This window comes from Rhipicephalus sanguineus, unplaced genomic scaffold, assembly GCF_013339695.2.
Source record: "Rhipicephalus sanguineus isolate Rsan-2018 unplaced genomic scaffold, BIME_Rsan_1.4 Seq372, whole genome shotgun sequence".
NCBI lineage: Eukaryota > Metazoa > Arthropoda > Arachnida > Ixodida > Ixodidae > Rhipicephalus > Rhipicephalus sanguineus.
Window position 1 is genome coordinate 1 of NW_023615121.1, and position 60001 is coordinate 60001.

Here is a 60001-nt window from a genome sequence, read left to right on the forward strand (position 1 = left end):
TAGCCTCAGAAAGTGCGATCTATTTTCTGTCATGTTTGTATCCATGCTACCAGTGACAGTGTTGCTACTTTTGCACGCTCAGTTTATTTTTGAAGGAATGCAATTACTTTCAAAAGATCGAACTCAAGGCGATCGCCCTCAGATGCCATTGGACACGCCAGCAGTCGACGACATCCTATATATAAACCGCTGTAAAGTTCGAGCAAGATACGGCAAGTTTTCGCCGTTTCTGCAAATTAAATGACCTGGAAGGTTGTCGACGTTGTCAAAAGATTCCGGAAGCTGAGAGACGCATTGGAAAATACAGGTGACACGCCGCCCGCGTTTGTGTCGCATTTCATGACCTGATAGTGATTACAAGCAACCCTGTGTATGTGCCGTTCTACGTCATCTACTCCCTTGTGTTCTTGGACGCTGTTTTACTGCTATAATGAACCAATTCGCCCAGAAATACGTCTCGAGAAGCAGCCCGGAAGTCCGAGCGCAATCACTTGAAGTAAACGGCGCCATCCAGCTTGAGGGGAAAGCACGAGTTCATGTAAATGGTGAATTACAGAGAGAGAGAGAGAGAGAGAGAGAAGTAACTTTATTGGCACCCGTCAAATAGATGACAGGTAGAGGCGTCAGCCTAAACCCACACTCATCCTCCCTAACCGTCGACCGGGATCCCTTGGGACGTGGCGGCGGTTAGGGCGAGACCGATGACTTGCCGTTGAGCATTTTCCTCTTCGTTGAGTAGCAAGGACTCCCAGGACTCTCTGCATCTGTCTGGCTCATCAAAGTTAGGACAGCTCCAAACCATGTGAATTACAGACGAAAACGCGATGCGGCCGGTCAATATGTTTCTGCAGTATTCATGTAAACATGGAAATTGGAGACTGCGACATTTTTGCTATTGTTTATTGTACTGTGTGTTTCTTTAATTTTTGCGCATCTATAGGTACATTTGTTCAGATGGAATGGTAGCATCGTTTACTGCACATTGTGCAATATAAGAATATTGCTCTGAAAATCATTCTCATGTGCACTTTCGCTCTCAGTGAACGCAGAGATTAGCATTCATTTTCGTTCGAACATTTACGAACGAAGCTTACGAACACAAGGAGGTTACGTCGCATACGAGTGAGAGACTACCCTAACTGCAGCGCATGCGGTATGGGAATAAGTGCATTAAGAAATATAAGGGCGTAATAGTACAGCTGCGATCCCGTATTCGAGAAAAAAAAATAAGCATCGTTGCCCTATCGGAGCACTAAATGAGGCCCCCCGCAATGCACAGATCCCGTCGACGGTAACAGCGTTAACGATCCCATCCGGTGAGCGCTGGCAGAGAAGCGCGTCGACGTAAGGCAGAGTAAAAGAGCAAAGAAAACCTCGTGCGCCATCTTCCACAAAATTGGCGTTTCGGGCACCGGCTGCGAAGCCGAGGGTTCCAGCGGGGCCGCGCGGCGGTCGCGGCGCGACGCTCGACTGCGCCGGGCACGGCAGCAATAGCAGCAACACAGCCGCCGCGGCCATCGAGGCGAATAAGGCGAGGGTGACGACAAAGATGCAATATCCCGGGAGACGAGAATGAATCGATGGCTGTGCCCTTTGAACCGGCGCGCTCCTGCTGAGCCGCTGGCTCCAGGTCAACCGAGCCATGATCGAGGCGACACCGGGAAGGCCCCATAGATCAAAGGAGTCAACCAAGCGACAGGGACCACCGGGAGCGCCGACACTCCGCGCGAACATGGGAAACTAAAAGGGAAACGCTGCTTTCTTCCCATGCGAACGGCCGCCCTCGAGACGCACTCACCTGTCCGCCGCCTCGCTGGGCCGGCTTCATTCAGCCCGCTGTACGACGCTAAGGACGCGTCCCATATACGCTGCACTTAGCGCCCCCCCCCCCCTTTTCGCCGGCGCTGCTCTTCGCACGGCCGTAAGGAGTAAAAAAATAGGGACATTTATGCGAGCGTTGCTTTTGAAGACTTCATTCGTAGGATCTTCGCCCCCTGTTTGCTTCTGCTGTGCGCGACATAAGACGGCGTGTATACTTCGAGGATGGTGCAAAGAAAACAGCGAATGATGCCGTGAGTCCACCAAGTGCAATTTAACGGAAGCTGAAACGAGCAAAGCGGGTTCCTTCTGTCCCCTCGGCCATTTCATATATCGAACTCTGACGGCGCACTACACACATCCAAAACTTGCGTGCATCTGTATACTTTCGCAACAAGATAGAAAGTTGGTTAGTTGGTACAAATGCATTCTCGATGCAGCGCTAAAAGACAGATACTAAGAAGGAACAATCGCACAGGACGAGCGCTGACTCGCAACTGAAAATTTTATTTGAAAAAATCATCCAACTAAACAAGAAGAACGAAAGACAAGGAAAACCATGTGCAAAAGCAAAAAGGAAAAAAAAGGGGGTAATCTAGTCAATAACATAAGCATTACTTCAAAGAACACGTGCTCAGAAGAAACTCTTTTTCCGTCAGTTGTTGCCTTTTTGCTTTTGCACACGGTTTTCCTTGTCTTTCATTGTTCTTCTTGTTTTCTTGGACGATCTTTTCAAATGAATTTCTCAGTTGCGAGTCAGCGCTCGTCCTGTGTGATTGTTCCTTCTTAGTCCCTGTCTTTTAGCGCTGCATCGAGAACGCATACTTTCGGTTCCTGTATGCAGGCTTTGCCATATTCATAATAAGCCGCGCGAAGCAGTGTGACGTTCTAAACAAACAGAAAACGCCCCATTTAACCACCTCTTTGATTTACGCTTATGTCGCGACCTTTTCTGGATTAGACTATAAATTTATGGTTTGTCGCTCGAGATACTGCTTCGGCAAATGAACTTTTATTATTTTTCTCGCGCCATTTGGTTCTAGGTTTCTTTTTTTTATTTTGGTAGATTTTTTCGTTTTTTCTTTCCTTGTGAATGCTTCCTTTCGCCTTTTCTTTGTGTCTTGCGAATATACTTCGCTACATCAAAATTGACCTGCTTTTTTGTTCCGTAAGTTTTCCCGGCGAGCGTAATTAATGCCTCCATTTATTTTCGACGGTTATCTGCGAAATTCTGGAAATGTTGCGCAGAATGTGCTATTCAGCAGTTTATATATATATATATATATATATATATATATATATATATATATATATATATATATATATATATATATATATATATATATATATATATACCGGATGTCCCAGCTATCTTTAGCCAAGGGTTAAAAAATACAATATTAGAGACAGGCGAGTGAAGTCACACTCTAAAAAAAAAGGGAGTCTGTACTGACTACCTTTGGGTGGTAATCAGCTCGCTACACATATGATGACCTTTTGGGGTGTCACTTGACTCTCTTCAAGTCAAATGTTCCACGACTCCCTGCCAACAGCAATAAGGTGTATGTGTTACTCCCAATGGAAGAGTCCACACGACTACCTAAGGGTGTCACACGACTACCTAAGGGTGTCACACGACTACCTAAGGGTGTCTACGTAAGGGTGTCGCACGACTACCTAGGGGTGTCGCACGACTACCTAGGGGTGTTGCACGACTACCTAGGGGTGTCGCACGACTACCTAGGGGTGTCGCACGACTACCTAGGGGTGTCTCGAAAGTACTTCTTGGTAGTCAGGGAGACCCCTTTGCAATGACAGCACTGACCCCCATTCGGGTAGTTCTCGGAACACCCTTGTGAAAAAGGTGGTGGTGTATGCGACTCCCTTGGTTGGAGTTGATGCAACTACTACACGGTAGTCATTAGGACACTTTTCACTATCTGACGTGACCCCTGTAAGGGTAGTCATTTGACTATCACAGAAAGTTAGCGGTGGTATGCACGACTCTCGTGCAGAGTTGGTGCGTATTAACTGCAAACATGACTGAATAGCGCAATAAAAGTGTTCTCCATAAATTTTCACGGCTCACATAAAATAAAGTCATATCCTTAATGCAGGGTCATCAGCTGTTTGATACTGTCTTTTTTGGAAATCAGCGACACAATGTAAAATGACTGTTTCATTTCAGGGACCTGTGTGCAAGAAATGTGCATTTTTCCCTACTTTTCTCCCAGCTAAATATACATGACAGAGCAACACAGTAGCAACCTCCAAAAACAGAACACATTCGTATCAGTGTGAATATGTAACCACAAGGGAAAGTTTCACTAATATGTATTATAGTCAGATCCAGCAGTGAAGTGGACCAGGCTTAAAAAGAAGACAGCAGTCTGTTTTGCTGAATTGGAATCAATGGACAACCTTGTACACTTGCTATAGTTGCAATATCCGGTATGCATTTTGTGTCATACTGGTGCAATTAAAGAATGTTAATTTCTTTGCCATTACAAAAATACGCCCCAGTGAATATGCCATCGAAGGTATGCACATACGAGCAGACCTATGAATAGTTTTTTTTAATTTTCATGTTGAATTATGAATTCATAATTTCAGTAAGGCAAAGCTGACATAGAATACTAGTGCCATTTGAAAGAACATTTGTATTAAAAATAGAAAGTTGTTCTTGCCCAGAATTCTTGTGCAGATCAAAGAGCATCACAAAATGCTCCAGTAATGCAACTTGTTGGAAGTCCTTTCATCCAATTTGACAAAAAAGACTTGTCTCACCACTCAACGCCTTTAGCACCACCTCCACGTCTGTGTCCAATTATGTTTGCTGCTGTACATATCTGAAAGCACAAACAACATTTAGGAAAATGTAAAGCTTTTATTACACAAAGAATGTACCTATATCACAGTGGCTTCCAGTGAGAATTATATTGCAACATTAAATAACTCCTGACTAGCTCTCACTCAACAGCGATCACAACACATTATTAAACAACTTCTGACTAGCTCTTACCAGACAGCTATAACAACACATTAATAAATAACTTCTGCGTAGCCCTGCTAGACAGCTATGACTAGTACTTAAAGGTATTGTGCTTTAACACTCAAACTTCAATCAGTCACACCTGATTGCCCTGAACTTGCGTTTGACCTACTTGCTTTCGATTGCGCTTTCAGTGCAGTCAGCACTTTTATGCCTCTGGTGGTCAATTTAGAGCTGTTTATGCCCATCATGTGTTCTAGCAGGCACAGCGTATTCTTCGCGGATGCGACATATTCAATGTTGTACGCCCAGTACATCGCAAAAAGTAACGACAGTCCTGACGTAAAATCAAGGACATCTACACAGACATTCTCGCACTTCACGCACATGGCCTCAGAAGATACGGGGTTTTCGCCAGTGTAGAGCAGTGTCGGATGTGTGAATCCCTTCCCTGGTGTCTGCAAAACAAAGATACGCATGATAAGTCCTTACTTGAGAGAATTTTTTGGGGAACATGGAGGCTTGCAATGAGAAGTCACTGAACAAGGAATGTGTGACAATGGGACATGTACATTTGCTGCCCTGACCAAGACAAGTGCTTCTGACATGTTGGCTCAAGCAACATTCCTTGTTTGACGTGTCATCATTGGTTCTTGGTACTCAAGAACAACTGCATTTCAGACAATATTTCAAAAGAAGTGTAGTGTTTTAGTTGAGGGTTGTACAAACAAAAATTTAAGCAGTGCAAAAAGATTAAAAGTACTACTGCTTCTGCTTAAACAACACGTGAACGGTTCTCTATATATTCCAAGTGCAGAAAAGTTCTTCAGATTTACTTTAAACCCAGTGAGCACCAATGCTATTTTGGTAAGAAAAATGACTGTGCACTGTAACTATATTATCAGAAGTTGCTTTTGCAAAAGATCTGGATTGTACCCGTACAAGCTCACCAAAAATGCTTATGCTGCTTTTGTCTTGAAACCAACACTGAACAATTGCAACACAAATTTTCCAGATGAATACGATAAGCACTTCCCTCTTATGTTCGACCTCTATTGTCATTTTGATGATGCCTGTTATGGTAGCAAGCATAAATTTTTTCCCTACTGTTTTCATTCAAATCCCAAAAGGAAAGGTTGCATGAGTTGGGTTAGTGAATAAAATAGCACCAATAAATAGTTGTAGCCACAAGGTAGGCCAACATACCGTGGTGTTGGCCGTACCACGAGTTGGGGGCGCAGTTGACATTTACGCAACAAAGTGTGATCACAGTACGCACTAACTGGTAGCCACAGAAAGAACTACTACGGCTGAAACTGTCAACAAAGAAATTGGGCTCTTTGAGGACTCATAATAATTGTTTGGTTTTACGTTCCCAAATCACGATATGATTATGAGGGATGCTGTAGTGGAGGGCTCTGGAAATTTTGACGACCACCTGGGGTTCTTTTGCACCTAAATCTAAGTACACGGGCCTGGAGCATTTCGTTTCCATCGAAATGCGGCCACCGCAGCCGGGATTCCATCCCGCAATCTTCAGGTCAGCAGTTGAGCACCATAACCACTAGAACGCTGTAGCTGGTTGCTCTATGAAGACCCAGTCAGGAATTCACTGCAACTGTGTTTTAACCCCTAGCAAATTTAAACTGTGTCCTACTCTGTCCAAAGATACTTTACAACTTGTGAACAATTACAGAACTGTGAAACACCACCACTGCTGCTCCCCAAGTCCCACAATATCCTCAGATACATCCCTTTCATCTGCCACAGTGCTAGGCAGCAAATATGCACTTCACGCCACCACCAGGGCTGCCCACGCACAAAAAACGGCCTGAATTAGCATCCTGACCATTCAAGAGAACAAACAGCACTTGTACAACTGGAAATACCCACATGAACACTTTACGCCTGGCTCTGAGGTATTTCCGCAGTCCCCATCCTGTCATGTTAAACTGCTAAAAAGCTGCTATGTTAAAAAAAGCTCACATATTTTGTGACGTGATGCTCCCAACATATAAGATCATCCCTGTTGTTCACACAACTTCATTAGCCCTCAGGGTTCAGAGACACTGTACATGCAACACGCCTCAGATCCTATGACTGTTCCATTACCCCGAAGCCTTGATACATCGTGACAATGCTACTGCCGCTGGAGGTGACGCTATGTGCACATAGCATGGTCTCTTGGTCACAGATGCACAACCAAGAGAAACAAGTGACCTAGCCCGGACTGTCAGCTAAACTGGCCGAAGCTGCAAATGATATTGCAAATATATCTCGTAAATAGCCTCCAATGTAATCGCCCCGTCATTCGCATCACATCATTGCACTAAAAACATTCAAATGGTTCAAAAACTTGCAGGAACCACATAGGAATTAAGGCACGTCCACTTACAGCTAAACTGTCATAGTTTACCTTTGTGCTATCCTAGCTCCTAATATTTTGCCACATTTGTACATAATTTTATTACTTCAAGTTTATGATACTTGATCACACAAAATGTTCCATATTCTTACCATTTCTGTGAATATTTCACCTCCTCGCTCGTTGACGAGAAATGGAAGGACCATGATGGCACCCACTCCTTTGGCATCTGGAGAGAAAAACCACAGCAGTGAAAGGTGTGCTGCTGCTGACCAATTCTGCTGCCTGTAATTATTTAGCAATATCGCTAGTGCAACAACATTGCCAGCAGTACAGTTTAAAAGGCTCACGCAATCCAAGAGCAATCCACTTCAAGAATTCCTGAGGCATAATTCAGCACTACAACAGCGGTGAACAGGAAATGCATAAAGCAGCTTCAAAATGAAGGATATTCATAATTTATAAATATTCAAGGCTTGCTCTTTCACTATTCGATGAGTGGTCTGCTTCTGAAGAAAGTTGGAGCCCTTAACCTATGAGGGAAATGGGGGTAACCGAAGCTTTTGAGTGCGTGCCTGACACACTACTTTTCTTTCTTTTTTTTTACGCGGTGCAATGCTTCCTTCCAACTGTTTCCTTCCTCCATGCCGGGAATCAAACCTTCATCCACGTGTTTAGCAGCGCAACACTTCAGCTGCTAAAGGTAACAACAACAATCATGCGTTCATATACAGGCAATTATGACATGTGGCAACGTGAAATGAGGAGGATTGCTGCCACTGTAGCATGCGCAATGCACATGAACACTAGCCTTACATCATACTAGTCTAACTTAAAATGGCCCAAAACTATCAGCACGGTATGGACCAGAACATTCCATCACCTATCCAATTATATTGTGAACAGTGTTAATGCTTTGAAAAGTATGTGGCCCACATATTTTGAAAGGATTCAAACTCCAGTCTTTGAAATGCTTCTTTTGATCCTGGTTGGAATAAATCAAAGTAAATAACTCATGTGCTTTGCCTCTAACGACAGTGAAGAGCGTGAACTTACAGTTTCTTGCAATCCTGTTGTCCACTGACATGTCTGCCTGCAGAGAGCAAAGGGTAGTCTGTGCTGCGTGCTTTTGTGCCGCTGCATTGAGGATGTGCTCACTGAATTCTCTCAGTGCACGCAGTAATGCTTCATCAGGTGATACACCAGTCAGGCGACGACATTCATTCAAGATCTGTAAAAAGTGCAACCTTTGGATAGGTCTACCAGCTTAAAGGGCAGGCCAGTACCCATTTTAACAAGATTAGCATAACTCATTAATAGTTGTTTTAAGTAAAGTGTTATCACTTATGGTAAGGATCTTTCCTGCTTCTCACATTTCATGTAAAATTAACATGGTGTTTACTGTAATAGTTGCTGTGCATCAACCACTTTTGACAGCATAAGATAGATTAATGAGGGAAAAAAATCAATTACCCTTGGCAAAGAAAATTAAGTAATAAGGTTGAAAAAAAAAACAGAATGCAGCAGCAACAAGGTTTGTTCTCGGTTGGTACTCGAGCACAGACAGCTGCAAGAACATGAAAAATGAATCGGGATAAAAATTCTAAACTCTCAATGAAAACAACTACGACTGAAACTCTTCTATGAAATATTTAATGGAAAAACCAGCATTTGAAAGGAAATATACTGACACAGGTCTCATTATATGTCTCATCACGTACTGATGATTGTTTATATTTTTAGAATACCGTACCAGATTTAATACAGTATGTTAACTCATGTTTTGTTCATTTCATTTGAGAATGGAATCGCCTATCAAGTCAGCAATGATGCTATGCAAATAAAGATATGTTTTTCTGATTGAGATATGAGATATGTTTTTCTCATTGAGATATGAGAATGAGATATGTTTTTCTCAGACTGTAACCCCCTGGCTATAGCACCTTCAGGCTAAGCAATGTAATCGCTGGATAAAGAATAAAGAATGAAGAACCAGTAGCTCCTCACTGGAAGATTCTCAGAAGTGTGAAACCATAATTGTTAATTACTTATGAGGCCTATATTCTGCTCTTTGAAAGAAAGGCCCGTACTGTCCTTTCTTTTCACACTGTGGTATAGTCACTGCAGCTAGCATGTAGCTGCCTACTCTTTCTCTACATAGCAAAGTTACTTGCTCTGAGGAGTGTACTGCCCTGCTTTATTTTCACACTGACTGTTAAACAGCTGGAAGTGTTCTATATGCTTCCTTAAGTACACCAAGTAAAAACCTTTGTGGGACCTTTGTGGACATCAGCTTGCCGTTAATTACACTGTCATGCTGTTCTATACACACAGCTTTCCTTGACGACCAAGCCAGAGGATGCTTATGCATTAAAAGTATCACTGTTATCTGTTCTTGTTTCCTTTATTGTTCACACTGTTTTACCTTACTGCAGCAGAATGAGTTCGGCAATATTGAACAGTGTATTACTCCTTTCACAAAGACAACCTTACGTGCAATTTGAGCAAGCGTACTTATGTGCACCAAGTGTCACTTCGGTGGTACGCTGCCACATAAGAAAGAGAAGTGTACTTTGGAAATTATGGCAACTGTGGTGGGTAAGTCAACAGGACAGCGTACACTTGTTGGCCTAGCCAATATTTTCTTAAGCAATATTGTGTCATTATTGTAAACTTAGTCTAGAATAAGCTTTAGGTAAAATATGACAGACGTAGCTATGTTTGCAAACTGCCTGAGAGTGAGAATAATAAGCATCTTGTAGCGTCAGCTACACTGGCCGACCTCGAGCAGTTTCGCGTGCACGTCCGAGAGCTGTGATGCGCAAGCGCGAGAAGTGACCAATGCGCCGGGCGTTGGGGCCATAGAGATGGCAGCGTGTTACTACACTGACCACCGAGCCGTCTTTGTGGCAATAGAGAAATGGCGTTGAGCAAAAAATAAATATACATGTGTGACATAATGCGTACACCATGTGTGTATCAATGAAGCAGCAGTAAGCATGATAATCAAGCTAATCCTAGACAACCAGGAGAGAGAGCTAAGGATAATCAGCTGAACCTTAGCTCACGCTACGTATATCCTGGCATAGCCGAGCTAAGCCACTACAATTTTTTTGTAGTATAGAAACAATATTCTTAATAACCAATACGATAGCTTAAAGATACTACTGACTCAGCTTTTTATATTACTTAATTTATTTTTTAGCCACTGCTAGAGAGGCTACACACTTCCACATAGGGAAGTCGGCTTGCCGAACATTCGCTGGCGAGTCCGTTCTGCAGCAAGCATCTCTAAGCATTCCTATGTGACAGTGTGCAAAATACACTAGCGGCAAAGTGTACTTGCTCCAGGTTGCTCGTGTGACAGGGTTATTTGCTGAATGACCGATTTCAAAAACAGCAGACGGTCAATTTTCACATTTGATGAGGCATCTAAGGCTTTCACCTTAGTAAATAGTTGTCAGCAAATCTGAAGCTCTTGCTACATCCTCTGCATGAGCAGTAAAAGCTGCACGCCAATAAAATTACCCATTTGGCATTTTGGAGGAGTTTACTGTAAATAGTGAACACCTTACTACAAAAGATAATGCCATAAAGCTATATTTTCAGAATAGCATAAATTCACAGGAAATTATGACTATTAGCTTTTACTTCTTGTCTTCGAAAACGAAGACAGTGATATTTGCTTTTAACAATTGTAATTTTCATATTTACTTTTACTTAAGGGCTACAGAATACATCACAAATTGGGCACAGCAGGACAGTTTAGAAAAGATAATAATTATATCTGGGGTTTTACATCCCAAAGCCACAATATGGTTATGAGAGATGCCGTAGTGGAGGGCTTTGGAAATTTTGACCCCTGGTGTTCTTTACCATGCACTGACATCGCACAGTACACAGGCCTCTAGCATATCGACCCGAAGGTCGAACGTGCAAACTTTGGGTCAGCAGCCAAGCACCGTAACCACTGTTCCACCGAGGTGGACGGTTTAGATAAAATGACAGATCTAAAGTACACATAGGGTAGACATGAAAGCCATCAATAGTGCTGTACTAATGCAGTGATCATGTAACCCAGACACCTCTGTAACACCCCTTGGGTCTTGATTGTACTGAAGTAAACAAATAATGTACTAGTACAATTCGTTGTTGGGCTAGCTGGTGCATTGGGCAGTTAGCACATTTTTGGTTGGATATATTTCCTGGATGTAAACAAATAGTTGAGGATGGTCACAAATTGTAACCAAACAAGGATGTAGCCTATGCTAGGAAGTTCCTTAATTACCTTACATCTTTGTATTTATCAATGCCCTTTATTGTGCAATGTATTATAGTAAAGCATCTTCAGACAGATAGCCTAAAGGTATGGCACAGATTTGAATATGTTTTACAGCATGAAACATACATTTTGTCAAGTCATTGCTTAGTTCAGTGTTGATCAAGATTATTAAGGAGCTTCTTGCCAGTTATGATTATGCAGGAAAACCAATTCTCAATGGTGCAGAAGTTTTATTTATTTATTTATTTATTTATTTATTTATTTATTTATTTATTTATTGTACCCTCAGGGCCCGAAGGCAGAGGGGAGTGGGGATACATAAAGAATACAGCAAACAGCAAATCATAAAGGAACAAAAAGAAGTAAAAGTACAAAGTGGCTGGCGAAAACTCACAACAAGACAAAAAAAAAAAGGAAAAATAGCAGTGGGAATAGACGAGAACAATTTTGATAATAAGAGAAAAAAATTATACAAAGAGCAACAAGCATAAATATATTCACAAGATAGCAATTGTTTTACGGAACATATTAATATCTGCTATGCCAGCAATGTCATGGGGCAGGGCATTCCAACTGACACAAGTTCTGGGTACGAATGAGTCATGAAAACATTTAGTGTGACAAGATGGAATCCCAACTTTATTGCGGTGATCAATGCGAGCTGGTATGTACGAGGGCCTTGCGAGTAATTTGTTATAATAATAAAAACTATTACAGAATGAACAATTAGGGTCGCTCACCTCCTTCTCGAGGGTTAGGGCTGGATAGAGGCCCACGACGTCAGTCAGGCTCATGCCGTCCAGCTCAATACTTTTTCTTCTCGCAGCAGTCGTTCTCAACATTGAGTCTTCGACTTTTTTCATATCAGGGTTTTGCTTCTTCAGCTCCTTTTTCATGAAGTCAGTTGCTTCAGTGACGAAGGCAGCGTCCATTTCGAATGTAGGCTTCACAATAGTCTGAAAACTCAATGTAAAATATAATTAAAAGAACTCTGGAAAAAATTCAGAGAAACTAACATTGCACAAATCATTGCTTGTATTTTTGCACAATACAGCAACATAGGCTGATATGGTGGGGCGAAGAGTCAAATGGGCAGACTGCACAAAGTTCTGGTATTTCCTTTCTAGCACCAGGCGATGAGTGAATACTGATGTGTAACAATTATTGGTTTGTGGAACATCGTCTTATTTGGATAGAATGGCGGGCTTATTTTGGAGGTAGCAAAATACTGAACTACACTTTAGTGGTGAGAATCAGGTCAAGCAGACTCTCCAAACTACAAGTGCTAAGAAAGCAGGCCAAGAGAAGGTCAGTTCATTGAAGAGATTGTATGGGGAGCCAGCGCTGCCCAGGTGGCGCGCCTAAAATTTACTCGATGTGCCGCCCTGCCGAGCTAGCTGAGAAACATTTAGTAATACAGAGCCACCGCGAGGCGTACGACGACACGTTCAAACGCATGCTGAACGTCATTCGACACCTACCACGGCTTTTGTTCGATGTGCGTCGTTTTGTAAGTACTTTGGAACGAGCAAGACTAGCGAAGATTGGGACACTTCGCTGCACTTTGGCACAGCGGGCAAGCAGCGATGCCACCAATTATTCTCCGCTGCGGTTTCAGCGATGGGATGTGTGCGGAAGGGTACCTTCGCGAGAGTGTGCTGTCGAAAGGATGGAAGCAGACCACTGCGAAGTATGTCTACGACGTGGAAGAAGCTGTTTTTTGCAGAGACAGCGATTGTGACCTTTCGGCGAAATGTCAAGCACCGTACAACGTAAACTTACAGGTAAGTTGTGTTCAAATTGCGCTAGCGAAACTCGACGCTGTATGCAGTGTGCTCGTTGTGCGCCCACTTTGAAATAAAATTAGTGCCTCAGACAGCACAGAACATTCGGCCCAGTGAGTGACAGCTGTTTTGAGCGAGCGTATCACATTTACGTAATCGGTACTTACAGCTCTCGTACTATATTACAGAAGCTGTTTCACTACACGATTTCCTTTACGGTGTTTTCAATGGCTTCATGTGCCCACTAAATGCTCGTATCGCAGTCTTAAAAAAAAGTTTTTGAAGCTGACAGTGAAGCGTGAAATAAATGTAAAAAGGCCGGTGTAAAGTGGAGATCAGTGGTGTTAGCGGAAATACAAACATGTCACAGGGGTCGTGCTTTAACTCGCCATCGTCTGCAGACCGTTTGTAAACTTGCAATCGGCCTTCGCCTAAGCCTGATAATTAAAAAAAGAATAAAAAGAAAAGAAATGCCTTTGAGGAACCTAGTGGTAATTGACTGCTCAGTGGTTCCGCGTTTGACATGGAGTGTGTGATTAGTAATGGAACATGCGTAAACAATGCGGTTTTTCTAGCAGTCATGGATTTATAACTGGTCTAGAGCTGTGCACATGACAGTGACGTATAGTCCCGTTTTACTCGAATGTAATGCGAGTTTTTTTTTCTAGATTTTTGCAACCTAAGTCGACCCTTGCGTTACAATCGAATACCGAAATTCTATTTTTTTCTTCCTGGATGTAATGAAAAGTCACCCCTGGCGTTGCAATCGTGGTCATGTTACAATCGAGTAAATACGATATCTGTAATGTACGGCATGACGTTACGCAACCTAAGATGTCATGTGCTTTCTTTAACTTTTTCAAGGCCAGTTTCAAATAAAAGATTTGTGATGTTTTCCAGAGTGCCAACCCATGTGCATCGGTAGAAAGCGAGGCTGAAGGGAGTCAACTATGCTCTGGACTATTTTTTTCAGTTATTAAAGACATTTTTTATGGTGGCATTTGTGAAAACAATACCGCTGGTCTTGACGCTTCTTTTCCTCATTTGATGATCACGTATGGAAGCATGGTTCACGTTAGTAGCTACTTGTATTTGTTTGTATGCCCAAGTTGACAGGGCGGCGCACCCTGTCCACTGAAACTCCAGTGCTGGTTCCCCATTGTGATCTTCATCATGCATATTTCTTACAATGCAGATATTCAGATGTGGCTCGTCACTTCACTGTGAACTCATGCAGGAAACAGTGAACAGCACATTTATAGAAGTAGCTTAGATGGGCACGCATGCACAGATTTGACTGTAAAACTTATTAAGTTTCAGTCAGTTGGTTCATGGGATTTAAGGTTTTAAAGTAAACCCAGCTATGAGAGATGCCTTAGTAGAGGGCTCTGGATAATTTCACCCATCTAGAGTTGCGTGGCATGCACTGGCATCACACACTCAATTGGCCTCTTGCATTTTGCTCCATCAAAATGCGATCATCCCAACTAGGAATGAATTTGCATTTTTTGGGTCAGCAGAAAAGATGTATTAGGTTGTTTTTCTGGACAACAAAAATCTGGTGAGACGGCCGACATTTAAAATAACCTGGTGGCGAGTAGATTATAGCGACTGGTCAAATCAATTAATTGAAAGTGCACAGACAATGAATTGAGCGAGCAAGTTGTGCAGAATTTTAGTTTTCCCACACAAACACAAAACATAAAAGATATGAAGTGATTTACAACAACTAAAATGCACAGCAAAGTAAAACTTCCCCATGTAATAAATAAAATATGCATGAAAATGTGTAGCTCCTCACCTGTCTTCGAAACCCAGTTTTAGAGGAAGCGACAGAGCTTTTGCCCAACTTCCTTGCTTTGAATTTCTCTTTTTGAGCATCTACTTCCGGGCATCCTGGAGGCATTCGCTTGCGCATGTTCTTGTACTTATTTCTAAGGCACATGTACCAGGAGATCTGGAATAAAGGTGCAGCATTTGTCTTTACATTAATGACAGGTCAATGGTTTCAAGGTGTTCTGGCTTCAAATAAAATGGTAAAAACAGTAGAGAGCCAAAAATAGACAAGCACACAGCTTAACCTCAGCTTCTGAAAGACTTTCGCACAATTTCCATGATGCTTTGAAATGTTCCTACTGAAATAACACACTTCTCAGTATGGCAGCAGTAGGTTTCTTTTGACATTGATGTTGGTACAGATTTTAACGCATTACTTATATTTATGAACAATCACTACATATATGTATGAAGGTATACCACTAGGTCAACATGCAGTTAGCTTTTGCAAGTTATAGCAATGTAGCATATTAGATGTAGAGCTACTGCTGGCACATGAATACAGTGTTTGTCTGGAAAGTAGTAGGACTGATTTTTTCCTGCCAAAACTTGGTGAAGGAGGGAAATGTTCCTGAGCTGGAGGGACTTGGCTACCAGTGCACCAGTCGCCAGTCATCTCCAAGCCTTTACAGAGTGTAGATGAAGTTTGGTGAACCCTTATCAAGGTGCCTTGTCATCCCTACAATAAACTTTGTTGGAGCAGTGTTACTTGGTGAAGTTTTACTTCAAACTGGGTAAAACGGCACACGAGACCCATGACATGATCAAGAGGGCTTATGGGAAAGTTGCCATGGGTCGATCAAGTGTTTTTGAGTGGCACAAAAAAAAAAAAGAATTCAGTTCTACTACTTTCTGGACAGACCCTGTACCTAGTCAAACAGCCATGCTATGAAGCCACTGCATGTCTTCTCAATGACAAGAAAACAAGTACAAACAGCTGAGGGGAAAATATAACTGCAAACTTTACAATGTGCTGCAAATGTTTTGACAGCGCATGCTAACCTTTTAAATGTGCGAACACAATTGAAATGATAAAAACTAATCAGAAAATTTTCTTACGTGGCCAGAGTCTGAGCTATCTCTTAGCTGTGGGTAGGCGTTTACAAGGCTCACTGCAGCAACCTTGTACAACTTATTTGGGTACCTATATGTTTAAAAAAAGCCCACATCACTTTTTTGCAGAATACAAGTGCATAAAAACAAACAATTTGAAAAACCACAGTAATACAACTGTTTCCATTAAACAATCTCAAACATAACTGAGATTCCTTGGATGAATGAATCCAAAGAGATAGTTGTACCTTACAAGGCTCCTGCATCCCTAATTAGGCATGTTGGTTTCTTTATGTGCTTGCTTATTATGGAACCTTATGATGACTGTATCATGAGTGAAAGCAGTAAAATTGAGGCACTTCATATTTAAATTTGCTCATGAAAACAGTCCTGGTATTTAATGCAGCACCATACATCAATTTTTGGCAGCAGATGTGACGCATAAACTATGGGCGTTAATTAGCGGGGAATAAATTTATATTGTGAAAGCTTATGACATACTTGGATCACCTGGGGTTTTTAAATTATTGGATAAATTTGACCACGAGCCGTTTTTAACGTGCACTTAAATTCAAGTACAGAGGAATTCTTGAGTTTTGCCCCCATTGACATGACTCTGTGGTGGCTAGGAGTCGAACTCATGTCCTCAAGCTTAGTGGCATGACCTTCACCTTCCAAGCTACCACTGTGGGTTCATTTTATAACTGACATTATGCTCAAGGTACATGGTGCAGTACAAAGTTGCAAAAAATAAATAAATAAAAGCATGTGATTAAAGATAATTACAAAACATTTACTATAGGACGAGCCCTCGTTCCAATTCAATCCCAATTTTCTTACACACGGGTAAAATGTTGACACTTACATTGTCTGCGAAGACAGATTAAATGAAAGCCATTCAATTATCTTTTTCCTGAGGTTGTCCGGCACATCTCCTGCTTTCACATTTCGAAGATGCAGGTTAATGTCCATCGGCAACTGAGGCAGTGTGTATCGCGGAAATTCATGCTGTGCTTCATCTTTGTCAGGTGCAGCTCCACTTTTCAGTAGCCTAAAAGAAGTTAATTTATTATAATCAACAAAAATAAACATTAAAAGAGCTGGAAAGAAAATGAAATACTCTACCACGTACTATCGCTCATAATGCTAAAATTTATCTCTTTTGCCACTGCTGACCATTCAGAAATACAGCAGAGACACTTTCTAGAAATGCAGACACTTGTCATTAGCAAGAAAAGTGCCTGCTTTTCTGCAACAGTGTATGGACAGTCAGCATCAGCAGTTATGACGACTTAGACTGATTACAACGCAAAGGGGTGTAAATTTTACTGACTACCTACATTAATACCTCCTTGCCAACAACACCTTCTCCCTTTGCAGTGTAGATGCTAGGCATCAGGAATACATTATTGGTAACCTCACAGACATGGGCATCCTACTCAAAAAACTGTGCCAGAAAAAAAAAGCAATTACAATGGAATGACACTTTTCGAAGTATCTCTTTGAGAGAGACAACCGTGACGTGAGCAAAGGTATATGGTTTTTTTTTTTCCTCAGCAGTTTCATGCACAAGTGTGACTGTGGTAAAACATTTGACTGCCACGCCAAAGGCCTGGGTTCAATTCCCACTGGAACCCAAGATTTTCATTACTTACTTATTTGTATCTATCTTGTGTTTTTGCTCATGGACAATGCCAATTTTTCACTCACAGTCGACGCTGCCACCACCAACACTGGAGTTTCTGCTACATGGGCTCTGTTAACGCTATTGCATTGACATCACGTTCTGGCTGCAGTGACAACTCTTGTTCAACAACTATCAGTCATGACACAAAAGTGCAAAATTTCATTTTTGAATAGTCAACATGAAACATGATAGTACTGCCTTCAAATAGGAATGGCTTCTTCCTTTCTTTTTTATATTGCTCAAGGTAGCACTGAGGCTCTTCTTAAAATGAAATATGGTTGCAGGAGAACCAATTATCTTGACCATTTATCCTGCCTTGAGTCATATTTATACGAGCTGCTGGACATGTCAAAATGATCGGTCACCAACTTGCCCGTCAAAAAGAGTGCATAATGTTTGCAAAAAGCACAAGCATTCCAGTTTTTCTTCATAGCCAGAAAGAGTATCTTTTTTTTTTTTTCAGATAGACTAATATCTGAGACAAGTTTATAGCGGTAAGGTAGAGATGTGGGCAAGTAGGAAATAGTGAATACTCAGAAAACTAGCACAGACACGACAGAGACGCAAGACGAGAGGGGACATGGGATGGGTGCTGTCTAACAACTGAAGTTTATTGAAACAAAACTGAACACATGAACAACCAACACGACGCATGCATACCTCACTCTCTAGCAAATAAGCACAAAGTTCAAACATGCAGTCACCTATCATTTTGATGAAAAAAACTGCCGCGAGTTCATGAGCCCTTGTATGTTTGTGCTTCAACATAGTGACCGTGTTATTGAAAAAAGGGTTTCGCCCACATGACCTGCAATGAGCTGAAAGATGTGATGTTCATTGATGCAATTACCTGACTGCCCTATGTACGCCTTTCTGCAGGAGAGGGGAATTCTATGAACAACCCCGATGGTGCAGGACACGGTTGGATTGCGATGATTGACGGAGCAGCCTTTAACTACTGTTCCTCTAGCATTCTCAATTGCAGCACAGCTTTTCTTAATTTTAGGAGTTGGGAAGGCTAGAGAAAAAGCAGTTGCAGGCTGCAAGCATCACAATCCCACCGTTTCCTGCACTATTGGGGTTGTTCATAGAATTAACCTCTCCTGCAGAAAGGCATACATAGGCCAGTCAGATAATTGCATCAACGAGCGTCACCAGGGGCGTAGCCAGAAATTTTTTTCGGGGGGGGGGGGGGGTTCAACCATACTTTATGTATGTTCGTGCGTGCGTTTGTATGTGTGCGTGTATATATGCGCAAGCAAAACTGAAAAATTTCGGGGGGGGGGGGGGGTTGAACCCCCCCAACCCCCCCCCTTGGCTACGCCCCTGAGCGTCACATCTTTCAGCCCATTGCAGGTCATGTTGGTGCAACCCCTTTTTCAACAACACTGTATTTTGAAGCACAAACATAAAAGGGCTCATGAACTCGCGGTAGTATTCTTCATCAAAATTATGGGTGACAATTGCGTATCTTAACCTTTCGCTTATTTGCTAGATTGTGAGATACGCAGGCTTAGCAATTTCTTTCAAGTGACCTAAAAGTCCTATGCATGTGTGGTGTTGGTCGTTTGTGTGTTCAGTTTTGTTTCAATAAACTTCAGTTTTTAGGCAGCACTCGTCCTGTGTCCCTCACCCTCTTGTCTTGTGTCTGCGTCGTGTTCACGCCGGATTTCCAAGTATGAAAGTTTGTAGGACCTTCAAAAGTTTCTGTAAGTAATTAAGCTTATCTTTTTCTTCTGGTACATATATCGAGCACTTGTATTACAAAAATATTTTATTAAATTTTTCTGCATTAAACCTGCCTGAGCTAAATGGAAACATAATGTCATGCTGAAGTCCCCCAAAATGGGGTTGATATGAAAAAAACCATAAAAAGTAACTGCTCACACTCGTTCCCACAAAATTTTCAAAATACAGAAAAACAAAAACAAGCGTAGCAAGTGTACAAACCACCTTAAATATATAGGCCACTACAGCTTTTGATTAGTAAATAATTTTTAACTCTAACCCACGAAAAGACACACACACAGTCACTGTACCCACAACTGAACTTTTATTACTGTATTTACTGGAATCTAACGCGCACCTTTTTTTCGGTAAAACGAGTCCAAAAATCGCATGCGCGTTAGAATCGAGTACCGAAAAAAAAAAAAAGCTCGGTTATCATATTGCCATCGGCATTTCAAAATGGCCGCCTCCTACGCGCCTCGGCCATTGTTTTAGTTATAGTTTTAGTTATAGTGTACTAGTACACTATAGTTTTAGTTCGTATAGGCACTATAGTTCGTACGTGTGCTGAGGAGCTCGTCATCCCGTTCTGCGTTTGCATCGACAGCATGGAAGTGCCGACTCGAAATACTCGACAAGTGCACCACGATGCCGCATTTAAAAGAAAAGTTATTACATGTGCAGAGACGGACGGAAATCGGGCCGCATCGCGGTCGTTCGGAGTTCCCGAAACGTGCGGGCGAGACTGGCGCAAACAGAAGCAGAAGATATTTTACAGCAAAGCTTCACGAAAAGGTTTCAGTGGACCAAAGCAGGGCCGGTTTCCCGATATCGAAAAGCGTTTACAGCGACAAGGTGTTGTCCGACAGCGACGAGGACTGATCCATTACGCGACTCGTATCGCCGCCGTAGTGGTGACAGTTTAGCGGCAAGGCCCGCTGTTTGACTGTGTTTTATTTTTTGAAACTTTAGTTCTTTAAAACCTAAATACTTGTTCTTCGGAATGTGCGAAGGTTAACTCCTACAAACTTTTTTTCGTTGTTTTCTCTCACGAAAAATGGTTGCGCGTTACAATCCATGTTTTAGTTTTTTTCTTTTTTTTTGGTCGCGGAAAACGGGTGCGCGTTACAATCGAGTAAATACGGTAGTTAAAACCAAGCTTATAAACAAAGGCAAGAGTGTGCATGCATAGCTATATCACATGCAAAAAGCCCGATAATCACGAAGCATGAGAAAAACATAAATAAACTTAGAAATTAAGAAGTGCACGTGGCTTCTTTTAGGCTGCATAGAAGCCATGTGTTCAGAAGATGACAATAGCCTTGTGTTTTCTGTATGCTTAATGGTTTTCAGGTCCTTGCATGCAATATAGATTTGCAAGCATAAGCGTACTCCGAGTTTATCTTATAATTTCATTTTATTAGAAATAAGATAGTTGTAAGTCTAGAAACAATGTGTGTGTGTGGGTGGGTGCCTCTTTTTTATTGCTAAATTTCAAAATGGGCAACTTATTTGAAGATGCCCAATTTTGCAGTTTGCACTTTATTAGTGACAAATTATCATCTGACTAAATGTACAAGTACAGTCCTTACAGATTGAAATGCAACAATATAAGACCAAGTAATGCACATAATTTTGTTTCCACCGCCTTCAGTTCAGGTCATGTCGTTATCATTTTGACTCGCACAATTATACGAGAGCCAAAGTTACCTTAAAAGGCCATTTTTGTTGACGCAATCACCATAAGCGATTGCGCATACCAGTGGTGATACTAAATGTTTTGATGCCGCATTTCAGTCCATGGGCACTGTACTTCAGCCTTCCAGCACATGATACATTTCAGTGCAGTTTGTGGTTCAGGAATAACTCTGGAATGGATAAAATAAAGTGCATACGGCTGTTCAACTGCTCCCGATGACTCGGAGTGGCTCTGCGAAGCAATCAAGTTGATGAGCGCTCCATCATTCACTGTTGTACTTTCGTCCAGATCAACGAAGCACTGGAACCTTTCATTGTAGATCTGAAAACATACACCATTTGTTTATCAATAAGCCTGCACATTACGTATGAAGCAAGGGATATTGAACCGACATTTACTCAAGCACCGTTTTCCTTTCCCATCACTGTTACATGCACTTAACCTGTTGTAATGACTATGTGCCAATGTACTTAGGCGACAGGCAATTCTGGGCCGCATAGTTAGTACTTTACCTTCACCGATATACGTGCTAAGCCAGCGGCTGCATATTCCACATGAATATGCAGCACAGGCTGAAGCACACAGTGTCATATCCGTCGGTTCGGACATATTTGGCGGAAATATACAGAGGCCGACGCCGCGGCGTTCCCACGCAAATCAACCGCACGCGGGACAGTGTGCTACAATAAATAAATATGTGGGACTTCGCAGCTTCTATGAGGCAGTGGCTGCAGTCGGCCGCTCGATCACTCTAGACAAGCAACATTCAGGCCGTACTACATCGACGGCGAACAGGGTAACGTCGTAAGAATCGATGTCCCGCAATAAACCCCGCTGCTGACAGGTTCTCTAACAGCGAAGATAACAATTAGTGTCAGTGAAACGCGCGGCAACATAAAAACAGGTTACAACTCTTACACTGAACAACATTACTACGCGCACTGGCCAAATCTTAAGTGCTCGAAAAAAGAAAAGCCTTTTAAAAACAAGTGCTGATAAGGGCGTCGGTGCACTGTTCACGCTTACCTGTATTAGCGGGTTGCTCGCCATCAAATGAGCAAATCCACTCGTTCGCAGACTTTCCTGCAGATCGGCCAGCTTTCGGGACCCTTTCAGCGCGACAATCTTCTTCGAGGACCCATGCGAAACGAGGCAAACTGGTTGCGCATCAGTCGACGTGCTTTCCATTGAAGGGCTACTAAATGGCGTGTTGTCGCTGCCGCTCTCATGAATCGCAGACGGAGATGCCGCAGAAGCAACGGAACAATCACTGCTCTCCATGGTTTCGCTAGTTTCGCTCATGGAGAGAGGCCGGCGCCGATAACTCTAAATTGGCGCGAAAATTCAGTTGCCGAATCCAAAGCCTGATCCGAGAGCCATAAGCCGCCCACACCGAAACTGTTGGTGGCTTTACTTACCTGAAGGTTTATTTACGTGCAAAGCGATAGCTGGCACATGTGCACTCGCAGTTACAGCTGTCGGTTAGAGGCACTATACATGTTGTACCAAATATCACGCGTGTTTGGTATTTTAAAACGCTTTCTAAATACATTTCGAAGTGCGCAACAGCGGCCATAAGCAAAACAGCACGTTGGCGCGCGTCAGCGCAATATTGACGGCTCAGTGCAATTTCGACGGGTCCCGACCAAAATGTTGACCTTCTTCAGTGAGCACAGGAAAAATTTTCGAACATGTTGTCCGCTCGCGGCTGGCTATTGTGGCAAATGTGATCGGCCATTTTCTCGCTAAATATTCTTGTGTTTCGTGTCACGTAAAACGCTCCTTTCTGACCATGAGTTCCGCCTGCTGCTTTAGGTGCCCGCGGTGCCCGTTCTTCGCACCGAAATTCACACGTGTGATTTGGCATCTGGAAGAAATACACTCCTCAGACCCGGACTTCACTGTAACCTGCGGCATTGATGGCTGCCGAAACACTTACAAACTCGTTGGAAGCTTTCGGAACCATGTCTACCGTAAACACCAGCGGTGGATCTCAGCAGTTGACAATGATCCAGCACCTGAAGCTTCAGAAGAATTATGTGATTCCAATGAAGCTTCCAGCTTAGTTGACACAGTGTGTGCAGACGATGAAGGTGCTACTGGTCCCTCCCATTCCCCCGGTCTGCAATGTGAGCCACGTTCGCGATATGGGGCGTCGGACGAAGAGCCCTCGGACCCTCTAACTTTGCAGTGCTTCACCAGAGATTTACTCCAGAGCCTTGCCAAGATGTTCTTTAACATTTCTGAGTGTCGAAAACTGCCGTACTCAGTCTGTGACAGCTTATTTCAACAAGTTGAATTTCTGGTGCAGTCGCTCTTGAAGCGTTTTGGCAAGTGTGTTAAACAGGCACTCATAGGATGCGGTTATGCTCTTCCTGAGAATTTGACACATGTCCTCGACTGCAACTTTCTTGTAGGCCTGTTTGATGATATTCGGTCTCGGTACCAACGATCCCGCTATATCAAAGCGAACTTCCCATTCACGGAGGCACAACAGCGTGCCTATGCTGGCGACGACCAAGCTTCGTATCAGTACGTTTCTGTTGGCAGTGTCATACGTCAGTTTGTACAGTGTAGAAATGTATTTGAGCACCTTATTAGCACTGAAGTTGTCGAGAGTGGCACATTATACACTTTTCAGGACGGCTCTGTTTACAAGCGTCAGATGAGCACTGTACTGCACAGCAAAAATGTTAAAGTACTTCACATTCTGCTGTACATGGATGAAGTGGAAATAGCCAATCCTATCGGCCCTGCCAGAGGTGTGCACAAGCTTCTGGCTGTGTACTACACAGTTTTGAATGTGCACCCAAAATACCGCTCTCAGCTGAAATTTTTGCATCTTGCTATTCTTGCAAAGTACGCTGATGTACAGAGGTATGGCTTGGAGACTGTTTTGGGTCCATTGCTTGATGAACTAAAGGAGCTGCAAGAGATAGGGATAAATGTACATATTGGACAAAATGAGGTTTGCTTCAAGGTATTTGTTCTTGCGTGCTGTGGAGACAACCTTTCCATGAACCGGCTTGGGGGCTTTACGTGCTCTTTTTCACGGGGCTCAGTTTGTCGATTCTGCATGGCACAACATGCAAATCTTGCATCTCTTACAAGGGAAGAACTATGCCACATCAGAACGCAGCAACTTCATGACAGCCACCTCACAGCCATTCATCTCAATCCAGTTTTGTACAAAAGACTTTATGGTGTGAATGAGCCATCACCAATGAGCTGCCTGCCTAACTTCGATGTCACAACGCAGCTCCCACCGGATATTATGCACGATATATTTGAAGGAGCCTGCTCAGTTGTGATCAAGCATGTGCTCAAAGGATTATTTCAAGAAAATGTTCTTGTGCCCTCAGACTTGAGCAAAGTTGGCACATTTTGTTATGGTCGTAATGACAGACCTAACAAACCACCTCAACTTACAGAAGCCTTCCTGCAAAGCAATGCCCCTTTGAAAGGTACTGCTTCACAGAAGTGGTGCCTTTTCAGACTTTTGCCTCAAATTTTCGCTTCGAAAGTTCCAGAAGGTAACAAAGACTGGGAGGTCTACCTCCTGTTTAGAGAAGTTACAGACTTGCTCTTATCTGATCAGCTTCCGTCAGACTCTCTTGTTTATATTGAGATGAAAATTCAGGAATTCCTCCGTTCTTTCATTGATCGTTATCCAACCGTCCGCATAATCCCAAAGCTGCATTACTTGGTGCATTACCCTCGTATGATTTCCTTTTTTGGTCCACTTAAACAAATGTGGTGTATGAGGTTTGAGGCTAAACACCAATACTTTAAGAATGTGGCGTCAAAAACTAAGAACTACCGAAACATCTGCAAAACACTTGCAGAGCGTCACCAAGTCTTGCAAGGCTATGAATTTGCTGAGGTTGTCCTTGACCAGGGCCACACCATGACAGGCCTGAAACCTGTGCAAAGATCTGACTTGCCTCCATGCATTGAAGAGCGTCTACCTCCAGGTAGTACATGGCAAGCCAAGTCAGTCACTATGCAGCATATTACGTACCATGTTGGAGATGTACTAGTAATGGCCAAGGGAGATGACCCACAGTTTGCTCAAATCGCTGCCATTTTTAGTGGTCAGAGCGAGGTTCTGTTCTTGTTGAACCCGATGGAACTTGTTGAGTTCAGGAGACATCGATACACATTCAGAGTGTCTAAAGGCAGTGCTGTTTGCGCAGCAATGCCAGGGGCTGAGGTATTACCCGAGTGTCTAGATCTGTACTTCGGAGGGGAAGTGGTACCGAGGTGTGAATTGGTGTTATTTAACTAAAAATGTTTCCTTGGCCTTATGTCGTAAAGGCTTTGTAAGTGTATGCCTCACAATTTCACATCTGCATATTCATTTTTGTACATTCCTGCATTGTTTCTATGTATGCAAAACCAATACGATTGTGTTACACGCTTCCCTTGCATTCTAGTCCTGTGAGGTGTTTCTAAATAAATATTTATGTGTACAGTGTTTTGTTTGTGCCGCTTGCGTCCCGCATAAATAAACAATTTAAGATCAGTTTGTTTTCTTATATGTAAGTGATTCTTTAATAAAGCATTGGATAACTTTTGCTTTAGTTGCAGCTATAGCTCGAACTTTGGCAGATTCATAGTGTTTTCTTTGGTTTCATATCCCAGTTATATGAAGGCGGAATAAAAAAGAACTCTCCTCCGGAAGTCGCTTTTCGACTGCTTTAATGGGACACTAAAGAGCAAAACGATTTTTCTCATATTAGTAAAGTACTCTTTTACAATACCAAAAACACCACGCTTGCTGCGAGAAGACGCTTAGTAAGCGAGAAAACGCGCAGAAACAAAATGTGGGTGGCGACGCTACCTTGAAGTTTCCGCACCATTCGCCGTGACGTCACATGTTTTGATGGCGCCGACTAGGGACTACGTAGTTCCTAATCGGTAAAAATGAAGTACATTGTCCTTTGAGGGGGCCATAGACTTAACATATCAAGTTTGGGGTAATTTTGTTGAGCCAATGGCGCCAAAATACGATAAATACACTTTGAAATCCGTGACGTCACGCGGGGAGATTTCGGCGCCAAATTTAAAAATGAAACTTTGAACTTGATTTTCTCCTCTATTAATAAAGCTATGGTGGCGAAATTAACGACATCAGTTCTCAGAGCACAATTTATCGATCTAAACCGATTCATTGTTTCTCTTTAGTGTCCCTTTAATTAATCTTTCCTTTGTCTCATAATTACTGCACTTCTATTAAAAACCAGGAAAAACATAACCCCCTACGCTTTCCTTGGCCCTTCGATAGGAGTGTGTAGGCCGTCACTATTATTGGCATACCCTGTTTTTAGAATCGCAATAATTCCTTGTAATTTTATATATGCACCGAATTTAAATGGCGATGCGCAGGAAAGGCGATCGCTTTGTTACGTCAGAACTGCCCGTGACAATCACGGTGCGTCGAAGCAGAATCTGCTAAGGAAAAACGGCAAGTCTTCGGAAATACACAAGTGAACCACTTATTCTTTATGTACGCTGCGATGCGTATATATGTGTTCTTTTAAACTAAATAGGCGCAAAGCCCTCTTTCGCCTCTCTGCAGGCAGAAGCGCCGAAGTGGCTTCCCCTTAATTGTATGCTGTACAGCGGCAGCAAAGGTGGAAATAGTGGTCTTCTAGTGCACAGCGCGAAAGAAACAGATAATCACCAAAACTCGCACGCAAAGGCAATGCGATGTGTTTGTGCAAGTTAGATGACTTTCCACAAGATACAGCCGCGCCGTCATTTAAAGTTCGTCGCTCTCTTGTCTGACGTAACAGAGCAGCCGGCGGGCTCGTGACTTCGATACAGTAAAAGCTCCTTAATTCGGATTTCACGGGACCCGAAAAAAATTTCTAATTAACCGAATGCCGAATTATGGAAAGTATCGAGAAAGAAATCAGCAAGTGTATATTACACAAGTGCATTTTCATTTTCTGATGAATACGTGTTAGAATTATTTTGAATGAGAGGAGTGTAAAAGAAACAATTTTCGTCATTCGCGACTTTGTTCACAATGTAACAGCGGCCCGAACCCCCTTTGTCTTGAGATCGAAATTAACGTGCTCTGAACCCATCCCTTAGTAACGTACTGCTATACCACCAACACCACCACTTGCACATGACATTCTTGTTCGCCGGAAGAATGGCCATAAACTGACCGTTCGATCGTTTCAGGGGCGTAGCCAAGGGAGGGGTTTTGCGGGGCTCAACCGCGCCCCCCCCTCCCCTCTACTTCTCAATTTTACATGTGTATAAATGCATGCACACTACAAACGCACGCACAAACATGAAGAACGTATAGTTGAACTCTCTCTCTCCCCCCCCCCCCCCCTAAAAATAAATTCTGGGTACTCTTCGGTTCGTGCGAGTTTTATACCAGCATGCAGACCGTGGCTATAGCTCTTCAGCTTCAACACATCGCATATCTGCGGCGCTTCGTGCCAGGTGCGCTCCGAGGATCGTGTGAATAAGCTGGGTTGCGGCGAAATATGACGGAATTAACGAGAATTTGGTGCCATTAAACAATACACATGCTGACCGGGACCAGAGAACACGTTTGATTTTCCGAATTAACGGGGGTCGAAATAATGGGGTTTTACTGTATTACCATTGAAATTCGGTGACGAATACCTCACCTACGCGCAATTTTTTAGATTTTTAAAAAGTGTGTAGGTCATAAATTCTGACGGCCTACAACTTTTCTATATAAGCAAGTGCACTCAAATTGATAATCAAAATCTTAATTGAAGCGTTTTTTTTTTTCTCTAATTCTCACTGATGTAACGGCTGCAAAGTGTGTCCGACTCGACGTAGAGAACGTGTGCGAAGACCACAGATCCCTCACTGTCAGCATCTATTTCCTCTGTTATTTATTTATTTTAATCTCTATGCCCATTTTTATGCCCATCACTGACTCCCCTGGAGCAAGGGAGTCATTTATTTCACCAGGAGCGCCGGCGGGAGTCTTGTGACTCCCCTTAGGAGAAAAGGTGGTCATCGTCTGCCACAAAGAGAGTCAGGCAGTCGTGACTCTCTTTTGACTCTCTTTTTTTTAAGAGTGCAGCGACAAGCTGAACAGGACGCAGGCGGCGGCCCTCAGACAACTGCAGACGTACACGTACCCCAACCCCGCACATTGTAACAGGCTCTACTCGAGTACATACCCGACAAATATATGCAAGGTCTGCCACACTGAAGTCGCCACATTAAATCACATGCTCTGGGACTGTGACAAAAACCCGCTAGGTGCTAACTCCGGAACCCTTCCGCCGCGGTGGGCCGCTGCCTTGCGCAGCCCCTGCCTCGGCGACCAACTTTGGGCTGTCCAGCAGGCCCGGGAGGCGGCGGTGAGGCAAGGCCTCGACGTCCCCACGTGGGAGACCTAAAGCCCAGTCGGCGAAAGCTCTGCCGGACCATCAATAAAGTTGTTACCAACCAACCAAATGAAACTGAGGGAGTCAATCTGTATGTTTCTTATGCGCCCGCGCTCACGGCCGCACCAAAGCCATTAGAGACAGCGGTCGCCCCATGATATCCAGTGGACCGTTGGCAATATCGTAACGCCGCTTCCGCCTACACCTTTTCACGCCGTAATGAATGACGCGGCACGCTCGGCAATCGTGTACCACGCGTGTTTCGACTGCACGCTTTTGTTGAAAACGAAACTCCAGAGATCTTATCGGCGGCGCCTTTCGCCAGTCACGAAGTCTGCTCGCGACCGTTGCGTGAGCTTTACAAAGAAGGCATGAAATCAATGCGCATCGAATCAACATCGATTGCCCACATAAGTATAGCCTGAAATCGCAGATTAAGCGAGCCTATAGTGTCCACAATGAACTATCGTCCCAACCTGTCGTACCTTAAGATGACATGTGTATTTAGACCACGTGCTTCGTCCACGCAGAGCCCTTTGGTTTTTTTTTTTTTTTTAGATTCAATCCCTTGGTATGTACATTGCGTCGCTTTAACAGTGGCCTCCGCGATCAGCTGCGAAAGCGCGCTGCCCCAATCATGAAAGGTGGCGCAAAGTCTGGCTCATACCTTTACTCGGATTCTTTCCGTCATCACTTAAAGGGCGGATTTATATGGTCATGCACGTTCTTGTAGCCGAGTGCTGCTGATGTTGCCTTTGAACAACTGTTTACATTCGGCCTTCAGCCCAGGAAAGCCGGGGGCTAAAAACAGCCTGTTGTGAGAACCACGTAGGCACCTCATTTTTCTGTTTGTTGGCCTAGTTGGTACTTGCTTAATGCCATTTTTTAGCCGCGAAAGAGCACATACACAGAGAAAAGAAACACACAACGACAGGATTTTCATTGTTGCATCCATTGCGAAGCTGGCTTTCTGTCGGACTCCGCCACTGGGACGGGGGAGGGGAGGGGGCTGTGGTGATGTACCCTCTCCTCCCCCGGGTTTCTGCAGGTCCAGGAGTAACCCGGGGGAGGAGAGGGTACATCACCACAGCCAGCTAGGGGAATCCAGGACCTCGGTTACCAACATGCAGAAAAAAAAAAAACACGAGCAAGCCTACCCACAGAGACAAGGTCCAGCACGTGACATGCCACCCTCGCAGCGCGAGGGGCTTCCTTCGCGGCTGAGAGGCTCGCATGCACGCAGGAGTCTCCACCATCCCATTCCCCTCTCCTTGTTCTTTTCTTTCTTTTTTTTTTGCCGGATCGTTCAATAAAGTTGTTCACTCACTCAATCTCCTCCCCCGCTATGGAGAACAACGCGCACGCCTATGTCGGCGAACGTTGCTAAATGACGGCTATTTATGGCTAGAACTTGACTAATTGAGCGTCCCTTGTCATAGCAGCGATATTGTCAGAATTCAATATCAGTCCAATGGTTCAGCTGCATACCAAATGTTTTTTTCTTCACACCCATCCCCATATAGCATGCGTAGCGTGCTGCGTATGCAACCCAGGCAAACCCGTGTCCCCAAATGCTGCACGTAACTTTCTCAACGATGACACAAACAAACCGCTTCCATTGACTAGGCAACCGCAGGTGCATTATACGAACACGTGCAAGCGCGCGATTTTCTCAGGCTGTACAGACTATTACGCAGTCGCGCACGCTTGTACACAAATGGTTGTGTGCACCCTCGTGTACAGATCGTTCGCATAACGCAACGCGCGCGCACGCGCGTTGCTTCGGAACGCCGCTCATAGCGGTCACAAACGCGCCTATAAAACGCGCGTACGCATGCGCATTACGAGCTTGCGTGTACGTTACGTCACAGGAGCGCGATCGGTCGCAGAACTCGCTTCGAACGCAACGCCCGTGCTGCGAGCGGTCGGTTGCGTGAGACGCCGCGGCGTGCAATCGCGGGATAGGCGTTCAATAACCCAACCCCATCGACAAAAAAAAAAGAAAGAAAGAAATGCGAGGCTTTCAGCGCGCGCGCGCGTTCACGCAAACCTCACGACGGCCTGCTTGTGGGCCGCCACTGGCGCGCGTTGCGACATCACGTGACTGTATACCTGCCTCTCCGTGTAACGTGAATTGCCCGTGCGCGTATTAACAAATCGCGGTCCGTGAGGAAATAGCGTAACCTTGCCAGCGCTGTAGTGCATCTAATGCATATGATGCGTGCAATTGTTTTCCTAGCGAGCATGAGAGATAGACGGGTGCACGTTTGTTTAGTGCGACGAGAAAGGCTCACGAATCGGGCAGAGGTAGAGAAGGGGGGGGGGTGGGGGTGACGGGGTGTCAGTGTAGCCGTGCCTGCGACTCCGGTATAGTGAAATTAAACTTTGGTATCAGCCATCTATTACGCAAACTCGCGGGTAGCCCGAGTTTCGTGTTCGCGAAGGTTTCGTGGACCACTGCCATTCGCAGATATACGTATGAATAATATGTCACTATGAAACGCATAACATTTGTTCTGACGTTTCTACCGGGGACCGGTCTTTATCAAATGTGAAGGCCCTAGTCGACAGGTCAGAATAAATTTTTGGAGCTACATTATGACTTTTTATTAATATCCTTAACTGAGAACCTTCTTCTGAAACTCAATATATCATACAGTCGCAGGCTCATTCCCTGCTCACATGAGCGCGGCCGGCAGAAGTAGTAGGAACATCATTTTTAATTTGGGGTATCAGGGCAAGGGTGGTTGGATCTCTTAGTCCAGGGTCCCCTATTACCACGTATGTCGCGATGACGACGCAACATTTTTTAAAGCACTGCGGATAATTAACGCGTGCAGCTTGATGAAAACGCGTAATTAGCGATTTGCATTTCCCAGCGAGGAAATTAAAATGTTCACGGTTTCCAGTATACTGGCATTCATTGCAAGCTCACAACGTTGCAGACGCGCACGTATAGATAGCGTGCAACGAGCGATTATCAATAAACGCCACGACGATAGTGAATAGGCATCGCTTATGCATGGAAAATGCCGGCTTTTAGTCAGGTTAGCAAGGTACGTAACGAAGTGCGTACATGGTTACAACCACGAGGCTGCTCTCGGTATCGCCCAGTGCTAATTACAATACAATGGAAACGTGCGAAGCGCATACGGTGAAGAGTAATGAATGGGCTTTACAACCAACGCAGCGCGAAAATCATTAGAATTATCATATGCGTTATACGCAACCAACGCTCATCGGTAAGTCCGATTTGATTGATTGATTGATTGATTGATTGATTGATTGATTGATTGATTGATTGATTGATTGATTGATTGATTGATTGATTGATTGATTGATTGATTGATTGAATACCTAAGCTGCGAAAGTATTGAAGTCACACAGTTGTATAACTGTAACACCCGTGCCGAAGAAAAGATGACAGCAGCAATTCGAGAAGCACTCAGCTTACAGACGTTTTTTTTTTTCGTTCTTTCACTGATTCATTATTTCAATGCCTCGTATTAACACCACGTAAGCAATGGCTCGACAGTGAAACATATTCCGATGCAATTTTAGCTTAAATTCAAAAATACTTTGAGCCGCGCAGAAGCACTGGTAGCTACAAACGTTTTACCATTCATTCATTCATTCATTCATTCATTCATTCATTCATTCATTCATTCATTCATTCATTCATTCATTCATTCATTCATTCATTCGAATGTTTTTGCCACAATACTACTGTGAGTCATGGCGCAGTGGAATGCAGGAATAAGTGAGTGCCTCGAACGCTTCACTGTGGACCTAATATATTCTAGTATTCAAGAGTTAGTATCTTCATACAGAAATTCCCAAGCGAAGGGCTCCCTCGTGCATCGTACTTCGTTCCGTCGACGAAAGTGGCAGTAGAATCCGAAACCTCGCGCATTTAGCCACATGACGCGCGTAGTGACCTCCCTGTCATAGCAATAAATGTTACGGCCAATCAATTAAGAAACCGCTATTATCAACGGAAGGTACCGGCAAAGTTACCGGCAAGGTTAGACGAATAGAACAGATTTTACATCGCAATTCAAGTTTCTGGAAGGCGTCACATTAAAAAAGAGAAAATCTGAAGCCCTTGCCCTATCGGGAAAATGTGACCAGTATTCACAAACCAACCTTATCCTTATCTCATTTTTTTTCCTCGTGTTTCAGCTCTTTCTACATGCATCAGAAGGGCACAACAATGCTAACATGGTAAATGAAAACTACAAGATTGGTTTGTGAATACTGGCTTACTTTTTTTATCGAGCGCACTGAAGGCAGAAAACAGAGAAGGAAGGTACGAGAGAAGGATGTCGTTGGTTTGTGAATACATGCCTGTAACTCGTAACAACGTTCGCTTGAAAAGGCGGTAGCATCGAGACAGTAGCAAGGCCATGCGATTGCGAACGCTCTTACGGAGGCAATAAAGGAACAAGCCATTAAGCGAGCCACCGAAAGCCAAAGCCGCGGAGCTCATAATGGGGCGCGCAACAACGCATGTACGCGCGTCGCATTGTATTACGCGTCGTCCCCGAGTACAATGCACGCCTCGTGTATACTACTACGTATGTGCATATGTAGTACGCGCGCCGTAAAAAAAAAAAAAAAAAAAGAGGGCGGCGTAGTAATACGCGGGTGAATACGTGACGGCTCGCACAGGTGACCCCTACGTGCGCGTTACGAATGGCCGTTCCGCGATGGAAGTAATATAACTTCCTCCTCCTCGATTGGCTGCTCCAACTTCCTCTCCACTTCCGGGCACGTTTTCCTTTCTTCTTTTTTCTCGCTCGCGGGGCTCGGGAAAAGAAAATTGCAGCTGCTGGACTTCGTTCTGTTGAAGGGGCGTGTGTACAAGTGATCGGGCGGTTCTGGTGTCGAGCTGTGTTACAGCGCTAAGTGATGTTTCCTCGGTCTCTATTCGGCCGCACTCGTGCTCCTTTGCGGATGTGCCGGAAATAAGTGCGACGGCGCGTTGTAGGTTCTTGCACGTCGCGCTTGTTATCTCAAATGTAAACTTTTTTCTGTGTGTGTGTATGTGCGTGCGCGCGAGTGACTGAATGTGCGTTTGTGTGCGCGAGAGATTGCGTGCGTTTTCCTATTGTCAACTTTCTCACTCCCGTCTTCGTTCTTTTCTACTAATTTTATACTTGGGAACTTCTACCTATGACTCGGGGCCTCGAACACAGGTTCGCCCACGGCGTTTGTTCAGAAAAAGAAAAGAGATATTGTAAAGCAGAGTCCAATAAACATTACACACATCTCCCCGTAAAGAGAACCCTGGGTAGCATGCGAAACAGCTCATGTATCCACCTAAAGTTCCGTAAAGTGTTGCCTTTAAAGTTGCTCTTTATTTACTCATCATTACCGTAGATGACTTTAAGTTCTGGGTTGCGTTGCCCCTTGAGTATGACGGCCTTGTGGTCCGTAAAGTGTAGCGCCTCTAGCGTAGGCGACGTTGTGCGAGCCTTCGTTGCTTCCGTGAATTCTTGCAGGCGGCGTTTACGGCGCACTTCCGCTTCTCTCGCTCGAAGTTCGGGGTCGGCTTGCCGCCGCCGCCGTTTCATGGCAGTGGCTCGAGCCCTCTTCTCCGCAGCAGTACCAGCAGCATTGCTGCCGCTGGCGCTCATCGTGGCGTTGACGGTGGCGTTGCCGGGAGGAGAATGAGCGGAGCACGCGCGGGTCATTTTCATCTAGAGGAGCTGCCGTGGCGCCTCTAGCGGTCTCCTCCGGAAGCTTGGGCGAGCTGTTGCACATGCGCAGTGGGGGTGTGAACGGCGCAGGGAGGGAACAGGCTCGACCATAAGCTGCTTCGCATCTAAAACACACTTCAATGAACTATAGCGAGTTGGGCGAACTTGTGCCCCAGATGGAAACAGGAGATAACTAAAACGAAAGTCCCCGAGCAGCTCTGGAGAACAGTCCTCTTTATGCTCTACAGCTGCACCTCTTGTTCTTCCCAGTCACCGTTTCAGTGAAGAACGTGCTAACGCCAACGCCCGAGCATACGCCAACCGGGGGGCGTACAAATCGGCCTGAGCGCGTAGTTTGAAACCAACTTGCGCCAATATCATATACGTTTAATATCAATAACAATTCGACAAAACATTTGCTTGCTCGACATACGTTTACGAGAATGTCAAAACAGACTTCAGTTACATGGACATAACACATGAAATGACGGGGAGGCAACACGTACAAAGGGGATGGAGAGAAACGCGAACAGCGCTGCGCCCTGTTTTCATCACGCTCTGATCTCGGTCGCAATAAAAAAGATTCTATAATGGTTCTTGATTGCATCTTGGATGACTCTAGGTTTTTTATTACCATGCAGGGTATACAACCGCTTGAAAAGAAATACGAAACAGCAGAGATTGTAGATGCCGCTATGTTCCCGTTTCTTTCCGTCCCCACTGTACAGCCGATGTTTGACACATTTACACACACGTAAAAATTTGCCACAAAAAGCTATAGGTATACATGTGCACAGTACATTGTAAAACAGAAAGCACAAATAAAACGTGAATATGTACATTTCGCGCATTTGCATGGCATTTCTGCCGATACCAACCAAGGTATCGGCCTACCAAAACCAGGCAGACCCAAAGACAAGCTTCACGCGTCTGTCACAGACCAACACAAAGGAGCAAGACCAGTGACAAAGGAATTCTTCCTCACCGAGGAAGAACAGCTCCTCCGACAGAACAGATAGAAGCTCCGTGTACAGTCGCTCTAGGATTGGGAAGTGAGCTCCACGGCGACTGCCTGCTGTAACATTGATCCCCGTGATTGGCTCACCGATCACAGAGGCAGAGCAAAGCGACGACGTCATGTGATGACGTCATGATGACGTGACGATTTTTCTTTTGCATCGCTCGTGTTGACACCGCCGACGGTTAATTTTCGCCTTTAAGAACGCCAAGGAATACAACTGAAAAAAAAAAATCACGCCATATCCACAAAGTGAACGATGACTGAGGAGCTGGCTCCGAGATAATCGGTTAAACTATGAATGCTAAGTACAATTCCTCTACTGTCATATAAAGAAGTGACACGTTGTTATAGTAGCGATTGTGGTCAGGTTGTTGTCGAACCACAAGCGGTCGGAGACTTTGCAGCTGTGGCCGAACGTGCAGTCGAGGAAATAGCGCTGGAAGCGCGCGTCGGCGCCAACAACTTCAGGTAGCGATGTGTAGTTTGATGTGGAAAGAGCAGCGATGGTCCGCACCTTGCAAAAAGGTTGTCATAGGCACCGGACATTTGAAGACGTCATTTTTCCTGAAGGGCCAGCGGCAACGACGAGAAGCGTGCAACGAATTTTGTTGGTCTACCTGCGAGACACTGGGCTGTTCAACACTTGGTGACAAACCCCTACAATTCAGGAGATGCTCAGGCGGAACAACTGCCGGCCATGCAGGCCAGGCTAGCCCCGCCTGCTGCAACATCACCACCAGCACCACCATCAGGTAGCGACCGCTTTCGGCGCTTGCTCACTGCATCCCGCGCCCGTACCCCTTCGAGGTTCTCTTGACGCCGCTTACCCGCTGCTTCGGCTTCGCGGGTTTGTATCACGGGGTCCGCACGACGCCGATGTCTCCTGCGGCCTCGCGAGCTCTCACCGCAGGGTCTTGGCGGCGAGCCCGCGCTGCTGCTGCCTTGCGAGCCCTCCGCTCCGCCGCCTTGTCTTCTTCTTTCATGTTATTAGTATCGAGGCGCACTGACTGAGGACAGAAATTATATTGAGGCTTAAAGAAAAACATAAAATAATTGCCTCAGCCTGCACCACCGAGGTATAACAGGCACTGACTGAGGACAGTCGAAAGGGAGAGGAAGCGCGAAGTTGTGGCCTCTAGCGGTCTCCTATCAAACTAGAGCACGCGCCGGCGTGAGCGAGCGCCGCATGCTACAGTTGGCTATGCTACATGTGGTTTCGCCTGCGTTATTATCATCATCACGGCGCTCGAAGAACAAGAGAAAGAATACTTCTCTATCGCGCGAGCGTGCGCATGCTACAGTTGGCTATGCTATATGTAGTTTTGCCTGCGTTAATATCATCATCAAGGCGCTCGAAGTACAAGAGGAAGAAGACTTCTCTTTCGCGCGAGCTGCGCCTGTAGCGGTCGCCTTTGGAGCTAAGGTTACGCGCACGGCGCGGGACTTCGCCCCAGCTTAAGAACCTGGTGAGCCAGATTCTAAAACAACTTCGCGCGCATAGAAAAGTGCAGAAGACGGCAGCTTCCGGGACAAGTGGGTGAACTTCCGCTTGCTTCACAAGCTCGCGCCTTAAGTAGCGGGGATGCGCCGTCCAGCTTTTCCAGTGGAGGTCAGTGTGCTGCTGCAACCGCCTCGCAGCGGTTGCGCCAAAGAGAGAAAGCACCGTCGGCAACACGAGAAAGCACGCCAAGGGACAGCAAGGTGGTGGTGGTGAAAAGCATTTATTTACAAACAGAGGTGTGCGACCTCTTAAGAGGTTCCTACAGACTATAGTGGAGTCGCCATTCCGGGACCCCATTGGTTGAAGCCGCCGCCCTGGCTCTCTGTACCAAGGCCTGTTGGGCCCGAAGGTCTGAGCAGCCGAGCAGGGCCGCCTCCCAGTCCTCTTGTGTAGAGTTAGGGTGAGGAGTAAGGGCTGAGCTGTTTTGACAGGCCCACACCATGTGGTAGGTGTCCGCCACCTCCCCAGAGTGGTGGCACTGTCCTGTGACCGTAGGGTCGAAGTGTTTTATGATTGCTGGACGTAACATTGTGTTAGTTTGGAGTCTTAATAAGATGCGCTCATCTGCTTTCTTCAACCCCCTTGCAGGAGGAGGGTAGCGGCGATGAATTTCCTTATAATATTCTAGAATTTCCCTATACCGAGGAAGAGGGTAACCCTGCCCGTCTGTCTCCATTGGGATTGATGGAGGAAACCAGGAAATGAGCGCTCGGGCAGCCGCATCTGCAGCCTCATTTCTCCGTAATCCCTGACGACCCGGAGTCCAAATAATACGTTTCGGGTGAGGGTCCACGTCCATTATGCAGTTGTGCAGTATTTTGTAGGCTAAGGGTGAGATGTACCCTGCTACGTAGTTGCGACACGCGCGCCGCGAATCCGTAATAATGCATCTGGAATTACTGTGAGAGGCCGCAAGGGCAACGGCGACCTCTTGAGCCTCTGTTACAGTATACGCCCTAAAGGTTAGCCCATCCACCTGTGTTATTTCATGTATAGCAGCGGCCGTGTACCACCCCTCAGGGTTTGGGCCAGCAACGTCCACGTAGTAGACACCGGTCTTCTGTCCATACTGTGGCTCCAGCGCCCGAGCGCACGCCTCACGACGGGCGGTGTGTTCATCTCTGTCCATTTTAGTGGGGAGAGGTCGGACCAGAAGGGCTGTGCGCCACAGTTCTGGCACCTTGACCCGCTCCTGTAGGTGGAAGTCATGTTTTATATGCAGTCGCGCAAGTAGACTTTGGCCAGAGATTGTTTGGGCCAACCGTGTATAGTGGTTGAGGAGATGGGCTTCCCTAAGCTCCTGATATGACTTCACCACATCCAAAGCCTTGAGACGGCTGTTGGATGCAGAGATCGGAAGAGCCCTCTTTAACGTTTTCCTAATGACTGCTTCGATTTTTTCTTCCCCATGTTTGCGGAGGTAGAGGTAAGGGACGGAGTATACATAACCCTGCTGGTTACAAAAGCGTGCGCCAGCCGCAACGCATCTTTGCACCGAAGTCCCCCCCCCCCCCCCTCTTGTCGGAGACCCTGCGGATCATGCGACCCACCTGGTCACCTATTTTCCTCAGTCTGGTCAGTGTTGTGTCAATTCGGAGCTGTAAGTGAATGTATAGGCCCAGGACCCTGATCTCCTCCGTTCGTCTGATTGGGCCCGTAGGAAGCGTGGAGATATCTGTGTTGTCTTTAGACATGCCCCTGATGTGAAGGAATTCGGACTTGTTAAGCGTGCATTGGAGTCCGTAGCGCGCCGCGTAGATGTGTACAATTTCTGCAGCTTCTTGCAGGCTGTCCTCAATGTTACCCAAGTTCCCTTGTGTTGCCCAAACCGTGATGTGATCTGCATAGAGGGCATGACGAATGCTCTCCATGCCCGCCAGCTGACGTGGTAGATGCATCATGGCGATGTTAAATAGGATGGGAGAGAGGACAGCCCCTTGCGGTGTCCCTCTAGTACCCATTTGACACGGTCCGTATTCTGAGTTTTCTATGCGGATCAGGGCGACTCTGTCCGATGAAAAGTCCTTGACGTAATTGAACGTGTTCTGTCCACAGTTAGTGTCGCTGAGGTGTTCGAGAATGAGGCTATGTTTAACATTATCAAAGGCCCCCTTCAGATCAAAGGCTAAGATGACCCTGTCGTTGTATTTCATCACCGGTTGGATGACCTCTCGGTGTAGTTGCAGGAGTACATCCTGTGCCGACTCATGAGGACGGAATCCGAACATAGTAGGAGCAAAGGCCCCCTTCTGCTCTAGATATTCCGAAAGTCTGTCCCGCAACATCGTTTCCATCAAACTGCCAACGCAATATTTTAGAGAGATGGAGCGAAGGTTGTCTGTGTTTACTGGCTTCCCTGGTTTGGGGATAAATGTGACCAGGGCTGTTTTTCAATCGGGGGGGGGGGGGGGGGGGGACCGACATCCGGCCACTCCAGATAGCATTATAATGTACTCCAAGAGTTGTGTCAGCGCAGGGTCGGCCAAGTTTGCCAGCGTCTTGACCGTGATGTTATCCCTGCCAGGAGCTGTTCCTCTACGCACCTTTGCCATTGCTGCCTTCATGTCATGTAGGAGGAAAGGGGCGTCTAGGGTCTCGTTTTCCTTTCCCGAATATGTATACTCCGGACCTCGCGGATCTTGCTGCTGGCAGAGATACCCGAAGCGTTTCCGCTAGTTGTGTTGTGGTACCCTGAAATCCATGAATGGCTCTTCGGAGGTGTCTGCGTTTCTCCTCGCGTTTGTGTGGGGTCAATGAGGCTGCGAAATAGCCGCCATGTGCCCTTGTTCGACATCTGATGTGCGATATCATTACATTTATCTGCCCAGTTTGTATCTGCTAAGTGCGTCGCGTATTCCACCGCTTGTGTTGTACTAGCAAGGCAGAAGCAAGGATATCTATACTGACAAGCATAGCCGTGACGTGGTACATGCCTCTTATCTTACACGTACTCGTCTGTTTCCCCAGGTTAAGAGCGCTAATTTTTTAATTGCACATTGTTAATATAAAGTGCAGTTCAAAATTATCAAAGCACAACATTTACCTTTATTGCCAGCGCGTGCCTTTTATTTTAATCTTCTTAGTCATACGGTGAACCGACAGCAAAGTGATTATTGCACCGTTTATTTTTAAAATCTGAAGAAAGGCGAGCAGGACATTTTTTTGCATTCCTATGTTTTTTAGCGGTTTGCAAAGCAGTAGACTGTACTAAAACAGTTTCCTAAAAATGCACTAGAGGGAACTCTGGCGCTGTGTCTATTAGTGCGTATGGGACCTGCAACGCACGGCGCTTCAGCCAGCATGGGAATGATGGGTATAGTACACGGATTTGCCTCAGCTTCGTTCTTTCGGCTCGGTTTGCCTCCATGTGGCCTGCAGCCGCTCTGTTGCCAGACGAAGTTCAGCAGACGTTGGACATTTCCACTTCGCCACCTTGACCTTTTTAGGTTCACCAATTCAAATCCAGTCACGAAGTTCACAACGGTTCATTTTTTAATCCAAAACGAACGCCAAAACACAGAAATAAACAAAGCCGCAAGTGCGTTCGAAGCCGTCAGCACGAAGATTAGGCAAATCAGTGTACTACCCATCAATCACATGGTGGCTGAACTATCGCAGCGCCAGAGTTCCCTCCAGTAAATATTGTAGGAAACTATATGGTACTACAGGCTCCAAGGCGCTTCTTTGAATGCGAATAACACTTTTGGGCTAGCGCAACGGATTCCGGAAAGGTGGAAGATCCGGCTTCTGGGGCTAACGACGTCACCCGCACACGCCTATGACGTCAGCGCAGCGCGTTTGTACACCGGATAAACATCAACTACAAATGGATGAAAGAACTTTATCAACTACAAAGGCTCAAAAACATTCGAATGTTCTGTTTGACGTCTGGGCTTCTACTAAAGAAGCACGATGCTGTAATTACTACACCACAGGCACATGATAATGTCCTACGTACAAGCAAGCCCGTTCAGGCGCTTGGGGCGTTTTCGACAACGCTGATGGCTTCCTTAAATTTTCCTTCGTGAAAGTGAGCACTTTGAGACGCTCTGCACATTTTCACAGCGCCGACAGACAGAGCTTCATCGAGCTGCCGCCATTCAGTCGAACGTGAGCGCATACAAGCAGCTTAAGAAACACTTCATCGACGACACTGCTATACTTGACTTTTACAAGCACCGTTAGGTAGCTTCTGCTGTGTTTTAACAGCGCAGCTAGTTTAAGCTCGGAGTGAGGCCGGTGTCGTAGATAGAAAACTCGACGGGCCACAGAAAGCGAGTATGTGCCAAGCAGCTCTTATCATAGCATAGCCATGCATAATATAGTGTAACAAGGGGGTGGGAAGGGGAGGTAAGGGTGAGGAGGAAAGAAAGAAGGAGAGGGTAAAGCATGGCATAGCCTTGTATAGTATAGTTTAGTAAGGGGAATGGAAAGGGAACTGAGAATGAGGACTGATGTTAGGGTGAGGAGGAGGGAAATGAGGAGGTGGAGGGTAAACCATAGCATAACCATGTACGGTGTAGCACAGCAACTGGTGGGAAAGAGAAGTGACGTTGAGGAGGAGTGTTGAGAGGGTTAGGAGGAGGGAAAGGAGGAGAGAGGGCAATATAGAAAGAAAGAAAGAAGAAGATGAAACAATTCAAACTGCGTTGGCCAGGTGCTGGCGCTTCCTTGCGAGCTCCGCTGTTCACTGAGATTTCGCAGCCGTGGAACAGGCTTTAATATTTTCTCTTTCATTTCTGGGGGAGGGGTGGGAGGGCAGGCGCGAGACAACGCACGCCTGCCCACCCTCATTTTGCCTAGTCGACGCGATGCTCCACCTCGCAGAACGATCCAGGTTAAGGCACTGAAACCGATCACTGTAGACGGAGAACAAGTTGTTTTATTCTCTCCGCTTCCACCCACCCCCTCCACTCCCCCCAAAAAGAAGACTGCTCTGGGACCTACTTATAGGGAATCCGTCTTTCCGTTCGACCACGGCGCTTCCTTGGACACATCCATCCTGATAACTGTTTATTCAATCAATCATTCTAAAGGCGGCGCAAATCGATCTCACGTACTTTCGCACACTGCAACAGCTCCTTCGCATCACCCTTTCTCAGCCTCCTGGCTGCTCGTGACTCATCAGAGGCGAAAAATCGTTACAGCGATGACGTTGTACACGATGCTCCCGTTCTTCATCAAGGAGGCGGCATTCGCAGCAGCTTATAGCGCCATCACGCTGAGTAAGTGCGTATGTGTATGTGTGTGTGCAGTTCGTGATCCGCGCTTATATTAACGTACACGCGCACCACTACCCTAAGCCCCAACAAGGTGAGGAGGTAGTCCCCTCGCTTTTTTTCTTGATGGTCTCGTATCCCTTGAAGCCAACGCCTCTTCCGGATACGCCGTTGGCCCCCATACCAGGAGTCAAGAACTCAGCCGGGCGCGTGCGCTGCTTGTCGGCCAGCTTGGGAATGAAAGAGTTGCGGTAGCGGTAGCAACAGGAGGGCGGCGTGGAAAGCGGGTTTCCGATCGCCACCGCGCGACCCGCCCTAATCGACGACAGGAGAGCCGATGCGGCCAGCTACCGCGCGCTCAGGCGATGGAGGATGCCGGTCCGGCGAGGAAGAAGAAGAAAATGGAATCTGGAGCAGCGGCGGCAAGCGGTGGGCCAGGCACGCAAGGAGGACTCCCGAGTGCGGCCGAGGCAACCTCCCCCCCCCCACCCCTTCGCCGTGCTACCTGCGCTGTGGCAGGACCACTGAGTTTGGTTGCTGAGGCGTGCGGACGCGAAGGTGCCGCGCCTTCTCTCGAAGGGCAGCTGCAGCTGCTGGTATACTGCACGGGCGTGTGAGTAGGAGATCGCGCGTAAGCATGTCGCACACGCGCATGTGCGTTGAGTGTGAACACGTGCGAGCGAGACGCACACGCGCAGACACCACCCCTTACGATTAAACACGTACAGACACTAGTGTAGGTGTAGTGTAGGTGTACGCTACGTACACGTCACGCAGGGATACGCATAGGTGTATGGACACTCGCATGCGTCCAGACGTTACACAGACACAAAAAGGAACACATACATGCGTACACACAGATTTATTTATTTATTTATTTATTTATTTATTTATTTATTTATTTATTTATTTTTTTTATTTATTTATTTATTTATTTATTTATTTATTTATTTATTTAAAGCCGGTTTGCATAAATATATCTTCGGAGGACTCGGCAGAAGCCTACGGTTTCCCGAGTCGGCCGAGCAACAGCAACCACTCATATCTGCACACACAGAGAAATGAGTACCCACAAGTACTCGAGCGTTACCCAAATACAAGCGCACCAAGTGTGTTATGCATGCAGACGACGCACATAACACACTTGGTTGCGCGTGTTCCAACTGGGTACAAACTACAAATGTACGCACACACGCAAGCAGACACAGAGAGAGAGAGAGAGAGAGACACACAAGCACACATATCCACTCTTTTATGAAACGTCAAATGCACGCGCACACAGACACTTCTAAGTACGCACATAAAAACACTCACACGAAAGCACGCGCGCCCGTTACGCACGAAACGTTGGCACAGACAAAGCTTATAAGCATCGAGCAAGGCGAAACACAGGTAACAGTCAGGAGCAAGCCCAGAGACGCACACATGCACGCAGAAAAAAAATAGAGAGAAAGAAATGAAAGACAGAAAGAGAAAAGCAAGAATCTGAACACGGCAGCCCCCTACAGCCAGTCCTTCTTCCTTTTGCGAGATACGCCCCGCCTATATCGTTTCGGCGGGTAGCCCGACTGACCCGGTCCTGAGGCCTGGGCGCGGTGCGGACGACGGCACGGCGATGGCCGCGAGGAACAACTGTCCGCCAGGCAAGGTGGCGGCTCGTTCTTTTCCCGTCGCTGCACTTTTGTAAACGGATCGGAGAGACTGTGCTGCGCGCGCTCCTTCTCTGCCCTTGGCCCGCCCCGCTGGCGGCGGGAAAGTCTGGCGTTCCCATTCACGACGACGCGAAAAAAAAAAAAAAGAAAAGACTGTGAGGCGGAATCGGTGAGACAGGAAGGAGTTAGGGAGACAAAGGTAGTAATTTATTAAGGCGAAAGCCTTATATGCCTCATCGAATGTGAAAGTTGACCGTCGGCGTCCTCGAGATTTCGCGAGACCTGACGGGAATTCGCGAGACCGGCGTCAGCGTCAGCACGAAAAGTCACGTGATACTCAAATGAATCTGTGTGTGTGTGCAGTCAACCTACCAAAGGTCACATGACCTCAATGAAAATGTATCATGACGTCAGGGATCACCACGATTTCTGATGTCATGATGACGTCAAACAATATCGCAACATGACACCATCGCAGGACGTCGCTGCTTGATCAAAAACCACGCTAGGTTCAGAAAGCTTCTGAATGCGGTGGAGGTAGGATGAATACATTAACTTAAAAGAAAACAAGAAGATGCACGGTTTTCACCTTCGAGTCGTCTTAGGCGATTGCATAACGGACCCTGTGAGTTTTTCTTTTTAGATAGATGATATTTAGGAGCAGCTGGCGCTGTTCCATAGCGCCGACTACTCTTTTTCACGCGTAAATGCCGAATAACAAGACCTCAATCAAGAAAACACCACAGAACACCTCGCTCGAAGCTCCTCTCGTACGAATGAGGCAAACACTCGGTCGTTATAAGTGCCGTAAGGTGGTAAGGTCATCTCATGACACCAGAAAAATTTGTACTCTGACAAACGTGAGTCTTCTGGGAGCCCTTCTTCATTTCATGGGGTGTCTTATGCATATTTTTTTCGTGAAAAACAGAGAGCAAGAGAGAAAGAAAGAAATAGAGAAATAAATTAAAACAAAGAAAGAGAGAAAGAAGCAAAGAGATAGAAAGGTCAAGATAGAACGAGCAAGAAAGATAAATAGATAGAGAGAGAAAGAAAGAAATAGAAAGCAACAGGTAAAGAACAGGCACAAGAAACAGAGAGAAAGAGAAATAAAAATAAAACAGAGAAACAAAGAACGCCCCCCAGCTCCGCTCTTATTTAAGGTGTGGCACCCATAATGTTTTTCTCTTCCCTTCTATCTCTATCTCATCTTTCTATAATCCTTCCCCTGTGCTCCACGGTAGGGTAGACAACCGGAAGCTTTTTCTGGTGAACCTCCCAGCCTTCAACCTTTCTGTTTTTGGCCTTCCCAACGGGCCAGCGCCACCACTATGTATCCCTCGATGCCACTGCTCCATAGACAGTTGGGGACTTGTTTATTTATGGACGAGACAATACTGACAGCACGTACAATATTTCTATAGTTCACGGCTTCGAGCTCTTAACCACTGTCGCAGCGAAAGAGAAAGTCAGATTTATCTGCATGGTTTTTGCTGTTTTTCTGACAATAGGTTGCGTCCGTGGTCCTTTCTCGTCACGCCATACCCTGCATTGGTCGATACACAAGCCGAACTATTGCTCCGGAAACGCCGCGAACGTTTTGATGTCCGTATCATACATACAAAAGCGCTCTCAATGGCTTTGTCGAAACGTCAGAACAGAAAAGAAAAAGTCAGAGAAAGGCATTTCTCTTTTTTCTCTTGTCGCGCCGCGTTAACCTATAGCCACCAGGGTGTCCCGGCCCAATCCTTGGACCAGAAATGGCGGCCGCCTCGCGACGTCACGGCGTCATGGGCGCGGCCTCGCTCTGAGCACGCAGTGACCGATCAAGCGTGCGGATTGCGATGTGCCGCACGGTGCCCCCTTCGCCGCGGCGGCTTTCAATGCAGCGAGCGTTCTGAATGAGCGGCCGTGATCGTGGTCGAGTCGACCGCAACGGTGCAGGTCTACTTGACCCAATGCTACCCGCGGTCAGTGCATATACGGCGCGCGGTTAAAGAATCCACCCAGTTCGACGCTGTTAAAACCGTAGGACAGTGATGCTGTCTAATAATTAGGGCTCCGCGTTTTCGGATAAATTCGAAAAAAATCTGATAAACACTCGACGGTAAAATTTTTGACAATTCGGATTTATCCGATGAACTCCGATTTAAACGGCCAATATGACCCTGTTCTGTTCTTTGTCAAAAGGGCGTGTTCTGAACGGTCACTGATACATCGGCCCGTTTGGCCGATATAAAGTTTACCTCACGTCAGCAATACCTCGTTAACCGCTCTCATCGCGCATTTAACAAAGCGTTTGTCGCGCACAGAGCGTGAGACGTCAACGTATGTAGGGCCTCTGGGTGCACGAGACGACATCAACTGATATACGGTCCCCTGGCGGCACAGGGGCGCGCCAGACGACATCGATTATACGGACCTCGTAAAGTATGCTTGCGTCTATTACAACGAGCTTTAAAGTTGCAATACGCACAAACGTGGGTGCTTTGTATTCGAGTATTAGTGCTCGTATGTATATGTGTTTGTGCGTTCAAACCTTCCAGCAACTAAAACACGCTTCGTGTGTTCTCGTGTTTTCGTGTTCAGATATCATTTAATCTAAGATATTGGAGTATCGCGATTAAAGCCAAATTAAACTCCGAATTTCGGAGAATTGGCGTTTTATGGAAAGTTCAGTCCGGTAAACTCCGCATTTCTGCCAAAAAATGTAAACTCCGAAAGAACACCCTTCGAATTTCAAGAAAATAAACTCCGAAAACACGTAGCCCTATAAGTTATAATCAACCCTGTGCCGTCATTGTCGTCATCGTAGTAGTATAGAAGATGAAAAATTCGTGAACAAGGCAGTTGCAGCCTTGACGAAGACAAGGCCGCTTGTCGTAACGTCGGGTCCACCGACACCCCGTGTTCACGATTTTTTCATCTGGTCAAGCTTCCAACATCCCTTGAACTGTTGCTTTTTTTTGGTGGTGGAGGTGGTAGTAGTAGTAGTAGTAGTAGTAGTAGTAGTAGTAGTAGTAGTAGTAGTAGTAGCAGTAATAGTAGTAGTAGTAGCAGTAATAGTAGTAGTAGTAGTAGTAGTCGTGGTAGTAGAAGTCGTAGCAGTAGTCGTGGTAGTAGTAGTAGTTGTAGTAGTAGTAGTAGTAGTAGTAGTAGTAGGAGTAGTAATCGTAGTAGTAGTCGTAGTAGTAGTAGTAGTAGTCGTAGCAGTAGTAGTCGTAGCAGTAGTAGTAGTAGTAGTAGTAGTAGTAGTAGTAGTAGTAGTAGTAGTAGTAGTAGTAGTAGCAGTAGCAGTAATAGTAGTAGCAGTAGTAGTAGCAGTAGTAGTAGTAGTAGGCGTCACGCAGGTCACGTCAACAGAGAGGCAGTGAAAAAAAAGGAATCAATAAAACGAAATGATCACGATGATGATGCTTTCCTTGAAATAAATAAAGCAAAACGATGATTGGGAAGATGATGATGCTTTATATGATGATGATGATGCTTTATATGATGATGATGATTAGTCTTGTGCCGGAAATCATCATTACAGCATCGCCGTTTGACCGTTTTCACGGCTTGAAACTGGCTGAATTTCTTTTTTCTTCAGGCGTTACATTATGCTCCTAAGTTTCGGCAAAGTCGTCGCTAAGGATGTCTTTGTCGTTTCTTTGTTCTTTAGGTTAAGCCACAGGGGTCCCGCGCGCAGATATGCCCATTCAGGGCCGTGCTTGTACGCTACGTTGCGTTCCAGCGCGGGCGTGACCCGTTCCACCACCCACCTATTCGCGCAGAACGCGTTAAGCCTGTTTCACATGCGAGCGACCGAGCGGCGGGGCCCGCAGCGATCGAGCGGCAGCAGGACGCTCGGACGCGGCTTCGTTTCACATGCACCGCTCTTGCGCGGCGCGCGCCTCTGCGATGCGCAGTGATGGTTGTGGGAAGCGCCCGTTATCCGCGGGTTTCCTTTCTCCGGGCTCGCTTGTTTTGGTGCGCTTGGGTTGCAAGTTTCACGAGCCTTCTACTTCGGTGATCAAATTTCACGCGCCTAAACCTTGAATGATGAAAATGTGCAGTGTATCAGAGTGCAATTAAACAACTTCAGTAGTCACGTTTATTTCTGTTCCAGCTTTCTTTTTTTACCACGCAAGTCATGTTGCACGCCCATACACTTGGCCATGGAAAAGCGAAAGAAAGAATTTGTTTTGGGGGTTTTAAGCTTTCACAGGGCTTTCGGTGGCTTTTGCTCTCGAATGCCGCAAGGCGCTGGTGCGCCGTATGGGCCGGCAACCGGATGCAAGCGGCCCAGTCGACGACATTGTGGGTTTGTGAAGGAGCTCGTCTCTTTTTTTTTTTTTTGCCTATGGGCATTCTGCAGTAAAGTGGCGGCGGCATTTGTCGTCTTCGGGGTACGTGACCACTAAAAAAAAAAAAGGAAAAGAAAACAGTAAACTGTTCGAACGTGCTGCACCAGAGTAGTAAAAAAAAAAACTGAAACGTCTACTGCGAACAAGTGCGGAGTGTCGTAGGTTCCCCCTGTGCGGACCTATGTTGGTGTCACGATTCGATAAAAATACAAAAGAACAAAATGACACGTGCAAACGATTTGTCTGCTTTGATGGAAGCGCAGTAAAGAACAACAAAAGGAAAAGAACGGCGTTTTCTACACTGCCAGCTCGTTGCAGCGAATGTCGTCTGCTAGCAAACCGAGTCGGAGCGAGTTCCTCCCGGCGCGCGCGGCTGCTCTCGACTCCATCCCTACGGTCACGTGCTCCCCGCGTCACTGCTCCCCCATTGGTTGACCTTGGGCAGCCGCTCTGCCGCTCGCGAATTTTTCCAACTCCGGCGATCTCCATCGCGCGTCCACTGGTCGCTCGAAAAAACCTGTTTTTGGGCTTCCGCGACGGCAGCCGCTCCGCTCTTGGAGCAAAATCGCTGCATGTGAAACAGGCTTTACGTGACCAGGTCATGTGACCTGCTGTACGGCCACGTGACGCACGTGCCTGTGCATGTCACGTGAGCTGCGTGACGCCTATTGCTACTGCTACATTTACTACTACTACTACTTCTATTACTACTGCTACCGCTACACCTACTACTACTACTCCTACTACTACTACCGCTACTCTTACTATTTCTACTCCTACTATTACTGATAGTCTACTACTGCTACTACCACTCCTCCTCCTCATACTATTACTACTCCTCCTACTACCACTCCTCCTCCTCCTCCTACTACTACTACTACTACTCCTAGTACTGCTACTACCGCTACTCCTCCTCCTACTACTACTACTGCTACTACTACCACTCCTCCTCCTACTACTCCTACTACTACCACTATTCCTCCTCCTCCGACTACTACTACTACTACGCTTATTACAACTACTGCTACCACTCCTCCCACTCCTACTACAACTACTAATACCACTTCTCCTCCTACTCCTACTCCTACAACTACTGCTACCACTCCTCCCACTCCTACTACAACTACTAATACCACTTCTCCTCCTACTCCTACTACTACTGCTACTACCACCACTCCTCCTCCTCCTACCACTACTACTACTACTACTACTACTACTACTACTACTACTACTACGACGACGACGACGACGACGACACAGGGTAGACATATAATCTACAGTGGCCAATCCCCCTCTTGGGTATGAACCAGGTTCCCAAGGTGACAAAACAAAACAAGAACAGCTTCGCCGTGAATAAAAAAAAAGAAATAAAGGACCGTACTGGCGTAAGTTGTTTTTTCTTTTTCTTTCACGTACGCGAAGGTCGACGTGGCCCACGGATCGTCACGGACACACACACTGACACGCGGGCACAATGGCTTTCGCTTTCCGCCGGCCATCGCGTATCGGCAGCCTTCGCCTGTCACTGGCCAGTTCCGGATGCCGACGGGCGAAAACGCCTTCGAGATTTTAAGGCGAGCCTCCGAAGTGGCGGCGTACAAAATCCCCGAGTGCCAGCTCAACTTCTTCATTGTGTTCTTCGGTTGTGACTGCGGTCGTTGGTTGTAGCGCAATACGTACCAAAGATAGCCACAGAGGTATGGGTAGCAAATTAAGGCCACATATTACAGAAGGTTATATAGCTATAAGGAGCGCCACTTTTTTGTACTTACCCATGCATGCGCCTGTGTACTTTGTACTCAAGATTAGTCAACGTACATTAACGTGAATCAAAAGTGAATCGAGAGAATTAAGAAGGGTGCCTCGTAGAGTATATAGTCCTTCATATGTGATCCCTTTATAGCATTAGCTAAAGATACCCGGTGACGTTTTAGCAGAGTAGCTGCTTAAGGTCGGCGTTAATCCCTGAGGAGCGTAACGCAGATCCTGTGGGTATGTACGACAGAAATTGGGCGATCCCCACTACTCAACTACGGACCACTAAAAATGAAGAAGCTACCTACGACTAGAATGGTCGCCGATGCCTGAAGTCATGCGCTTCCCGGAAGAAGCTGCAGCTCGTCGGGAGGGTCAACGGGAATCGGCGCGTGAACGGTCACGAAGACGTCGTTCTGATCCAGAAGGCCGCGCAAGAGATGCCGAAGCCAAGCGCAGGCGGAAAGCAGAAGATCCAGAGCTTCGAGTGAGAGAACCTGAGGTTAGAAGTGAACGGCTTGTATCGGACCCTACGTGTAACATGAGACGAAACGAAGCACGGGGCCGTTATGGATTTAAAATTTGAAGCAGCTTCACTTAACGTCGTGCACTGGTTAAACAGTGCGCTGCAGATGGTGGCAAAGCCACTATAGAGCAAAGTCAAGCAATGAAATACCAATATGATGACACCAGCTCTGCTGTTTAACCAGTCTTCGAGGCCTTATGTCAATGAAGATGCTTCAATCTTTTGTTTTCTCATTTCGGCATATATTACGTTCATTTGTAATGATATGCCCATGAGACACGCCGTACATATAGTGGGGAAGTCAAGATTCGTTTTGGCTCCCCGGGATACACATTTGCCTAAATCTAAGTAGAAGAGCGGTCTCTTGCGTTCCGCAGGTAATAAACAAATAACAACTGGGGGAACTTCGCTTCTAGGTGCCCTATACCAGGAGACGTTACCAGGCCAGGCCAAAACACTGGGCGAAGCCGTATCACGCCTGAATCTTCAACGCCAGACTCCTGCGAAGTATATGGCACGGGTATATCTCCCAGCATGCACTCAACGCTCTTCGATCACACCGGCCATGCCGCTTCGTCACGATGCGTTGCAAGACCGGTCTTGCACGACGCGGCGGCATCTCAAGCAGTGGAAGCGCGGCGGCAGCAGTGCGATAATGCCGTACAGAGCCACGGTAGCGAAGCGCGCACGCCAATAAATCCAGTCGGAAAGGCGGCTGCGGCCGAGCCTTTCGCAGTCAAGCCGAGCTAGCGATAAGCTGTAGCCATCGCGCGCATCCTGCTTTTTATACTGCGCTCGAATGGCGCACGTTCCCACATGCGTCGTATAAGCTTTTCAGATGCGTCGTATATAAGAAGACAGTAGGCCATCGCAAATCGACGCTCGTTTGCCGCTCTATTTCACCCCGTTTCTTTCTTTCTTTCTTTCTTTCTTTCTTTCTTTCTTTCTTTCTTTCTTTCTTTCTTTCTTTATTTATTTATTTATTTCTTTCTTAATTCTTCCGTTCGTTTCTTACATTCTTCATTCTGTTCACATGCCTACTTTGATTTCTTTGTTCATTTATACCCTTCGTCATTGATTGCCTTGCTTGACTTGTTGTGGTACTTTCCTTTCCACTCTTGCTTCAATGCTTCCTTGAACACCTTCCTTTGTTTTGATACCATGCCTACAAATAATTTGTTTATTGCCCAATTTCTTTGTTACTTCCTTCGTTGCTCTTTTCATTCATTCCTTTATTCTTTTCTTGCTGCCTTTCTTTCTTCCTCTTGTTCCCGTCTGCAATTATTGCTCGCTCGCTCATTCATTCATTCATTCATTCATTCATTCATTCATTCATTCATTCATTCATTCATTCATTCATTCCCTCAAAGGTCTCTTGTTGAGACATTACACAAGGATGTGAGTGAAATGATAATATCGCACACAATAAGATGGTTTCGTTGACCCTACTTTAGAACGATAATAATAATAGTTGGAGTTTTACGTCCCATAACCACGATATGATTATGAGGAACGCCGTAGTGGAGGGCCCCGGAAATTTCGACCACCTGGGCTTCATTAACGTGCTCCTAAATCTAAGCCCACGGGCCTCTAGCATTTTGTCTCCATCAAAACGTAGCCGCCGCGGCCGGGATTCGATCCCGCGACCTTCGAGCGAGCAGTCGAGCACCTTTAAAAAGAGAGAAAGTTGAGGTGTGAATGAACGAAATAAGGGTAATTTAAGTGCTAGCTTTTTTTTCTTTGTTAGACACAAACATAATGAGCACTAACAGACAATCAAGCCATGGAAAATATAGGGGATGTTATTTTTACTAATTATGATATAAATGTGAAGAAATTTACGTGGCCGAACAGACAACACAGTACTGACAGGGACCGAACCTGCAACCTTCGAATAACGCGTCCGATGCTCTACCTTTTGAGCTACGGCGGCGGTCCTCCTCGCGTCCACTTTATCGGGTATGTCTGACTATTTAAAGCTGGGAGTGTTAGTCAGCGCAGCTGGTAGCCAGCCATAACGGCGAGTGCGAAACACTTTATTTTTTTTTCTCTGCTGGCTTTCTTAGCAAGAAATCTTTTTACGAGCCCTGAGCCGGCCAATAATCCCCAATAAAAAGAGTGTTCCACAGTCGCCGCCATGGCTGCGAACAGCGCTGACTAACACTCTCAGGTTTAAATGCGCATGTATACCCGATAAAACAGGCGAGAGGACGACCACCGCAGTAGCTCAGTTCGTAGAGCATCGGACGCGTTATTCGAAGGTTGCAGGTTCGATCCCTGCCGGCAGCAAGGTGTCTTTTCGTCAATTGAATTTCTTTACATTTATATCATAATTACTACAAATACCATCCCCTATGCTTTCCTTGGCGTGATTCTCCGTTAGGGCTTAGAAAGTCGTGCTAGTTCGATAGATTCTTTTCTTTTGTGCTTCATTCTTCTTACGCGTTTTCTTCCTCTCTTGTTTCTTTCTCCTCATTTTCGTTCTCTCTCTTCTTTCCTTCGTTTATTTATTATGTTCCCACGCCTTTAAACTCTTCCACCCCTTCCTCATTGCCTGCCTTCTATCTTTTTCGTTTCCCACGCCTACATGCAATGACCCCCACCGAGAGAGGCGTGTTCTTCCGCGAGCAGACAAAACGCGCGGGAGGTGCAGCGCGCACCGCGTTTATTTATATACGCGCACAAGAAGATGCGTGCGCGCATTGTGTCTGCACGCCCTTGCGTTTCGGTCGCTCGCACCGTTAAGCCGTTAGAAACCCGTAACTAGTTCACTACCCCATGCACCGGTGCTTTCGATTCCGCTGCGATTCGAAAATGCGTGCAGCGGTGCATGGAGTGAGACCGCGCTTCGGTGTGCGGCGTTTCGGTGTGCGGCGAGATTGCTAACGTGTATCGCATCCTATAGTTATGGCCTCGTCCACTGCGCACTCGTAATTTTCTTTTTACTGAATATAATCTTTTAGGCATATCGTAGGCAATAACTATAGGCCGAGCCATGCACGTTACGCAAGTCGTGTTTCATAGCATCATCTTTAAAACGTTGTTCTGGAGCTCCCCGACCACCTCTCGCCCCTGCGCCTTTGGAAACCGTGCTTCAATCAATCAATCAATCAATCAATCAATCAATCAATCAATCAATCAATCAATCAATCAATCAATCAATCAATCAGCGACCATAACAGAGAAGCACAAGAGTTGCCCCTAGTATCATCCTCAGCAGAGCTTTTTTTTACCTTGCTATTCTTCATGTATCTATCGCATTTCGCATCTTTGTACATGATCTTCAATCCACAGGAAAGTACCACGTGCTGTTTTGGTTCTTCAGCACTGCACTTTGGCCAAGTGACGTCGCGGCGGGCCATTCAGACTTCAGACACACGCACGTCGCGACAACTAGCGGTCCGAGCGACTCCCCCCCCCCCCTCCTAAAAAAACCGCGCCTACAGATTCTGCAGCGTCCGTCGTCTCTACAACAGAGCACTGCTTCTGCCGCTGCTCCAATGACCCGCATTGCGAAAAAAAATAATAAGAAGAAGCAACGGACAACGCCTCCGCTACGTGTATCCCCACCCCGCATGAGATGCATGCGTGGGTATCACCCATCCTTATACTCGCGGCTCTTTCTCCTTCCTCGATTTTTTTTTTAGCTGTTGTAGGGTAGCTCATAACGAAAGTAAGAACAAGGTCTTCGACTTGAGGAAAAATACAAGAGCGAAGATGTGGGAAGGAGGGAGGAGCGGGAGACGCGATGTAGAAAACCGCTCAGCGTTCAGCTGTCAACGACCACCAAGAGGAACGAAACGAATCCCCGTTACCCCCACCCCACCCTCCTAGCCCGGCTGAAAGAAGAGCGCTGGACACCGCCCGGCTATCTGGCCGTACGTCGTGGGAGGCGGCTAATCAGAGTAGGCGACGCTGGTGACGTCAGCAGCGACGCGCGTAGCAACAGCGCGTTGGCGGGGTGTGCGTCTCGCGTACGCGGCGTACACGTTCGAGCGTGCGCGCGGCGCATGGTGCGTGCGCGCGTGCTTATAACGCGATCGTTCTGTTTCTTGGTTTCTGTCATACGCCGTGTCGGAGCATCGCGATAGGAAGGCGACCCCGAAAAAAACGTCCAAATGTGAGAAGGGTGTCGCGCTTTCTAAGTTTGGGCGCAGAGGGGTGTGTTGATGAGAACAACCTCTTCTTGTGAGGGGGTGAAGAAGTGTGTGTGTTGTGTTGTTGATTTGTGTTTTGTTGTGTTGTGTCGTGTCATGATGTGTCGTGTTACGCTGCGTTGTGCAGTGTCGTGCTGTCTCGTGTTGTGTTGTGTTGTGTTGTGTTGTGTTGTGTTCTGCCGTGATGTGTCCTGTTGTGTTTGTCCCCCAGAGAGAAAAGCAAAGGAAAATAACGTGGGGTGGGCCGTACTACCCTGAGGTACAACGGGCTCAAGCCAACAAAAAAAATGATAAGGAAAATCCCCCAAAGTACGTTTTATAACAAACCAATTAAAATAATTGTTTAAGGCTAAGCTAGCAGAGCGTGGTCGAAAGTACATAAATATTAAACGTTAGGCTGATTAAATGTGAGAAGGTAAGTTATAAATAGCAATTATCATTTACGTCTTCGAAATCGTTAAGCTAGTGTTAAATGTTAAGGTAGTGTTAACTAAGGCAGTGGTAAGTTAGTAGGCAGCCTTAGTGTATTGTGTTAGCGTATTTGTGGCGTGTGTGTATAGGTGAGAGTGCAATGGTGTGGTCGTGTGTGCGTGCGTTTGTGGTTGCGTGGGGGGGGGGGGGGAGGTGGTACAGAACTACGTGCGTGGAAAGCCCTCCTCCGCATTTAGTTACGATGTGTTAATACTTAGACATCAGGTGCAGTAACATTTTTATGGATGTCATCGTCATAATCATCATTGAATACGCTGAAGCCCACGCTGCACCTCTGCGATGCTGGAATGTTCCACGTAGGCAGATGCGTCTCTTTAATTCTCCGGATGTGCCGCATGCTTAGTTTGGCACAAGGAATGCAGGAAAGAATGCGTTGACGACAGTACTACTGTTCACACACGTCTACACTCAACATACGTACGGAAAACCAGCAGTAGTTCACAAAGTTCAAGCGTTCACGTCAAGCTATACGAATGACGTCACTCGCTGATGGGGAACAATGCCCTCGATAACACTCACTCAGAGAGGCCACGGGAGCACGGTATAAATAAAATAAAGTCACAGGGTCCTTTATGCATTCGCCTAAAACGACGCACAGCTAGGCGAAAGCCATCTTCTTATTCGATGTACTTATCCTGCCCTGCACCTCTCCGAAAGCTTTCTGCACCTACCGTAGTTTTGCACTGCCTCCAGGATCGGAGGCATTGATAGTTTTCTGCACCTCACCTGGTTTTTCAATGCCTCCGTGATCGTCCCACCTTTGACCAAGCGACCAAGTCATGTGATGACGTCGCACATTTTGTCAATCTGTGACGTGATATAACGTGTTGAAGTCATCATGACGTCACCATATGATGATGATGATGTCTTATGACCATGACGACTGGTTGTGGACCATGATGACGTCACCATATATGACCACGATGATTTTTTTGCATCCCTCGTTTTGACGGTGATGTCAACGGTAAGTTTTCTCGAGTTATGAGGCATCTAAGGCTTTCGCCTTAATAAAAAGGTATTACGCAAATAAGGAATGTGTGCAAATTCTCATCAGGTCAGTCCCTTTCGAAGGGTATACAGCGTTTAGAAGATAACCAAAGTTACAATTGGGATGTTTAACGCAATGACGCTAAACAAGGAATGCAGGTGAAGCGAACGCATCGCCGAAGAGACTTTGCCCGGACGGTAACCCTTTCCTATAGGAAAGGGTTACTGCCCTGGGGAAGACGAATCGACGCGTCATCAGCGACGTTCTTTTGTTCAACGACTTATCGTCACGCCACGCATCCATCTTCCCATGAGCTTCCGCCTCTGTTTGAATGATAAGATTCAGCAGCTTTTCCGCTCCCTTCACTGTGCACGTCGCGGAATCGAATCTCGGCCGCGGCGGCAGCATTTTCGATGGCAGCGAAAGTGCTTGAGGCCCGTGTCCTTAGACTTAGGTGCCCGTTAAATAACACCAGATGGTCAAAATTTCCGGAGCCCTCCACTACGGCGTCTCTCATAATTAAATCGTGGTTTTGGGACGTTAAACACCAACAATTATTTAATCCACTGTGCAGTGCGCACCTAGTCATTTTCCTCCTATCCCGTACTGCTATCTATCTATCTATCTATCTATCTATCTATCTATCTATCTATCTATCTATCTATCTATCTATCTATCTATCTATCTATCTATCTATCTATCTATCTATCTATCTATCTATCTATCTATCTATCTATCTACATCTGTCTGTCTGTCTGTCTGTCTGTCTGTCTGTCTGTCTGTCTGTGTAAAAAATACCTTAGAGTCCTTTTTCACCTACGTTCTTCACAGGCATGAACTCAACATGCCAATTCCCTCTCCGGTTTATTCTTGTTTCGCAGATGTCGAGTACCAACAGCTGCACCACGTGACGTTACGTCACTGGCTAACCCTTTCAATTTTAACACGCCAAGAATGATGTGGCGGCTTTGACGAAGATAGATCCAAGCATCGAAACATCTGACAGCCTGTCTGAGGCACTTTTTTTATTCCTGTTCAGACATCCTCTACATCACCCCTTATCTAATGCATCTTCCGTGTGGTGTCCCAAGCATGCTTCCCTAAAGAGTATTCTTGCGTCAGTTCAGAACTGCACCACCCGTTACACGCTCCCCATTTATTCCCCTCAGTATAGTTTGTCGACCATCAATTTAGATTTTGTTTATTTGACCTTGCGACGCAAGGGTACAGGTCTATGACTTTAATAAAATTTGTTACACCAACCAGAGACTTGGGGAACAACTTGCACGTCGTGTGCCGTACATTTCGTCACGCAATACCTCACTTCAAGGATCGAGTGCAAGTGTGCCCCTAACGTGCCCTTCCTTAATTCCTAAATCCTGCGCACCAGTACTCAATGGGAATATAGAGTTTCCTACAATATTTCCTAGAGGGAATTCTGGCACTGCGATCGTTCAGCCACCATGGGAATGATGGTAGTGCACGGATTTGCCTAATCTTCGAGCTTGCGGCCTCGAACGCACTTGTGGCTTTGTTTATTGTTTTGTTTTGGCGTTCGTTTTGGATAAAAGAATGGATCGTTCCGAACTTCGTTAACCGATTTGAATTGGTGAGCCCCAACGGTCAAGGTGGTGACGTGGAACTGTTGAACGTTCGCTGAACTTCGTCTTGCGACAAAGCGGCTGCAGGCGACACGGAGCCAAACGGAGCCGAAAGAACGAAGCTTGGACAAATCCATGTACTACCCACCATTCAGTGGCGTAGCCAGGAATTTTGTTCGGGGGGGGGGGGGGGGGGGCTCAGTCAAGAACGAGTAAGAAATGTGTTTTTTCATAAAAATATTATGTTACCATGCCCGCAAAATCTTTTCAGGCATGACTGTCGTCAATCTATTCAAATTTTTAATTTTTTGTGTGTAAGAGGTACAGGAAATATCACGTAAACTTTCGAACTGCATCATTTTTAAACTAAAGAAGCGCCTGATAACAAAAAAAAAAATGAAGTCCACAAAATAACTAGGACGAGATCAAATATTTTAATGTAGATTGTTTACGCAAAATGTTCATTTTTTTTTTTTTTTGGCACAAATGATGTGGCCAGGGAAAAACAAGAATGGGAAAGTACACCTCGAATACGGGCAAAACATAAGTCACCGGAAACAGTGCGCAGTATGCTTACACAAAACATCACAAATGTACATTTAAATATGCAATCAATATACAGAACTAAGTAATGATCACTATGCATAATGCCCAAAATAAGGCAAAAGAACATGCTGCACAATCACAGAAACGGATATATCCTTGGGCCAAGCTGCTCTCTCGGACGCACCATGTGGAGAGACCTATTATGGAAGAGCGCAGAAATAACGAAAGAAACTATTTCAAAACGGTTTTAAAAGTGCGAACCACTATTGTGCACTCAATATAAAAGGAGGGTTGTCGCTTCTAGTTCAAAAAGCAATAAAGAACAAAACCGACAAATGAAAGTAACAAACAATGCCGCTAGTACGGCTTCCCTATTGCTGAATTTGTTTGGTAACGCCGCGTATGCCGACCTCTCAGTGAACAAGGTGAAGCTGTCGATTCGCTGTTAATGTCCACCTGATGCCCGTATTCGTATGTTCATCACGCTGTTAACTGCTAAAAAGTACAAAATCCTCATAGCTTTAAAAGTTGGTGAACAATAATATTGCGCCAGAATTACGGGCTCATTGACCTGAACTCTGGAACAGCAATGCATTTTCCTTTCGTTTGCGCTGATTTTTGTCCTGCTCGGTATCAAAGGACAAAGTGGACCCGGCGAGGAAGCTTAGCGAAGTGGTCAATGACTTCCGACACGCTGATATCGACATTTCTGTGGGCGTACAGAAGTGCCAGGCCTACCATGCGTTCCTCAGACATCGTGGAACGTGAGTAGTTCTTAAGTAACCTCATGCTTGAAAACGTTCTCTCTGCATTGGCAGTGGTCACTGGAAGGGTGGCTGGAATATGGAGTAGCTTGTACACATTCGGATAGAACATGCTGTCGCAATGAGAGAGGGCATCGGTTCCTGTACTGGGGCGATGGTTTGCTGCTTCGTTCGTCCACTTTGTCCACCATAGTCGCAGTTCTCCCAAAGCAGCCCTCGTTTCGACGTCATGCGCAAAAACTGTCAGGAGATTTTCTGCTCCTTTCTCCCGATCATCTTGAATTGGTGGTATTGAGGATGGTACAATTACTGAAAAGTACTTTAGAAGTGTCCTGTGCTTTTCGAACCGTTGGTTTACCTGAGCTAGTACGTGGTCCATGAACTTAATGAACAGGGTACTGCGAAAATGTTCTTCCGCGCTTTCGAATGCATTGCTCCCAAGGTTTTGCTTCCGGACACCGGCTCGACGGCTGGTGATCTGGTGACGGCTGGTGCTTCTCGATGCTCGGTCGAGAAGCACTGCATCGTGCTCCTCGATCCAGCACATTTCGCATAGTCCCAAGAGGCGCTGCCTTGTAGACTCAGTACAGCTCAAGCTTATCATTTTTCGCAAAACGTGTGAGCGGCTAAAAGATTTATGGAAAAAGACTGACGTCGCCTTTATAGTCCGAGAACAGTTTCGGATGTCTGTAATGGAGCATGCAGCACACAGAAGTAGATTAAGGGAGTGACTGGTGCAGTCAGTGTAGAGTGCGGCTGGATATGTCTCACGAACAGCAGTTTGAACACCATTCGTTTTGTATTTAGTATTTTGTATTTAGTTGTCGCATTGACAGCGAAAACAGTGAGGCACGGAATGCTAAATATTGTTTTGTTGTGTTCTTTTACGCGCGATTTTTGTAACCACGGAAAACAACACGCGAAAAAAAGTATTCGCGCCTTGCGCTAAATAAATGTGAAAAATAATCCCTGGGGATTAACAGCTCATCTGAACTGGGGATGAAAAGATCATTCGCATGCAGTGTATGAGTGGACCGACTATTCGTCTGGCGAGGTGATCTGTGAGGACCAAAAGTCGCCTTGTAGAAGTACT

At 45.8% G+C, this 60001-nt stretch overlaps 2 protein-coding genes across 2 annotated transcripts; one reads left to right on the forward strand and one right to left on the reverse strand.

The window, feature by feature from the left end:
• Window positions 1-5178: 5178 nt before the first annotated feature.
• LOC119377158 (uncharacterized) lies at window positions 5179-22528 on the reverse strand (the record flags this gene model as incomplete). The annotated part of the gene is made up of 9 exons (XM_037646744.2): window positions 22271-22528; window positions 21441-21565; window positions 16996-17181; window positions 16137-16221; window positions 15043-15198; window positions 12198-12413; window positions 8232-8406; window positions 7328-7404; window positions 5179-5268 (listed from the first exon to the last, which is right to left on the reverse strand). Coding segments are annotated over exons 1-9 (1365 nt in total), but the record flags the coding sequence as incomplete, so codon positions are not given.
• A 355-nt stretch (window positions 22529-22883) lies between these two features.
• Window positions 22884-25919, forward strand: LOC125756645 (uncharacterized). The gene has a single exon (XM_049411544.1). The coding sequence runs from the start codon at window positions 23037-23039 to the stop codon at window positions 25530-25532; it is 2496 nt and encodes an 831-aa protein (XP_049267501.1). The 5' UTR covers window positions 22884-23036; the 3' UTR covers window positions 25533-25919.
• The last annotated feature ends 34082 nt before the right edge of the window (window positions 25920-60001 follow it).

Coding starts and splice junctions, on each gene's coding strand:
- LOC125756645 (XM_049411544.1), top strand. CDS start 23,037: ATGAGTTCCGCCTGCTGCTTTAGGTGCCCGCGGTGCCCGTTCTTCGCA.